The sequence below is a fragment of the Polyodon spathula genome, chromosome 1 (assembly GCF_017654505.1).
Source record: "Polyodon spathula isolate WHYD16114869_AA chromosome 1, ASM1765450v1, whole genome shotgun sequence".
NCBI classification, from domain to species: Eukaryota; Metazoa; Chordata; class Actinopteri; order Acipenseriformes; family Polyodontidae; genus Polyodon; species Polyodon spathula.
This window is the reverse complement of record NC_054534.1, coordinates 42,978,895-43,050,983: the sequence shown is the minus strand read 5'-3', so window position 1 is coordinate 43,050,983 and position 72,089 is coordinate 42,978,895. Positions and strand designations below refer to the sequence as shown.

The 72,089-nt window shown below is 37.3% G+C and overlaps 2 protein-coding genes across 3 annotated transcripts in view; one reads left to right on the top strand and one right to left on the bottom strand.

Moving 5' to 3' along the window:
• The window catches only part of LOC121318984 (alpha-1-antitrypsin-like), a 26,175-nt gene extending 14,191 nt beyond the window's left edge, over positions 1-11,984 (bottom strand). Inside the window, exons 1-5 of one of the 2 annotated variants that reach the window (XM_041256225.1) lie at positions 11,603-11,710; positions 10,440-11,154; positions 9,524-9,791; positions 8,535-8,682; positions 8,073-8,294 (exon numbers count right to left, since the gene is read on the bottom strand). In XM_041256225.1, coding sequence (XP_041112159.1) covers positions 8,103-8,294; positions 8,535-8,682; positions 9,524-9,791; positions 10,440-11,130 — 1,299 coding nt within the window. In that variant the 5' untranslated portion in view covers positions 11,131-11,154; positions 11,603-11,710 and the 3' untranslated portion in view covers positions 8,073-8,102. Of the gene's footprint in view, positions 1-8,072; positions 8,295-8,534; positions 8,683-9,523; positions 9,792-10,439; positions 11,155-11,602 lie in introns of those variants that run through there. The other variant, XM_041256231.1, reaches the window with a different exon arrangement.
• A 16,843-nt stretch (positions 11,985-28,827) lies between these two features.
• On the top strand, positions 28,828-54,632 carry LOC121318973 (osteoclast-stimulating factor 1). Its single transcript, XM_041256216.1, has 10 exons — positions 28,828-29,020; positions 35,885-35,931; positions 36,243-36,293; positions 36,383-36,446; positions 38,773-38,826; positions 42,168-42,275; positions 44,403-44,452; positions 44,546-44,624; positions 51,137-51,235; positions 54,229-54,632. The coding sequence occupies exons 1-10, from the start codon at positions 28,987-28,989 to the stop codon at positions 54,285-54,287; spliced, it is 645 nt and encodes a 214-aa protein (XP_041112150.1). The 5' UTR covers positions 28,828-28,986; the 3' UTR covers positions 54,288-54,632.
• Positions 54,633-72,089: the final 17,457 nt, after the last annotated feature.

The following is a 72,089-nucleotide window of genomic DNA, read 5'->3' as shown; positions in this document are numbered from 1 at the left end:
CACTATGAATGTCAGGTATTTTTTATTATATATCGTAAAATGTATTTTTGTTTCTGTTTTAAAGTATTTTCAGCATTTTTTTCCACTCCATTTTTTATGCAAACTTTAATCTTCCATCAAATGATTTTATACCATAATGCCCTAACAAAAAAATCTTAGTACAGCATTATAAATGCAATATTTTGGAATCAGAAGTAACAAATAATATCCATTACATTTGCTTTTGTGTAGGTATATTATTCTATAGGTGTTCATTGCCATCAACATACTTATGGGAGTGAAAAAGATTCCTTCCTACCATGCCTGTTGGTCATCCCAGCCTGAGCTGAGTCACTATACTTCATCACTTATGTCAGTAAACAGACTTAGCTGGCTTCTCACACACATACATCCTGATAATTCAGTCATGCCTGAGAGAAATGACATACGCCATGACAAGCTTTACAAAATTAGACCACTCATTGAAAAACTAAAAAGCAATTTCCAGAAACATTACTCCCCAAAGAAGCAATAAGCTGTAGATGAAACGATGGAAATTCAAAGGAAGGTCCAGTGAAGCGAGGGTATAAAATCTCGAGCTGACATGAGTGGTCACGTCTGTGACTTTCAGATTTCAGCAACAAGCTCAGTGAAGAGAAGCTCTGGTGACAGTTCAAGAAGAAGTGAAGATAGCGACTGCAGATACAAATCCTACATTACTGTTGAACAACGCACAAGCCAGGCCCAGCACATGCCTGTATACAGCACCTCGAGGAATTGTGCTGTATGCAGTACAGCAAAGGAGCCGCATAGAACCCGGTGGATGTGCTCCAACTGCAAAGTGGGACTATGCTTGAACTTGGAGAAGAATTGTTTTACTGTGTTCCACCAAAAATAGACTATTGGTCAATTTACAATAAGGGACTGCAGAGTCACACTGGTTTTAATATGTAACCACAGGAGAACTCTGAGACTATTTTTTTTTTTTTTTTCAACAGTTTTGTTGTTTTCAAGGTTCTAGTTTTATTATATGTTCATTAGTTATGATACTACAAAAAAAAATTGGGTACTGTGAATCAAACTGTTTTCCTTTTTGTATCTTTGTTTCTTGTCATTAAAGAATATAGTTTTTGTTTTGTTTTTCTGTAACTGTGGTTTCTGGTCCTATACCTGTGGTCTCGCTAGAGGAACGGCAGCTTTGTATTTAAAGTCACTATTTCCCATTGATAGCGCGCACTGCCGGTTTGAGAGTCTAGATATTAAACTAGTGCTTTAGTAAGTTAGAACTTATTGTTCTGAATGATTTGAATTTGTGTTAACAGTAGTTGTCAGCCACCATAGTTGGGTGGCGTGAGGAAAAATAGACAGTGCAGTTGGGAAACAGTGCCTTTTTACTGTTCGCTTTGTATACCGTATTGTATGTCGTGCATTTTGTATCTTGCCAGAATTTTCCACTTCCTTAACTATCCGGTGCTATCTAAACCTTACACATGTAATCGGTGTTTGTGCTATTTTTCTTTACACCCTGCATCTCTAGCAGTAATTTGCGCCTGAGATCACATTAGTGTGTGATTTTATTTAATTGGTTTATTTATGTTATTAGTAGCGCACAATTAGTATTGATTACACTATGTAACACAATTTTTGTTCCTGGGTAGTAAGTGTTATTTCCTAATTGCTTATGCCTCAAAAGTAAATACAGTATAATCGTAAATCTCCTACTCGCTTCTAAATCTTTTGTAGTCATTTTTGTATTACTTTATTATAAATATGTGTTAATTTGGATTCATATGTTTTTTTCTGACTTTATGTGAACGAAAAGACACGCATTTGCCTGTTTTCCCATTGGAAATAGTGATATTTTGAAATATCACTGTCCTGGTCACAAAAGCAAACTCTGTGGGGAATAATAGCCATTTTCTATACTTTTGAGGCATAAGCAATTAGGAAATAACACTTACTACCCAGGAACAAAAATTGTGTTACATAGTGTTATAGGTAGGGCTTCTGTTTTTCGATTTTAATAAATTTCATATTTCGGTACTTGTTTTTATAGTTATTGTCGAGTTTTATGTAAGTCATTTTTTTTTTGGGGGGGGGGGCTTTCACTTTTTATATTATGTATGAAATTATTGTTTTCGGTTAAAATGCTTTGGCGTTTTTTTTTTTTTTTTTTTTCTTTCACAATAGTAGTAACTCGACAGTAGTTGCACACTTAGCTGTACCTTGTTTCCTTTGCTGTCTTCCACAAGAAAATCCTTATAGCCACGAGCACATTCTTGCGTAAGCTTTTTTTTTTACATTTTGCCAAAACTTGCAACTCTGTTTTAAATTATCATTATCTAACTCTAAAATAACTCTTAAAAAACCGCAAAAGAGATTTCTACTAGAATTGTAATCTAGTTTTAAATCTCACAAGATTTAAATAATGGTTTCAAATGTTTGTAGAACATAAGAACATAAGAAAGTTTACAAACGAGAGGAGGCCATTCGGCCCATCTTGCTCGTTTGGTTGTTAGTAGCTTATTGATCCCAAAATCTCATCAAGCAGCTTCTTGAAGGATCCCAGGGTGTCAGCTTCAACAACATTACTGGGGAGTTGATTCCAGACCCTCACAATTCTCTGTGTAAAAAAGTGTCTCCTATTTTCTGTTCTGAATGCCCCTTTTTCTAAACTCCATTTGTGACCCCTGGTCCTTGTTTCTTTTTTCAGGCTGAAAAAGTCCCTTGGGTCGACACTGTCAATACCTTTTAGAATTTTGAATGCTTGAATTAGGTCGCCACGTAGTCTTCTTTGTTCAAGACTGAACAGATTCAATTCTTTTAGCCTGTCTGCATATGACATGCCTTTTAAGCCCGGAATAATTCTGGTCGCTCTTCTTTGCACTCTTTCTAGAGCAGCAATATCTTTTTTATAGCGAGGTGACCAGAACTGCACACAATATTCAAGATGAGGTCTTACTAGTGCATTGTACAGTTTTAACATTACTTCCCTTGATTTAAATTCAACACTTTTCACAATGTATCCGAGCATCTTGTTAGCCTTTTTTATAGCTTCCCCACATTGTCTAGATGAAGACATTTCTGAGTCAACAAAAACTCCTAGGTCTTTTTCATAGATTCCTTCTCCAATTTCAGTATCTCCCATATGATATTTATAATGTACATTTTTATTTCCTGCGTGCAGTACCTTACACTTTTCTCTATTAAATGTCATTTGCCATGTGTCTGCCCAGTTCTGAATCTTGTCTAGATCATTTTGAATGACCTTTGCTGCTGCAACAGTGTTTGCCACTCCTCCTACTTTTGTGTCGTCTGCAAATTTAACAAGTTTGCTTACTATACCAGAATCTAAATCATTAATGTAGATTAGGAATAGCAGAGGACCTAATACTGATCCCTGTGGTACACCACTGGTTACCACACTCCATTCTGAGGTTTTTCCTCTAATCAGTACTTTCTGTTTTCTACATGTTAACCACTCCCTAATCCATGTACATGTGTTTCCTTGAATCCCAACTGCGTTCAGTTTGAGAATTAATCTTTTGTGCGGGACTTTGTCAAAAGCTTTCTGGAAATCTAAATAAACCATGTCATATGCTTTGCAATTATCCATTATCGATGTTGCATCCTCAAAAAAATCAAGCAAGTTAGTTAGGCACGATCTCCCTTTCCTAAAACCATGTTGACTGTCTCCCAGTACCCTGTTACCATATAGGTAATTTTCCATTTTGGATCTTATTATAGTTTCCATAAGTTTGCATATAATAGAAGTCAGGCTTACTGGTCTGTAGTTACCTGGTTCAGTTTTGTTTCCCTTTTTGTGGATCGGTATTACGTTTGCAATTTTCCAGTCTGTCGGTACCACCCCTGTGTCAAGAGACTGCTGCATGATCTTGGTTAGCGGTTTGTAAATTACTTCTTTCATTTCTTTGAGTACTACTGGGAGGATCTCATCCGGCCCAGGGGATTTGTTTATTTTAAGAGCTCCTAGTCCCTTTAACACTTCTGCCTCAGTTATGCTAAAGTTATTTAAAACTGGATAGGAACTGGATGACATGTGGGGCATGTTGTCAGTATCTTCCTTTGTAAAAACTTGTGAAAAGTAATCATTTAACATATTTGCTATTTTTTTTTCTTCCTCTACGATTTTGCCATTTGTATCTCTTAAACATTTAATCTCCTCTTTGAATGTTCTCTTGCTGTTGTAATATTGGAAAAACATTTTGGAATTGGTTTTAGCTCCCTTAGCAATGTTCATTTCTATTTCTCTCTTGGCCTTTCTAACTTCCTTTTTGACTTGCGTTTGCAGTTCCGTGTACTCTTTCTGCGTACTTTCTTTTCGGTCCTTTTTTAATGCTCTGTAAAGTGCCTTTTTTCGCTGAATATTTTTTTTAATTGATCTATTAAACCATTTTGGCAATTTAGTTTTACATTTAGATTTGTCTACTTTAGGGATGTAATTGTTTTGCGCCTCTAGTACTACATTTTTGAAGAACAACCATCCTTCTTCTGTGGGTGTTTTCTCTATTTTACTCCAATCTACTTCTGTTAGTCTCTGTTTCATGCCTTCATAGTTTGCTTTTCTAAAATTGTAAACCTTAACTTTAGTCTTTACTTTTGGGGATTTAAAAAACACTTCAAATGAGACCATGTTATGGTCTGAGTTTGCCAGTGGTTCTCTGACCTCTGTTTTAGTTATTCTATCTTCGTTATTTGAAAAGACTAAATCAAGGCATGCCTCCCCTCTAGTCGGTGCCTTCACAAATTGTGTTAGGAAGCAGTCATTTGTCATTTCCACCATTTCTATTTCATCCTTCGCGCTACCCACCGGGTTTTCCCATTTTATTTGGGGGAAGTTGAAATCCCCCATTAGTATGGCTTCTCCTTTGCTACACACATTTCTAATGTCATTGTATAACAGATTATTGTGCTCACCGTCTGAATCTGGCGGTCTATAGCATGCTCCTATTATTATGCCTTTTGAATTTTTGTCTGTTATTCTGACCCATATTGATTCGGTTTTATTTTCTTTGTCCAGGTTTAACACCTGGGCTTCAAGACTGTTTCTTATGTATAGCGCTACCCCTCCTCCTCTTCTGTCCTGCCTGTCTTTCCTATACAGTGTATACCCACAAATATTATATTCGTCCCCATCACTCTCAGATAACCACGTTTCTGTAACACCTATCACATCATAGTTACCTGTTAGTGCAGTAGCTTCAAGTTCTAGAATTTTGTTTCTGATACTTCTAGCATTTAGATAAATACATTTAATGGTTGTCTTACCTGAGTTGTTGTTCTTGTTTTGATGCGGTCTCCCTTCTGTTTTTTTGTTGATTTCTCCCCCCTTCCTTTCTAGTTTAAATGCTTCCGAACCTGCTCGAGGATCTTTTCTCCGAGTAGACTAGTTCCCTTGTTATTTAAATGCAGTCCATCCCGTCTATACAGATAGTCCTCGTTGTAGAATGTGGTCCAATGATCAAGATAGGTGAAGCCTTCCCGTGTGCACCACGTCTTCAGCCATGCGTTTTGATTAATTATTTCCAGCTGTCCATATGGTCCTTTGCAAGGTGCGGGTAGTATACCAGAAAATACCACAGTTTTGGTTTTCTCTTTTAATTTCCTTCCTAGCTCTCTGAATTTATTTTGCAGGGAAGTTGTGAACGTTTTGACAGCACAGTGCCAACAGCCCTGGAAGTAAAATTACAATGAGTTGGAGTGCTCAATGGAAGCCTGCCAGCTCCACAATGCTCAAGCACGCTCACTCGTTTCGTGACTTCGAAAAAAGCTTGCAAATGTGCAAAATGTAATCTTTCTTCTTTGATAAACTTTGTGCTGCTTGACTAATCACCAGGTTAAAGCAATGGGTTAAGAGTGTATACATACAGCATGGGCACTTTTTCCTTAGCTTTTGCCTGTAAGCCAGCTCATTCATAGCACGATTAATACTTCGACTGGGCATCGCAGCACTCACTCACATCATAAAACCTGTCCCATCCACAAGTCTCTGGATAATTAACAACTGTGATCCACAGGAGATGTCAGTAGTTTCATTGAGTTGCCATGCAAAAAACATAGCTGTAGTTATTTCTCTTTTAATTTCCACTGTACTGTATAGACAATATTAGCCGCACATGACCTATACCAAGCCTGGCAACAAGATTAAGTCTAATTATGAGTGGTGAAAGCTAGCCGCAAATTTTTATCATGTAGCCAATGCAATTGGTGCTAATTAGGGAGTGGCCACCTGCATAAAAGCAGGAAGAAATCCTCTGTCTAGGAGAGAGGAGTTTGGTGAGTGGGATCTGCGTTGTTTCCGCATTTTGTATTTGTAAGTAGTGAAGACAAATGCCCAATCTATGTTTTTCTGTTTGGTTTACCGTAACTGCCTTTTTGTTTGTACTTTGTGTTATTTAGTTTATTAAATGAGCACTTTGGCGCTGAAATTGCAATTCTTTGCTTCTGAGTCTCTGTCTCAGAGACCCTACCCTGCAACAGCGCCCTTGTTTAAAGAATAAAATCAATCACAATTTCTGACTCCATCACCATTTGTCTGATACAAAGCCCATCTCTTCAATTCTGCAATTTATTTGAATATCTGTCAATGTCACAGCCTGCCTCGCATGCCTAATCAGTCTGTCTTTATTGTGCAGTTCACAGCGCTTCCTCCAGTTTTACCTGACAAAACTGCAGCCAAAACAAAGCGAACGTTAATGTAACAGTTAGTCATTAAACAATTTTAGATACTGTGATGTATTTTTTATTTTTAAATCTGTGATCTTTAGTTGTGTTTGTACATTTTCATTTGCAGATTAACTGTGATATTAGGGCCTTATCGAGCACTATATTCTGCAATTTTGAATACTGACTTTGATGCTGTTTTAATCCTGGAAACTTGTTTTTGTTTCTTTATCTTTTGCTAAACTGCATTATGTTTTACATTGTCTGCAGTTCTATGAATGGTTAACATTTTGATTTAATTTTGCTTTTGGGTCGTTAATGGGGAATTTAAAAGTATGCACTATATTACAGTCCACATGTCATCTCTTTTGGCAAGTGATATTTTCAAAATCATATTCTGAATTAAAATACTTCTGTTGAAAATATAGTACTGTACCAGTAAAACCAATACAGTGCATCTAAATGGAAGCCTGTTTAGTTTAAAACACAATCCTTTCAGCTCTGTATTTTTTGATATTTTTATCTTTTCTTTGTTCCTTAAAAAATGGACAAGGGTTGGAAAGGGCCAAAATTAAATAATCAGATATGCGTTGCACCGTTTAACAATCACTCAAGTGAAAATATTATAGGATATGTGAATGCTGACTGTAAAATTTTGTAAAATTACTTTTACAAAATTCAATGTAGGCTTTGCCTCAATAGCCTCTTCTGATGAGTCGCTTCTGTTCCGCACCTTTGTTAGTCGTTCAAAGAAAAAAAGTTTTGTTAGATCCACATAAAGCTGAACAATTGCAGATAAATTTAGAATAAACCTGAAGAGATCCACACTTATTTTTGAGCGTTACGTTGCTTCCCCACCTGGCTTTTATCTTTAAATTCATCAAAAGAGGAACATGTTTACTTTAGCCAATCAACAACCTCTGGGCTGTTGCTGTTACCTTCATTTGTGTTTTTTGACCAAGAGAACAAAGTAAGGTTTTCAAATAATAAATACACATTTGTGATCCTTTATCAGACAAATAACAATTTGCCCTGTTTTTATGAATGATTTCCACAACCTTGTTTCATAGGATTTACACACATTGTCTTGCAGTCATGCCTCAAGCCTGACCACCTTGGGACGAGGAATCATTTTTCTCTCCATGCCCACTTAATGCTTGGCCTCCTCTTAATGTTTTGCGTGCAAACACGCCCATTGCCAATTATTTGTAATTATTTGTGCATTCCAATTATAAAAAATGGTATTGCTTTCAAGTTCTAGATAAAATATCATCTTGTTTTCCGTCAGTGTTCAGTTACCCCTTGGATTCAGCCATCAATGTGAACTGACCTGCAGGCAAGGCCAATGGAGTTATAACTACATTTAATATCACTTGCAGGAAACAACACACAAAAAAATCAGTATGCAGTTTTAGTGATTAGACAGAATATGACGAGTTTTATTTTTCAGAAGGATTGACTATTTTTCCCATGAAGAGTATGCTGTTGGTATTGTGATTGCTAATCACAAGCAGGAAAGGCCTGTTGAATTTCAATGTCGGAGGCAATGAGTGGGGCATAATTTCAATACCAGTGCCTGCTGCTGCCTTGGTTCCTTTCTCATTAATGTCTATCGCTGCACTGTGAACAACCTGTGAAGAAACAGGGAAGGCAGGTGTTTTATTACACAGATTAGTATTGAAGCAGTTATATTTCTTTATATGTTTATACACAAAAAACGTGTATCATGATCGTCCATGTCCTCAAAACTTAAACTGGGTACATACAGCCATAATGCTGTATTTTGATAGGCTATCTTGAAATATATATAAATATATAATATATAATATATATATATATATATATATATTAGTATAGCAACACTTTATTACCTTAGATACTTTCAGCTTCACCTCTTCACTTATTCCTGACAGGTCTGCTGTGTTACTAAACACATCCGTAATGCCCATCTCAGACAATACATTTTGAAGTGAATAGGTTGCAGAAATTGAAAATTTGGGCAGAATAACTAGCCATCGTCTGTTAAATAAAAACAAATTGAGCACAAGCATTAATAATGTTGTAGTGATTTCATTGATTAATTGAATTAATCTGCATTTAACCTACTGTACATTTTCAGAATATTTGGTGTATTTGTTGTATTTACAGTATAATCGTAAATCTCGAAAAACTAATCACTTCTAAATCTTTGTGAACGAAAAGACACAAATTCACCCGTTTTCTCATTGGAAATAGTGATATTTTGAAATATCACTGTCCTGGTCACAAAAGCAAAGTTTGTGGGGAATAATAGCCATTTTCTATACTTTTGAGGCATAAGTAATTAGGAAATAACACTTACTACCCAGGAACAAAAAAAGAAAAAAAATTGTTACACGGTGTTATAGAATAACCCTAAAATGTGGGCCAATGTTTGTTTATTTATTGAGGTCCTGGGAAAATGGTGGCAAGTTCCAGCATATTCATTTTGTGAGAACCATTTCCCATCTCCTAAACTTATTTGCCAAGTCTATTGTGTTGTTCTTAATTTAAACTATAACTTCAGTGGCTAATGATTGCTATACGAAACAGGTTTAACCTCACTGCTTGTGATTTACCTGACTGACTTGAGTAAATTATGTAAACTGAGCCTGATACAACTAAAATTAGCCAAGGTTGGGGTTGTCAGTCCTGTACTTGGACGGCTGGCCTACAATTGAAGATCAATTGCAAAAGAGAGTGATAAACTGAATGTATATGGGAACATCCCTTTAAATGATGCTGCTGCAAGGCTGAAGATCTATCATGCCTAAACAATTTTCAAATAATAATTCTATCAGTAATAACGACAATAATATTGACCATTGGTTTGCAATGTTACCTTCTTTGTACATTTCTATGCCATTTTGTAAAATGCTCTTTGCACCAAGCCCCTTCCAGGTCTTTCATTCCTTTTTGAGGCATGAGGAGCATCAGTGAGGCATTTCCAGTGTATGGGAGCTTCAGTACATGAGTGGACAGCTCTTTATCATAAAAAACATCAAACATGCCCATTTTGGACATCATCTGAACTGGAACTGTTGTCTGTGCATCCACATGAAACACATCTTCACGAGTCATTTTGGGGTTAAATGGCTTTTCCCATTTCCCTATCGATATAAAGCAAGGATTATTAGTGCTTATGTTGTCAGGCAGAAGTGAAATTGTGGTATCTGAATGTTGAACCAAACATCTTGAAAGCATGCATAACACAGTTTGAGTTAATACTGCAACTAGTGACCATCATTCCTTGGGGGACATACTGTACCAGACACCTAAAGGGATGGTACATATTTTTTTGTATTGATCAGTTGTTTTTTATTGTAACATCAGACATTTGATTATGTGTTTTTGGTCACATGGAGGTATATTCTGATGACATTACAGATCATTAGAAAGAAGAGCCTACCAAGAAGTACGTGAGGTTTAAGACAAGTACTGTCCTATCAGTGAGATTCTAGATAGAATTGTATTGGCTTACTGTAGATTATTGGTTTTAATTGCATTCTTTTAAACAGTTTAATTTGCTTTTACTTTTTCCTTGAAGTGATTACTTGAAATGATTTTTTACTGGTTTAATGCATATTATTATTATTATTATTATTACAGTATTTCATTACTAGTAGTCATAGTCATCGTAGTAGTAATACTGTTTTATTATGTGGTGCATACTTATCATTTTAACAGTATTGCATTATACCTGTCAAACTAAAGAGCGCATGACATTAAATAGTGAGCACAGAATTTGTATCTCTTACCTTTGAAAAACATGTAGCTGACTAGAAGCATTACACTTTCAGGACTCAGGTCTTTGATTAAGTCAGTGATTTTGCCATGAGTTTTGTCCTTCACATACTTGTTTATTATGTCCATTGTCTCACTGGTGTTTTTAAAGTTGACAGTGAAGCCCTCTGAGTGATAAAACTGCTTAATGTCCTCTATAAATTGGGGAATCGGCTTGAAGCCCTCATGTACATAGACCACAACTCCTGTGGATAGCTCTAGCTCTGTCTGCAGTTTGAGCATTTCCAAAAGGTGTGCAAAGGCTTCATTCACTTCGGTTTCGTTGATCTTTGTATCATTAAATCCAAGTCCTTCAAAAATCTGGCTTTGTGTTGCACCCTTTGCACCCAGTGACAACATTGAAAGAGCCATGGAGATGCTCAGGGGAGAGTAGAAGATGTTTTTTGATTCCCTGTCTTTCTGGGAGGCCAGTTGTTTATACAATTTGAAAGCAAACTCAGCGTTCTTCTCTGCAATTTTATGGGACAGGATCTCATCGCGTTGATGGTGGTGGCTGTGGCCATCATGGTCGTGGTGGCCACGACCTTGCTGGTGGTGGCCATGGTCATGGTCATCTTTATGCTTCGGGTCTTTACCATGGTGGTCGCAATGGACAGCATTGCAGAGCAGAGCTGCTAATAAGCACACGTAAAGCGTTGTCCTCATTTTGGTTACCTTAAAATGGGCTACCTATAATGACATTATAAAATAAATGGAGCTATGAGTGAGACTATATGAAACGTAGGTTAACCAAGTAGCTTACATTGTAAGCACAGAACTGAGGTTTCAACATATTAAACAAGATTTAGGTACCTGGCGAAAACAACCTGCAATTCAACTCTTGATGTTCTTTTACAAATATCTTCTTTTTCAGTATGCCTATTTTGTAATATTATGATTTCATTAATTTCACCAATGAGGAAGGTATATAGTAATTATTATTATTATTATTTTAAAATCAGTGCAGTTCTATTCAATCGGTTTATTTTTAAAAATACCAATATAAAACAATACTAAAAGATAACTACTGTCAAATGTAAAAACAAAACCACTTTTTTTTTTTTCAGCACAATACAAATCTCCAGTATTTATTGTCAATTAGACAGATTGTGGATATGCTGAGAAGTTGTGCACTTACCTTTGAGTATTACTTCACTGCCCCAGCTGTTCCTCCTGGTTTATCTTTTTATATTCACATGAACAGATTAAGCAAGAGATACACATGTGCATTATCCAGTCAACAACCTCTAGACTGCACTTTACCTTTATTTATGTTTGCTTATTTGGTACTGCATGTACTCTAGTTTGCTGGCCAATAGAAAAGGTAAGGCTACCAAGAAATAAATACAAATTAGTGTCCCTTTACTAGAAAAATAACAATTTTAAGCACATTATCTTGCGTTCATGCCTTAACCCTGAGCACCCTGGGATGAGGGATCTGTTTAGTCTCCATATCCACGCAATCCTGTATTTTACCCACAATTTACAACAACTACATGGCTAAGGAATTTTACCATGAGTAGTTAAAATCAGCAAGATACAGAATGAATGTATAACAACTGTATTTGTATGGGTTTAATTTGCAGTCAGATTTCTAGAGTCGACTTTTATTGTGATGCCCCTAAAACCTGCAAGCCTGTATTACATGTCACCGTTGTGTATTTATTTGTTGTAAAAAGGTTTAGACAGTAATGAAGTCTTTGTAAAGAATGAAATTGTGTGGGGTGGATATACCGTTCTGCATAATTCAGGTAAAAATAGTTAAGAAGTAATTGGTGCAAGTGGAAATTACAATTTGTATTAGAATATATATTAAAAAAAAGAAAACTAACTCTTATTTATCCTTCATGAGTTCAGTTTAAATCATGATAAGAAAATATGTGCCACAGGTACCTTATGTGACCTTAAGTGTCACCTTAGGTCTAATAATTTACAACAATCCTGCAGTTGCCGAATGTTCTAGCCAATGCTCATAAAACTGTTTCCCAATTCTGGCCTCTAAAGACTTAAGGAAGCGAATGCTGCTGTGTATTTAAAATAACTAAAACTACTATTTAACTTTTGGTTAAATAACTGTGTTTAATCATACTGTGACAAGAAAAAGGCAAAATCCTAGTGAAAATCAAGTTTAACAAAACATAAGCAAATACAAGCTGTTGTAAGTTCAAGTTTATGTAGTTTCTATTCATACCTCTATGTTATATATGCATCACTTAAAAACAAAACAAACATATTATCATGTTTTTGACTGACTGACATCTCTGGCCTTGTCTTGATTAGTGAGACTAGGTGGTGGTCTATGATTTGCTGACAGAAGCAGAACACATAATTCTGGAACACACTGCTGACAATGGAAACCCAACACAAAATGGACACGGTAGTGTAAGAAAATGTCATTTAAAAGCGTGTTAAATATGATAGTATACAGTATGTATATCAACTCCCCCATAGGTTACAACAATTTTTATGTAGTATTAGATACAGTGGCTTGCAAAAGTATTGACCCCCCTTGGCATTTTTCCTATTTTGTTCGCCTTACAACCTGGAATTAAAATTGATTTTTATTTGGATTTCATGTAATGGACATACACAAAATAGTCCAAATTGGTCAAGTGAAATGAAAAAAATAACTTGTTTCAAAAGATTCTAAAAAATAAATAACGGAAAAGTGGTGTGTGCATATGTATTCACCCCCTTTGCTATTAAGCCTCTAAATAAGATCTGGTGCAACCAATTACCTTCAGAAGTAACATAATTAGTTAAATAAAGTCCACCTGTGTGCAATCTAAGTGTCACATGATCTGTCACATGATCTCAGTATATATACACCTGTTCTGAAAGGCCCCAGAGTTTGCAACACCACTAAGCAAGGGGCACCACCAAGCAAGCGGCACCATGAAGACCAAGGAGCTCTCCAAACAGGTCAGGGACAAAGTTGTGGAAAAGTACAGATCAGGGTTGGGTTATAAAAAAATATCAGAAACTTTGAACATCCCACGGAGCACCATTAAAGCCATTATTAAAAAATAGAAAGAATATGGCACCACAACAAACCTGGCAAGAGAGGGGTGCCCATCAAAACTCATGGACCAGGCAAGGAGGGCATTAATCAGAGAGGCAACAAAGAGACCAAAGATAACCCTGAAGGAGCTGCAAAGCTCCACAGCGGAGATTGGAGTATCTGTCCATAGGATCACTTTAAGCCGTACACTCCACAGAGCTGGGCTTTACAGAAGAGTGGCCAGAAAAAAGCCATTGCTTAAAGAAAAAAATAAGCAAACACATTTGGTGTTCACCAAAAAGCATGTGGGAGACTCCCCAAACATATGGAAGAAGGTACTCTGGTCAGATGAGACTAAAATTGAGCTTTTTGGCCATCAAGGAAAATGCTATGTCTGGCGCAAAACCAACACCTCTCATCACCCTGAGAACACCATCCCCACAGTCAAGCATGGTGGTGGCAGCATCATGCTGTGGGGATGTTTTTCATTGGCAGGGACTGGGAAACTGGTCAGAATTGAAGGAATGATGGATGGCGCTAAATACAGGGAAATTCTTGAGGGAAACCTGTTTCAGTCTTCCAGAGATTTGAGACTGGGACGGAGGTTCACCTTCCAGCAGGACAATGACCCTAAGCGTACTGCTAAAGCAACACTTGAGTGGTTTAAGGGGAAACATTTAAATGTCTTGGAATGGCCTAGTCAAAGCCCAGACCTCAATCCAATTGAGAATCTGTGGTATGACTTAAAGATTGCTGTACACCAGCGGAACCCATCCAACTTGAAGGAGCTGGAGCAGTTTTGCCTTGAAGAATGGGCAAAAATCCCAGTGGCTAGATGTGACAAGCTTATAGATACATACCCCAAGAGACTTGCAGCTGTAATTGCTGTAAAAGGTGGGTCTACAAAGTATTGACTTTGGGGGGGAGAATACTTATGCACGCTCAAGTTTTCTGTTTTTTTGTTGTATTTCTTGTTTGTTTCACAATAAAAAATATTTTGCATCTTCAAAGTGGTAGGCATGTTGTGTAACTCAAATGAGACAAACCCCCCAAAAATCAATTTTAATTCCAAGTTGTAAGGTGACAAAATAGGAAAAATGCCAAGGTGGGTCAATACTTTTGCAAGCCACTGTACACAATCACAGTACAAAGTATCACATTTCATAACATCACATTACAAATAAGAGCAGTTGTAAAGTACAATAAAATCTATAGCAAAAACAAGTAAATGTCAATGTAAAAAAAAACAAGTAAGAAATAAGCACAATTGGAAAGGTGCTTTTTTATAGGTGTTTTTGTTATAGGTATCACTTCTTTTATTTACCTCATCAAATAATGAATACAACAAGGGAAAGCTATTCAAGAATGGGTATGGTAAATAGATAGATAAGTAGAGTAATATAACAGAAATGAAAAAAGATTTAAAAGTAAAATAATGGTAGAAGGGACTTTTGGACAGTATTGAAAGTGTAAACATTGTATTCTTTTAGTTGCAAATGTACATCCATGAGTGGTGAAAACAATAATTCAGTAAGTGCGTCATTTGCATGAACCCATTTTCCAGTAGCACCCAAAGCAAGAAGAGACACATAGTGTCCTGAAGTAACACCCTGTCCTTGGTGTATGATAATGGAAGCTAATTGGTAATTCCTGTTGCCCACAATAATTTTGCTCTTCTGCACAGCAGTAAACTTGGCATTGTGTCACTTTGTAATGGTCCTGTCTCGTTTGGTTTCCAAAAGCATAAGTTGGCGTGCAACCATTCTTCCTGCTGACTGAATAATTTCACATTTCATGAGTGCATTGCCTACATTTGCTACCAAGAATCATTGCTCATTTGTCATTTATGTAAATGAGTTCTTCCAAACACATGGAATCTGTATCAGCAGGTACATGTAGAGGGTAAACATGCAACACCTGTCGGTTTGATGATCAGCAGTTACATCTAGTACAGAGAATGTCATGACTTATTGTGACTGAAACCATGCGAGATACTTCAGGACACATTTCAGACAATCTGGTGAGAAAGCAACATCTTACTGTTCACCTCTACTAAAGGGTTCTCTGAAGAAGTGACAAATATCCACAGCAGTTAGAAACTGCAACTGCAGTTTGAGGTGCCTTAATGCAGATGGGGTCAAAAAGTTGACAAGGTGGACACAGCTTAAGGATGTAACTGTGGAAAGTGCAACGAAACTTTGTCCATAGGACGAAATGGAGTTACTAAGATCCATCATAACTGTATTTAGAGTCTTACCCTGACATTTGTGAATGGTGACTGCATGAGCACCAATGACTGGGAACTGCTTTCAACAATGTAGCCTGTCCATGATTTCAAACTTTGAGCATAAATGTTCAAAGTTATGGGTGACCATACTTGTGTTTTCCAGATAGCAGGAAACAGCTTGAAGTTGTGCTATTACCCCATTGATGAGACCAGTGGCAATGTCAATGTTCCTGCAAAGCATCAGTTTGCAGCCTATTTTGACTTGTATGGTAGTTTCCAGTCCAGCTGTATGACTGCAGTCAGCCTTGTAGGTGTTTATTTTTTTTTCAGCACATTTCTCTGGAAGTTACAAAGGCAGTCCACAGTCCATAAGATGAATGTCCCCTCCAGACATACGATCAAGCACGACAGTCTGGATAGGGTTACAAGCATCTACAGTAGGCATGAAGCTGGTTCAGCTTGCATTTTTGTCATCTAAGTCTTTCATGTGTTTGGTAATTTGAAGCATAAAGTCAACAATCTGCGATCAACTTGGTTAGTGGCTCTGAGTCGGGCACGGTTAAGGAGGTTACAAAAAGTTCTGCCCTGTTTTGGTGCATATTAAGTGTGAGTTGATCATACGCAAACAAATTCCACAGATTCACAGATTCCATGGAGCCAGTCAGTTTGTGCAATTCCTCTTGAGTAACTGGCACATAAGGTGGATTTTGATGCACAGGTGGAAGCTGTAGCAAATCCACCAGAAGTAAGATGTTGATTTTTCCAAAGCAACCATCATCTGTGTTAGCAGTCTGGAAAATCTCACACAGACAAAGATGGATGAACAATAAGGTAACACTGGAAATCATGGACACCGCATTGTAGTGGATTTATTCTCCGCTATCCAAAGTGGCTCAGGATTCAGGTTTATTGTCAACTCTAGATATTTTAATTAATGTATACAAGGGAAGAGTCTACAAGAGACTGTTAACCCAATTTTCATGTTTTGTTTCTGTTGTTAAAAATAAAAAAAAAACAATTGATCACAAAAAAGAGACTGTTAACCCAAGTGGGGCTGCAGTTGATATTTATACAGTGTGCAAGCTTGAAAATGGGTGTGTCTGGTGTCTGTGTTACCAGAACGTTTCAGTAGGACAGTAAGATAGGGTGTAGCACAAGATTAGATCAAAACACCGCCAGTGTTATCAAAGGGCCTAGGGGTGAGGTGTAATGTTGTCCAGAAGCTTGATGGTTAACAGCTACCCTTAGCTGATGTAATCACTGTCTGTTGTAGGCTGAAAGGCATTTCATATTCAGATATATATATATAGTCAGAATTCAATAAATTTCCTGCACATCATCAATAATGAGGAGGGTCACATCTCACATGTCTGTATGAAGGCATTGCAATAACTCATCAGAGTGACTATGATACACCGGTGTTCTTCCATCTTCCACTCTCTGCACCAAAAGTAATGTGTAACTTTCCACAAAGGGCCATTTGGGGATGTAATAAAATGCAGGATTGCAAGAAACCTGTTGCACATGAATCGAGATGCACTGACAGGATCTTGTGCGACAAATTCACTGATGGGCATGTCTGCAAACCCTGGTCCATTCACCTCCTTTATATGTTTTGTCCCAGGTCAGTCCAGGTTCTCTGTTAATCTGGCAAAGATTGGCCTGTAGGTGAAAGATATATTGCTGATTCAGCCTAATGCGTGTGGCATGACTGAAGCCGAGCTTTGACAAACTCTGTTGGATTCAAACAGGGCGTCCGTTCTGCATGCATTCCATGAATTCCATGAGTGTACAAGTCTAGTACAAGCAATATACACTTTATTGACATCCACAATGTCACCCCGAACAGTTTTGGACAGTGTTGGTGCACTGCATACCGGGATGTGGAGTTCCAAGTCACCTGACAAGGCTTGTTTTGGCAGGGGCAGTTTGCTCAGTGTTTCCTGAAAGATCTGGCTGTTTGTGAATAAATGACATGTAATTTTTCTGTTGTTGAGTTTCTTTGTTTAGCTGTTGGTCCCAATGATATTGTTCCTGCTGCTGTTGGGGTCTGGTCTGTAGCTCATTGTGATGCTGATTCTGCTAGTTTGTGTTACAGACTTGCATGACGGTATAGTGCAAGGGGAAATATTTTGTTCCGAATATTTTTTTCACTTGGAAGTTGTGGTGTAGATAAATGAAAAAAAAACAAAACAATTTTAATGCATTTTAATTCCAGGCTGAAAAGCAACAAAACGTGAAAATTTTGATAGGGCGTTGTGACGGAAATATGAGTTCTGGTGATGAATCTTCCTGCCGACCTGTGAGGGCGCTAAAGAAGGAGAGAAGTGTCTGAAAGGGCTGACCTAATGTTTCCGGGTCAGAGAAATGGGTCAGCCTGGAAAGAAGCGAGACTCTGTTGTAAGACCGTATTGATTTAAAAGGTAAACGAGAGGCAGCTGCAAGTAATAAGGCAGCTGCAACCGTTTACCTAGATATCATGCGGGATTACATATAGGGGCCAGGGTAACGCTGATCTTTTCCTTCGTTTGGGTAAAACGATCGGAGAGAGAGAAGGATTGAGAGAGGAGCTCTCAGTGTGTGGAAAATAATTTGTGTTGTTATTGTGTTTGTCCTGTTAATTGTCTGTTCTTCACTTGTAGGCAGTTAAAGCACACCTCCGGAGCTGTCGAGTAGGGTCAGCACTGTCCCGAGCACCACTGCACTATCTTCATGAAGTACCGTTGTTTTCACTCAGCACCAGCACGACTGCACTCACCCAGGACTGGTGACCGTTTGTTTGGTTTTTGTTCGGGACTGTGCCCAGTTGTTGTTATCCCCGCGCTTTACACATTGTTGTGTATAGCCGGGGATTTATTATTTAACGGTCACCAGACCTGGATTACAAATAAAAGCACTTTTCCACTGGATATCGTTGTCTGCCTGTCACTCCTGCATCGCATCACCGCTACACCTATTCCCCGCCACCAGCCACTTTGCTACACTCCACCATCAGAAAGACACAGGGCAAAAATGGGATTCATGGCAGAGTAGCAAGGCAGAAACCACTGCTCACTAAGAAGAACATGAATGCTCGTCTCAAGTTTGTCAAAAAGCACCTGGATGATCCTAAAGAGTTCTGGAACAATGTCCTATGGACAGGTGAGTCAAAAGTGGAATTTTTTGGCCAACATGAGCCCAGTTATGTCTGGCGAAAATCAAACAATGCATTACTGTAAGAACCTCATACCTATGGTCAAGCATGGTGGTGGTAGTGTCATGATTTGGGGAGGCTTTGCTGCATCAGGACCTGGTTGACTTGCCATCATTGAAGGAACCATGAATTCTGCACTGTATCAGAGAATTCTACAGGAGAATGTTAGGCCATCCATCCATGAGCTGAAGCTGAAGCGCAGCTGGGTCAGGCAGCAAGACAATGATCTGAAACAAATAAGTGCACATCAGAATGGTTGAAGAACAGTAAATTTAAAGTTTTGGAATGGCCTAGTCAAAGTCCAGACCTAAACCCCATTACGATGTTGTGGCAGGACCTGAAACAAGCAGTTTATGCTCGAAATCCCACAAATGTCACTGAGTTGAAGCAGTTCTGCTCCTGGTGGTGGAGGTGGCGGAGGCAGAGGCAGCTCCTTCTGCTCTTCTCTTGACGGTGGAAGCAGTGAGGTGGGAGCAGCGTGTAGCCTCCTGCGATGGAGTTGGGAGAGGCATGTGTCTCCTGGTGATGGAGGTGGGAGCGGCGTGTAGTCTACCCTTGTTTCAGGGGACTGGTGCAGCTCTCCCTCTCTTGCAGGGGACTGGTGCGGCTCTCCGTCACTTGCAGGGGACTGGTACGGCTCTCCCTCTCGAGGCGAAACCAGCAGGCATTATTCCCCTGCTGGTGGAGATGGGGACAGCAGGCATTCTTCCATTGCTGGTGAAGGGTGAAACAGCAGGCATTCTTCCTTTGCTGGAGGAGGTGGAAACAGCAGGCATTCTTCCTCTGCTGGTGAAGACTTAGGCTGTGGATGCCCTAACTTCCCCTTCTGGGGCAGTGGACGCACCGACTCCCACTTTGTGGGCTGTAGAAGCCTGTGTTTCCCCCTTCTGGGCGCTGGATGCTCAGGCACCTCCCACTCAGGCGTAGGACGTTCAGGCTCCTCCCCCTCAGGTGTAGGATAACTGGGATCCTCATCCTCTGGCTCCTGTTCTGGGCAGTCCTCATGCCCATAAGCAATGCACATAGTGCACCGCCTTGGCTCCCTCTGCTTCCTCCTCATCTTTGCCTTCTCTGTGTCCTTCTCCTCACCTTCCTCTCCTGGGCCAGTTCCTCCTCTCCCTCTTGGTATGGAAAGTGCACCACCTTGTGCCAGAACTCCCCACAGGCAAGGCACCAGCCTTGATCCTCAAGGCCAACGAGGAGGTGCTCCAGCTCGTTCCGGCGGTCTCCCCAGACCCAGTTTTCCATTTTTGTATTTTTATTTATTTATTTATAATCCAGGAAAAAAATCCCCATGCAGTACTTGCTCTCGCCTGAGTCCAAGAGGCGCTGTTGTCCCAGTACTGACACCACATGTAACAGGATGGCGTGTGTGGGGACGTCAGACCAGAAATGAACACACTCAGCACTGCAAAGGGATATGGTGAGTGAAATGAATGGGGTGCTGCTTGGTTTATTAAATACAGAAAAATAAATGGTTTGAACAAAAACAGATTGTAAATAAAACGTCACAGTAGCCAAAACGAACAGACAATAAACAGACAGACAAAAGAGTGGACGAACTGACACAAACAAGTACCGTGCTGGTTCTCCAGTAAATAGTAGCAATTGTAATCCTGAATAAATCTCTCTCTCACCCGTTCTCCACACACCGAACACACAACCCCGAGTATGTGAAAACATGCTGCTTTTATGCAGCTGTACCGAGACTCGATTGCTAATCAATCATTCAATTGGATTCTCGATACAACTGCACATGAATTAATAAAAGTGCAATTCCCTGTGCTCACATATTATTACATTTTACCTGCACGTGAAGTGCTGTGCAACCCTCGTGCCTAAATATAAATATACATTTTAAACACTTGTGTTACACAGATCCATTTATATCCCATGTACCAATGACTATACACCAACATTAACACACTATACGTAACATACAACACAAATAAATAGCCCTTTTTTCATGAGAATTTCTTTTTCGTGAGACAAGTGGTGATAAAATTTAAGTTAAACACAGGTTTTAAAAGATAAAATAAACACCTTTCAAACAAAATGAAAAGACAATGTTACAGTCAATCTTATTGAGTTCCATTTATATACATGACATGTTGAGGTTTCACTGAGCAATTGCTGTGTATTGCCACGGATTATTATTTAGTCACCAAACAACCTGGATTCTAAAACAAATTAAAGGATAGTTTGGACCGTGAACTTTGTTGTCTATCATCTGTTTAAGCATTGCATCACATCTACACCTGCACACTGCAAACCACTTTGCCACACGTGGTGTCAGACATGGATGGGCCGCACTACATTATCAGCACTGCTGGAGGAACTGGATAGCAGATGGGAGGTCGAGGAGAGAAGGAGAGAGGAGAGGTACATAGCTCAGATTGAAAGGGTCAGGATTGCAATAGGGCCAAGCGCGCCGACAGGACCCATGATGACAGCCCCGAAGGCGAAGGCATAAAAAATTATGGCAGAGGAAGACCCAGAGGCATACCTGGTCAAGTTTGAGCGGTTGGTTTGGGAGCCCCGGTCACACATGTAAACGGAACAGGAAAAGGGAAAGAGGATTTTCCCCTTTATAACTGATTTGTTTTCCCCCATTTTTCATCCTAGAAAAATGAACAGAGAGACACAGATTTAAAAATGGGAGGGAACCACAATGAGACAAGACTAGCGTCTGGAGGAAGAAAGCTTGAATGGTATCAAATGCCACTCAAAGGGAGTTGGAGGTTACTGGGCCATCCAGGGCAGATGTTACTCTGGCCCCTCTCTATGTACCAGACATGTGAGATTCAAGCATAGACCAGAAAAACAATCTCAAACTGGTGCACACTTAGGGACAGGTTTGGTCTATTAAAGGTAAGGATGTTGAAGGCACTGGGGTGCTAGTATATCCTAGATTTATTATGGGAAATGGGCGGGTGAAACCTGTGGCCACCAAAATCCAGGCTTTGATGAATGCTGCAATCCCCAAAACCAAGTCCCAGGTGAGGTCTCTTTTGGGGTTGACCAGTTATTACCGAAGATTTATCCCCAAGTATGCCACAGTGGTCAACCCCTTAGTAAACCTCCCTAGAAAGTGTGCTCCAAATTTAATTCAATGGTCAGGAGAATGTCAGGGGGCGTTTGACTCTATTAACAAAATAAAACCCAGCACTCACAAAAGCATCTCAAAAATAGCAACACAATGTGGTACGTAGACCAAAAGGATATAAAACAAAAATGAGAAACGGTCCACACTTAAAGATTTTTCATTTAAAAATAATTCATTTAATTTCTAAAACATATTGCGAAAATGTAACACAAAAAAAGAAAGCCTGTAGGCTTCATCAGTGTTTTCAATTGACCAAGGCAGTGATCTATTTAAGCATCCATTAGCAATCATAATCATCAAATGCCGTGCTCAATTTGAAAAAAAATTAATCAAAAGATACAGTTGACACATGTTAATACATCATACAATTTTCGTTATAACAAATTGAGATTTAGCAGAAAAAGGGTTCAATATTCTTATAACACCTGTTAATCATATGGTCATTTAATGAATGTAAGATTACAAGCAACTATCTAAAAGGATCCGTAGCATCTGAGCTATCTAAATACAGCATAATTATGCAACAAGTATTTTTATACCCATTAAAGAGTTCCAATAGAAGATCAGTTAATCAGCTGATCAAAATAATTACTGCTTGTAACTAAAGAAACGGGGACAACTCAAAGCCTACATTGAGTCCCTTAGGCATTAAAGTATTTAATTTAAAAAACCCAAAAGTTTTACGTTTAAATAGTTTGACTGCGCTCCCTCCCCTTCTACCATGAGTAACAGCTTCAATACCTATGCATTTCAAAGCGTTTACATTATGTGAACAATCTTTAAAGTGTCTGCCCACCGGGGATGTGGGATCATTACGTCTTATTGCACTTTTATGTTCACCAAGTCAAATTTTTAGAGGTCTAGGTGTTTTGCCCACATATCCACGGCCACATGGACATAACAGTAAATAAAAAAACATTGAATGTATTACAAGTAACCTTTGTTTGATCCGAAAATGTTTACCAGTAAAAGGGAGTACAAAGCTGTCTATTTTACAGAAAGTATTGCACTGAACACAACCATGACACGGATAACAACCTGGGAGAGGAGGAAAGAAGGGTTGAGACAAAACAAAGTGGTCGGATTTAAGCAAGAGATCTCTGATATTATGGCCCCTTTTAAGAGAAAAGAGTGGAGGATCCCTGAATGTTGAACCCAAACGTGTATTTGGAGACAAAATCTCCCAATGTTTACGAACAATGTCTTGTAGAATTTTATTATGGGTGCTGTGTGTAGAAGAGTATTCAGCTGAAAATATTTTCTTATGTTTACTGCGAGATTTGGAAAGGTCAGACCTATCTGTTTCATTAACTTTTAACATGGCTGCATCCAACCACTTTTTAGGATATCCACGTTGTAAAAAACGACTGTTCATATCTAAAGGTTTAAATTTAAAGCCTTCTTGATTTGACTCAATGGGAGCACTCGCTTCAGATCAGTTGGATGGAAGCTATTAGCATGTAATAAGGTATTTCTATCAATTTCTTTTCTAAAAATTGTTGTATTCAGGGATCCTTCACTCTTCATTACAGTGACATCCAAATAATTAATAAGACATTGATCTGTATTACATGTAAAATTCAAGGACGGTATTAAATGTTAACAGCGATCTGTTCCTTTGGTTGTTTACTAAAAGGACCCATGGGAAAATATATGTAATTAATAACCATGAGTGTTATCGTGTTTTGTTCGTTTGTCAGTGTAACTGTTTCTGTTTGTTCTTGATAGATGGCTAACACAATCCGAGAGCTGTTGCTAAATGCCAGCACCCAACCCGGACTTCAATGCACTCATGTTCACTAATAAATTGTATTGCACCACTTGCACGTTAGCACTTACTCTGGACTTGTGATCATGTTTGTGAACCCCGTGGTTAATTTGCTGAACAATACACATCATTGTGTATTGTCAGTCCTCCTTTATTATTTCTGTTGTCAAGTGACATTTGGATTATAAATAAACATCATCCTTTCACCAGTACTTTGTTGTTTATCATTCTATTGAGCACTGCATCACCTCTACACCTATGCACTACTTACTAAATGTTTGACATACACCATCATAAATGGAAACTTTTTACAATTGCTGAAATAATCTTTAAATAAGCACACTGTATTTAGATAATTGATCAACATAATGGTAACTTCAAATATTTGCAGGATTTCACAAAAATATTATTATTCATATTGTTAAATGAAAACAGAGATACTTTAACATTTTAGAAAACATTAACGTTATCTAAGTAATGGTGCATTTAAAAGTAGCAATAAATACTATATTAAGAAAATATTGCTGTATAGAAAACTCAGTCAGGTCTATAATATATCGATTATAATTAAATCACTGGTTTAATCAGATTGAACACTATATTTTTTATGTTTTTGTCAAATCCCCTTTTTTATTAATGAGCTTACCTTCTCTGACAGCCTCGTATCCCGTGTATGAGTCATTTTTCTAGTTGCAGCTATCATCAGCCCTTGATTCAATTTGCTCAAAATGTGTTGATAATTTGCCCTAAACCAATGCTGCAGCTAGCTGTTTCTGTGTTTGTTGGCTAATTTACCGCTGTAAAGAATACAACATTGTGAGTGTATCCATCAGATCATAGACACAACCATGAACGGTAACAATGATTATAAACTTTTTTAGAAGTTAAAAAAATAACCAGATATTAACATACTCAATCTGTTATAGAAGCATTGGAATTTGTAATTATAAATGTAGTAGCTGCTTCTAATAAGTTCCAGCATGGACAGGATTTAAAAAATTAAAAAAGTAGAGATGGGATTTATGTTGTTTTAAATGTACTTTTTCCCTAGATACGGCATGCGTAGGGCCAGAATCGGATCAAAAGATCGGATCAGTGGAGCCTTCTCGTGATCTGTTTAGTACAATGCCTTGTCAAGATCCAGCTTCACTGAGCCCGGATCCAGTCCTGTTTTATGATCTCGTTAGTACAACTGGCCCGTGATTACTGAAGAATCTTACCCTGGGGGAATTTGTTTTTGCTTTCACTATATTTAGAGATGTGTTATGTTCTGTATACCCGAACTGCAGGCAAGAACTGGATCCTTATGAAGTCTACATAAGGGAGCTGTCTGTCAGGTATGGAGGGACCATGTTTTTCAGCTATCAGAAATCCTTTTCAGCAAAAGCAACAGCTATTTTGGCATCAGATAACCACACCATCGACTGGGCACAACCTGATTTAGACCTATTCAACAGGATTTTCAGAGGCCTCAGATCCAACGCATGCAGGGTTTGCAGTTCCACTGGCAACTCAACCTCTCTCTGTCCGAAAGCTGCCATAGCATCAACCTCCTTCAGATCAGCAGTCTCCCCGTTTCTCTAATAGAATCTCGATCCCCAACTCCATCCATTCTTTTGCCCCACCTGAGCAATCTACAAGAGAAGACAAATTCAGGTAAAGAATCAGATAAGCAGAAGGAAAGCAAATATGTAACAATTTCAATTTCGGCATCTGCTCAATGAGGCAATGCAAAAACATCCATATGTGCAGTTTCTGCAGGAACGCTCATTCAAAAGCCATCTGCCCAATAGCTCCAAAGTGACTCTCTCCAACACTTGAAGTCTCCACTCCTATAAATAGTTCCATTTTAAGATAAAAACTTCAGAATCATCCAGACAAGAGCTTTGTTAATTATTTATTCGATGGACTAGAGAACATTTTTCAACTGGACTCAGTGAAATCCCTACATCCTCCTTCCAAAGCATAAACCTCCAATCAAGAGTCCAAGACAGTACAGTGTCTTATTCAAAAAGAGATTAAAAAAAGATTTTCGGCCCGTTTGCAGCTCCCCTGTTTCCAGTATTCAGGATTAACCCCATTGGCATCGCCAATCTGAAAATGTCAGGAAAAAAAAGGTCTTATCATTGACTTATCAGCACCACTGGGATCAAGCACCAGTTGTATTAACGCATTCATTCCTCACGATACATTACCATATCAGATGCAATTCATTCAATTAACTTGGCAGGTCACGGCTCTTGGTTAGCAAAAGCAGATATATCTTTGCCACCTGTTCTTGATATGCTGGGAAAAGAAATTCACTTTTTCTACTCAGTTAACTTTTCGCTGCCGCAGTAGCCCGAAAGTATTCGATACTCTCTCAGAGGCTTTATGCTTGATACTTCTCAATTCATATTATGTTACATTTCTCCTCCACCTACTTAATGATTTTTACTTGATCTCTTCTTCCTCAGTTCCGCCAGCAGAAGCTATCACCAGTCTTAAAAGTTGTCCCACCTTCAGAAGTAAAAACAATTGGCCCCCTTCATTTATTAAAATTTCTAGTATACTGGACTGTGACAAGGTTGCTGAGTGGATACAGGTGCAGAGGTGATGCAGTGCAGGAATAAAACAGACAGAAACTGTAATCCGGTTTGGAAAAGGGGATTTTATTTATTTTTAATCCAGGTCTAGTGACCAAAAAATAAACCCCAGCAATACACAACAATGTGTAGTGCACAGAGGTAATAATAACGAGTTGCGGCCTAAATAATAAACACACTTTATCTGCCCCACAAAAATACTGAACATGGTCATGAGTCCTGGATGAGTGTAGTAGTGCTTGTGGTGGTTGATAGCAGGTTATTTTTGTAACTGTGGTGTAGTGTTGTTCTGGCTTTGTGCTGGCCCAAGGCGACAGCTCTGGATATGTGTTAATCGTCTGGTGGTTTCCAAAAACAACACAAACAAAAAAAACACTCACAAATGTGATTTCAGTTTTCATTGGGGTCTCTCACAGTCCTCCTAGTTTCTAGTAACAAAACCAAATGAAATAAAACAAGTGCAGCTGTCCCTACAATCTGCAGCTGCTGCGTCGTTTCCCTTCAGGGTCAATAACTTCTTGCAATGGAGTCTCGCCATCTTCCAGACTGACCGACTTCCCGACCTTGGGAAAGAACTGTCAGGCCAGCCCGTCCAAAGAACTCTGTTCTCACTGCTTAGTGCCCTCACAGGTCTACGAGGGAGATTTACAACCAAGATTAATTGTATTTCTGTCACATGGACACAGAAAAGTTTGAAACCAGCCTTCCCGTATCTAAATTTGACCATATTTGTTCTCTTATTCAGAACTTTTAGATCAGCAAAACGATCAGGAAACGTGCGCTGGTCTCTTTGCTGGGACATTTCAATTTTGCAAATCGCATTATCCCCCAGGGATGGACATTTATATTTCGATTACTTGCTCTTTCAGCGACAAAAAAAATAAATAAATAAAAAATTGGACTCCTACATCAATATTTAATCAGAAGTTAGAAAAGACATTACAATGTGTGTCTGCTCTCATACAGCATTGGAACGACCTGTCTATATTCTATGATGATTTAATTTTAGCACCTCACGACCCGGCTTGCGGAAGCAGCTATCTTGTTTGTTTATGTCCGTGTTATCTCTTTGGTGCAGGGGCTATGTGTATTGCTTAGATCCGCCACTCTTTTTTTCAGTCTCATTTGGCCATTGAAAGGTTTTCTCTGCTTTTTTCCAGAGAAAAAACAACTAGAGACCTGTGCTTGACGTCTTTTTGATGATGTCGGCTAGGGTCACACATAGGACCGCAAAGGGTTAAACTTTTATTTATCATTTTTAACTTTTTTTGTTTTTGTTTTTTTGTGGCAAACCAAGAACAAGTGGTGTAAATAATAGGAAATTTCCTGGGTTTTACAGAAGCTATTATTAGTTTTTTATCGATTTACCCCCAAATGTTGGACCACTCGAGACCATAAAAAATGATGATTATATTGAGAAAATACAATACATTACATCAGGGTGATCAGATTTTCAAAGCTCAAAATCAGGACACATTGCTAAATAATTGATAAGGCTAAACCATTTAAATATAGGCTATTTTAATGGTTATTTAAATAACCATCCTCTCACTCTTAGTATTATCTTTTTTTAAGTAGCTAGCTAATTTTAGTACACTCCTGGGTGTGTAATTTGTGGCTAATAAGTAGCCATATTGTGTTATATGTATTGTGTACTTTTATATTGAGTTCAATAATAATAATAATAATAATAAATAATAATAATAATAATAATAATAATAATAAATCCAAAAATGAAGGGCCCTAAGTATATTCTAATGTTTAGTTATATGCATTTTTTTTAGATATCATCATTTAATTTGAAGGGCATACAATGTCTTATGAATGTAATATACTATTAAACTTATTTGGAATATGTGTAAATGGTCTGCTTAAAATGCTACAGTGCCAGAGCTGTGTCGAATTGCTTTAGTACTACAGTGCTTAGATTACAGTAGTAAGAAACAACGTGCATGTAAAGGTATTCATTAAAGGTAGTTATTTACTGTGTTCTTTAGTTTTCTCTTATTTGAATTTGATCTTATTTTCTACTGATTTTACTGTGCTTTATAGCTTCTCTTATCTGTAAGGTTATATCGTGTAATGTGATATTTTGTAATGTGATAACCTACTTGGTAACAACTGTAATTCGCCCTGGGTAAGGGCACCTGCTAATTAATTAATTCATAATTAATAATAATAATAATAATAATAATAATAATAATAATAATAATAATAATAATAATAATAATGGTGCACTTGTGTTATGTCGGTGGCAAATTATGTCTCAGTACCTATATGTTTTTACACTAATGTCTTTACCATATAAAATGTTTCAATATTTCAGTATTTATTGAACGGTAATATTTCTGTAGTATATTACTGTGACAGCTGTGTAACCGTTTTTAGAATCTGTTTTAAAGTAGTTTACAATGACAGCGCCACTGTGGTGAAATCAGATACAAAATTAATCTGTTGGTGGGTTGCCTAATGCCTTTTATTTTCCATGGCCCAGCATGCACAGCGTTCAGCACAACCCTTACGAATTGCTGCTCACATTCTGTCTACTTCCTCATTATTTGTCTTACACAGAGGAAAAACACAACTTTTAATTTCAGAAAGTCTGTAATCTTCTTTTCGTTTTTTTGAGGCGTTTCTACAAGATGTCCAAGCCACCACCCAAACCAGCGAAACCAGGTAAAGAAATGAAATCTGCAACAAACTACCGGAATTGTAATCTGTATTACCACAGAACATAGAGAAACTTCAATACAGTGGATTACTTCCTGGTTTCTACCTAGGGAGTTTATCAAACAAAAAAGGATGCATTTCAATACATAAAATAAAACAAACAAACAAAAAAAAAATGTCGAAAGCTTATTTAAATGACTTAAATATAATTTAGATGTTTGTTAACACTTTATTTTAATTAGATTTTGATGGGTGAAGCGGCTTACTTCCTGTTTTCGTCCACCCGTCCCCTATGCACTACACAGTTCGTTTCTCTACATTCGTAAAACTGGAAGTCAGATGTACAGGCCTGCTATGGGTTGTTGTTAGTAAATCTGCATAGTAAGTCGTAATGCACAGTGATCTCCATTGTTTTTTTCTAGGTCTAGAACAACTTTTTGTTTTGTTTTAATTAATATAATGTTGGAACGAAATATTGCCTGTGTTCACTGTATTCCATTTTGGTTAAGTAAAATAATACATTATTATAATGTGCATAAAGTGCCTTTTGAAAACATGACGCGACGTTTATATTTTACTATTGGTGACAACTGCAATGCATATTTAATGTAGATGTTTTTTCTGACCTCGTTAAATTGAGCTAAATCCACTACAAACCTTGTAGTCAGAAACGTACTGATATTATTGATTCTGTTTATCAATTATTACATTTTTATGTACCAACATTACCGTTTTGTTTTTTGATTTTATTCCTTTTAGTTCACAACAGTTTTCCTTTTTCAAATATATAATATATAAAATTACATTTTGTCAGTTTTTCATTAAAGTATATGGAAAACTAAAAAGCTGTATTTAATTCAATATGTTAAAGTAACATCATTCAACAGGTTTCATTAGACTTTATGAAACAAAATATTAATTCTATAGTGATGCCAAACTTTTGGCCATAGCTGTATATGTTATCAAAGTCTTCCTTCAAGGACTCAACCCTGTTTTGAGCAAGTCAGTGCTTGTCACATTTCACAGTTGACACAGGAAAGCTTTATTCATGCACACTGTGCTTATACCTGTCTTTTGTACATTTAATAGTTTGTGTAATAAAGAAATAAATCTGAGCAAAGCACTGACAGAGGCACTGACAGTAAAGTGTGCCCTGTACCTATAGTAAATACAAGAATTGTGAAGTGTCTTTAGATAGTTATTGGGTGTGCTGTCCCGAGCAGTAAAATCTAAATCATGAATCTAAAATTAGGGCGTGAGTCCTGTCATCTAACTAAATGTGCTTTTGCAAGGGAGTGAAGCACATTAAGTTCCCGCAGTCTAAAGAATCAATGTTTATCACTGGTTATATTTTTTTTATAAAAATCCAATATTTAACAGAATGGTACTGCAAGAAAAATTTCATGAAAAAAACAAAAAACACATACTGACTTTGATCGCTTAAACTGTCAAATTCTGAACGAACCATTGAAGTTCCTGAAATCTCAAGAAAGAGGAAGTACTCTGATCTAGTACTTTAAAACTGGTGTGTATTCACGCAATCCTTGAGTCACAACAAAATAAACCTCTTCCCTTTTGCTTCTTTTATCTTCTGTATTTTTGTCCTTGCTAACAATGTCTGTTATAAAAATGTCAGCAATAATTGATCACGTATTTAGGGAAATATAGTAATTCTCCTGCAGCACTACAGAAAATAATAGAGCAGACCATAATTTCGTAGGCCAATCATTACATTTCGTTTGAATTGCCACAGGAACCTGACATGGATTTACCCCACCCCTTAACAATACCTAGGTATTTCCAAGAATGTCTGTAAACATTTACAAATATATACACACAGTATATTATCGTTATTATTATTAGGGATGGGAATTTCAAATGTATGAACTCCTAAAGAAGTGTTTAAATGTTTAATATGCTAGATGTATAAATGGTCACTTATTTCGATGTATTCATTTTAGTAATTTATCATCAAAAACAGTAGTCAGCCTGTCACGTATACACCTGCTCTCAGTCTGTTGCCACAGTAAGGGTGGATATTATAAAAAGGAAGGGGTATGGCAATTACCTCAGAGTAGCTTTTACAAAGTAGCTGTACAACAGAAAGATTGACACTGGGGAGAATTTTATTCTCAGTCGATCTGGCACTTCATTGGTGCACTCTGTTTTCATGCTGTAGTGGACGTGGTATGGTATCCCCAGTCCACGGGTAAGATAGTTAATGGCAAGTGTTTTTTCTCATGTTTGTTAGATATTTTTAATAAAATGGCATCCCTAAACAAAGGAACAAGGCAAAGCCGCGCTTGGAAGTATTTTGAGAAACTGGAAAAGAAAACCGTAGTATGTAAATAATTATGCTAAACTAAATTGCTGTCCACAAAAACACGTTCAATGCTTCATTGGAAATAAAAACATTCAGAAATTACTGATGGCAATAAAATTTGATGGAGTTACTGATGGCAATAAAAAACAAACATTCATAATAAACAGAACGCTTCAGATGGTGAATGATATTACATCCCTGTGAATACGTATAACCCGATTTTAAAGAGTTTTTTTCAATATTAATTCAGAGAAAGTGTAAATAAATTATGTATAGGCTTTAATTTACCAGTACACTTTTACGCAAATCGTCTATTTAAAACTACAGTGTTTCTATTATTTATATGTAATTTTGTAGCAAAATAATGCAGAAAAATAAACTGAAAAAGAAAAGGAAACGTTACTCTCACATTGTCTTTTGCTAGTGGGGGATTAGTATGCCTTGTCATCCGCTCTAGCCAACCAGTGATTTTCTTTCCCATTGCTAACATATATATTATTACATACACACACACATACATACAGTGCCTTGCGAAAGTATTCAGAGCCCTGATCAATTCTCTCATGTTACCGAATTACAAATGGTATATTGAAATTTCATTCTGTTTGATATTTTATTTTTAAACACTGAAACTCGGAATCAGTTATTGTAAGGTGACACTGGTTTTATGTTGGGAAATATTTTTAAGAAAAATAAATAAAAAACTGATATATCTTGCTTGCATAAGTATTCAACCCCTGTGGTGTGGAAGCGCCCAGTTTGCACCGATGAAAGAATTTGCCCTAACGATGACCCAATTACCTTACCATTGGCCTCCACCTGTGAACCATTAAAGTTGCTATCACATTTTCTGGATAAAAACCCCACTGTTGAAGGATCACTGGTAACTGTGAATCTGAAGGAAAGTGAAAACCAAAGAGCATTCTACAGAAGCTAGAGATAAAGTAATACAAATGCATAGATTAAGGAAAGGGTACAAAATAATATCCAAGTGTTTGGATATCCCAGTGAGCACAGCTGAATCAATAATCAAGAAGTGGAAGCTGCATCACACCACCCAGGCACTGCCAAGAAAAGGCTGTCCCTCAACCAGTCCAGTGAACCATACCAAGAGCTCTGCATAACACTGGCCTGTTTGGGAGGGTGGCAAGAAAGAAGCCGTTACTCAAAAAGTACCATCTGAAAGCATATCTGGAGTTTGCCAGAAAGCATGAGAGTGACCCAGCTGCGATGTGGGAAAAGGTTTTGTGGTCAGATGAGACCAAGATAAGAGCTTTTTGGCCAAAACTCAAAGTGCTATGTGTGGCACAAACCTAACACTGCCTATGCCTCAAGACACACCATCCCTACAGTGAAGTATGGTGGTGGGGATGCTTCTCATCAGCAGGGACTGGGCATCTTGTTATAAGTGAAGAAAGAATGGATGGAGCAAAAGACAGGAAATACTGCAAAAGAATCTGCTTCAGTCTGCTATAAAACTGAAGCTTGGGAGGATATTCACCTTTCAACAGGACAATGATCCCAAGCACAAGGCCAAAGCAACATTGGAGTGGCTCAAGAACAAAAAGGTGAATGTCCTACAGTGGCCCAGTCAAAGTCCTGATCTCAATCCCATTGAGAATCTGTGGCACTATTTGAAAATTGTGGTCCACAACCGTCGTCCAACCAACCTGTACAACCTGGAGCAAATCTGCCAAGAAGAATGGGCCAGAATCACTCCGACACACTCCGACACTGTTATTGCAGCGAAAGGTGGCTCTACCAAAAATTAATGTGTGGGGGTTGAATACTTATGAAAGCAAGATATTTCAGTTTTTTATTTTTCTTAAAAATATTTCCCAACATAAAACCAATGCCACCTTACAATAATTGATTTTGAGTTTAAGTGTTTTAAAATAAAATATCAAACAGAACGAAATTTCAGTGTACCATTTGTAATTCAGTAATATGAGAGAATTGGTCAGGGGTCTGAATACTGTTGCAAGGCACTGTATGTGTGTGTGTGTGTGTGTGTGTGTGTAATGTGTGTGTAATATATACAGACACACACATATACACACACACACACACACACACAGTACCAGTCAAAAGTTTGAGTACAGTTGCTGGAAACTAGGTTTTTTTCCATAATTTACAATGTTTTACGTCGTATACGTTTCTGTAAGTACTTAAATGAAAACACATATTACAATATACAAAACATAAGGAGTATCAAAGCAATGTTCAAGAAAATTGAAAATTGTCTCTAAATCTTGGATTCCTCAAAATAGCCACCCTTTGCCTTAATAACAGCTTCACAAACACGAGGCATTCGGTTAACAAGTTTCAGCAGGAAATCACCCAACATGTCTTCCCAGCTCTTTTGCAGCAATTCCCAGAGATGTAGGGCACTTATGGGTAGCTTTGCTTTGACTCTTCTGTCCAGTTCGTCCCATACAAATTCTATGCGATTGAGGTCTGGAGACTGGGCAGGCCAGGTCATTAGATTGAGTTGTCCTTCACTTTCCTTCTTCGCCAGACAGTTCTTGCACAACTTTGAGGTGTGTTTCGGGTCATTGTCTTGCTGAAGAATGGACTGCCCAACTAGCCGTAATCCTGATGGAATGGCATGCCTCTGAAGTATGCTATGATAGCCATGCTGGTAAAGATCACCAACTTTGTCACCAGCAAAGCAACCCTAGACCATGACACTGCCTCCTCCATGATTGACAGTGGGAACCACACATGCAGAACTTTTCACCCTCTCTGCGTCTTACAAATACTCGGCGGTTGGACACAAATATTTCAAATTTTGACTCATTGGTCCATAAGATCGACTTCTACTCCTCAACCGTCCAGTTTCTGTGTTTTTTGGCCTAGGCAAGTCTCTTCCTCTTATTCTGCACTCTTAACAATGGTTTCTTTGCAGCAATTCTTCTAGAGGCCAGCTTCACACAATCTCCTCTGAACAGCTGATGTTGAAACATCTGTACTTCTAGTAGCATTTAGCTGAGCTTGTATTTCAGGGGCAGTCAATTGCCGGTTTCGCAGACTTGTGACTCAGATGAACTTGTTCTCTGATTCTGAGGTTACCCTTGACCTGCCTGACCTTGTTTGGTGCTCATGAGTGCCAGTTTCTTCAAATCGTTTGGTCTTGGCCACTGCAGTTGCAGACACTTGCAAAGTTCTTGCGATTTGTCTTTTTTCTTTGCTTAACTGAGTGCTCCCTTACATTCAGGAATGACAAACTTGTGCCTATGCTACCTGTATTTATAGTAATCATGGACCCTCACCCATTAACAATAATTGGTGACAGAAGGTTAACTCAGAGAACATCTAACAAAGACACTTTTATACTTAGGCCAGTGTTCTAACACCGTGTTATACACATTTCAGACTTTTAACTGACTTGGGCTTCAGACTGAAATCCCCTTGTTTTGGGTGACCATTTCATTGAAATTGACAAGATTTACATTTTCATTTAAAAATTAATTTATGATATCAGCTTATATAAGTACACGTATCATATAATTAAATATTAAGTGTAGCATAGATAAGAAGCATAGATAATCATGAAAAACCTGGTTTCAAGCAGGTGTACTCAAACTTTTGACTGGTACTGTGTGTGTGTGTGTGTGTGTGTGTGTGTATATATATATATATATATATATATATATATATATATGCATGCAACTATTCTGAATTCCGTCATAGCTGGCAAAAATCTTGCCCTCCGATTGGCTGTCCGCTATACTTATGAAAGTGACTGAGTATATCCTTTTGAGACAAAGTTTTATATAAAAAGGAACTCCTTCTTTTTTTTAAATAATGGGTATCTTGGATTATTTTAATTGGTTTTCATTCAAACTTAAAACCATTATTAACCCTTAGCGGTCCATTTATTCAGCGCTTATCAGGCACGCCAGGTCCAATTTATTTTCACACACCCTGTTTATTTTACATGTGCTGTTTTAAAATATTTTTTTTCAGAGTAAAACCGGTTTAAAAGGCCCTGCATACCAAAAGAACATCAGTACTGCATTTCCAGCCAAGCCCCACCCTTTGTTTGCTATATTTTTCACATACCTGTTTATAGACGTGCATACTGATAAATCCTCTCCTGATTACTCGTTTTATCACCAAATTCCTGAATAATTATGATCCAAGCCTCTGTAAATGTCTGATATTCTTTGAACGCTGGATGCAGAAGCAGCTATCGCCTTTGTTTGTGTCCTTGTTATCTCTGTGGTGCACGGGCTATCTGTATTTCTCAGATATGCCCCTTTTGTTTCAGCTTCTTTCGGCTCAGCGGTCTCACTCGGCTTTTTCCAGAGAGAAATAACGACTACAGACCTGTGCTTGACATCTTTTTGATGATGTCTGACTAGAAAGGGAAAATTGTAATGTTCGACCTGGTCTGACATAAGACCGCAAAGGGTTAAAACAACAACAAAAAAATTTAATGTCGTTGTCTCACCTTCAGACTAATTATAGGTGCAAAGTCAAAGTAGAGTTGAATAGACTAAAATGACGTGAGATTTCATTGTATTGTCCTTCTTGTTTTTCAGGACAGGTCAAAGTATTCAGAGCCCTGTTTACATTTGAACCAAGAACCGTGAGTACATTTTTATCTGGAATTAAAGGAGTTTTTTTTTCTGGTTTGGTAAACAGACAGCATTTTTTCTTTTTTATGCAAAACAGTCCTTTGCACAACATTACCAGCTTTGATTACCAACAAAGCTAAATGGAGTTGTATGTTGTCAAACCCATAGTCATAGATACGGACTTTACCAGTACTCCATGACGAATTGTCATTATAGAGATTTACATTTTTCTGAAGAAAAGACCCATGGTCATAGTGCCACACACTTTAGAATTGCTTTTATTTAAAAAAAATAAATAAATAATGTTTTCACTTTCTTGCAGCCAGATGAATTATATTTTGAAGAAGGAGACATACTGTACATTTCTGATACGGTGAGTCATTAATCATTGTTTTTGCTATGTTCTTTACTTTTAATGTTTGTGTTCAGTGCATTTTTAATGAAGTTTATTTTTATTTTTAGAGTGATAGCAACTGGTGGAAAGGGACCTGTAAAGGCAGGACGGGGCTAATTCCAAGCAATTATGGTAGGCAGATATATTTATCCCAAAGTCACTCCTTTATGCTTTTAAAATGACAGCTCAGCAAGCTTAAAAAAAAAAAAAACTCTGAACATTGTGGTTATTTGTGGATGTAATGCAAAAAAAAAAATAAAGGACCACCATCATAAAGTGCTTTACAAGATGCAGTAACAACAAGAAAATCCATAATTCCTTTAATACAGAGAAATGCATAATATGTGATATACAGTAAAAAAAAAAAAAAAAAAAAAAAAAAAAAAGCATAGTACATTAAATACAGTGGAAAGTGCATAATACATGAAATGGTAGCAGCAACACAGCAGCTAATAGCATATGTCAGGCTTAAAGACCATGGAAGGCAAGAGAGAACAGGTGGATCTTAAGAGTTGATTTAAAGCGAGCGATGGTGGCAGCATCACTCACCAAAGTTGGGAGAGTGTTCCAAAGAGTCAGAGCCATGAAGCTAAACAAGCGTTCTCCAAGTGTGGTGCACTTTTGCTTGGAGATAATAAGCAGGGCCAGTCTCGGAGGACCTCATCTTGCGGGCAGGGTCATAGCGGGTCAGCAGGTTGAGGAGGTACTCGAGACCTGTGTGATGAAGGGCATTGTAGGTGAGCAGGAGAGTTTTGAAAATAATCCTGAACAGTGCAGTTGGGTAAGACAGGGGGTGATGTGATCACGTTTTTTACATCTGGTAAGGATCCTGGCAGTGACATTCTGAACTAGCTGAAGTTGGTTTATGGTGTGTGCTGGGAGACCACCATATAGAGTTGCAGGAGTCGAGAGGAGACAAATGCATGACAGAGTATCTCTGCATCTAGGAGTGAAAAGTACGGACAGACTTTAGAGAGGTTTTGAAGATGGTAGAAGGAAGATTTGACCATGGAGGAGGTGTGGGCATCAAAGGAGAGATTGCTGTCAAGAAGTACACCAAGGCTTTGTACTGAGGAGGAAGGCAGCAGCAGACAGTTTCTGAGGTTCAGGACAGCTATATTGAGATTCTTAAGTTGAGTTTTAGATATTACTAGGAGAGGTGCAGATTTGCTAGCGTTCAGCTGAAGAAAACTGACATCCAGGCCTCGATGTCTTGAATGCAAGCCGGACCATGGCAGAGGGGCTACCAGAGGTGTCGTCAGCATAGAAGTGAAACATAAGGCTCTGTTGACGGATGAGGTGATCCAAGGGGAGCATGTAGATATTTAAGAGAAGGGGCCCAAGAACAGATTATTGGGGGACACCACTGCCAGCATAGAAAACAGACTGCATGCGTCTGGATAGGTAAGAGGACATCCAGGAGAGACAGGTTCCAGAAATTCCAGCATACTTCTGAAGGCGGTCAAGAAAATACCATGCTCTGTGGTGTCAAAAGCGGCTGTTAGGTCAAGGAGGACAAGCACAGAGGGAGCACCAGCATTAGCATTGAGCAGGAGATCATTCACAATCCGGAGCAGAACAGTTGCAGTACTGTAATGCGGCCGGAAACCAGACTGTAGAGAATCAAGCAGGTTGTTATCCGTGAGATGTTTCATCAGCTGACTAGCTACAGCCCTTTCGAGAGTTTTTGAAAGAGAAGTGAGATTGGAGATGGGATGGAAATTAGATAAGTCGGCCAGGTCAAGGGAGGGTTTTTTGAGTATGTATTAATTTATTTATGTTGTTTAGCAAATGCAGGTTTTATATATTTTATATATATATATATATATATATATATATATATATATATATAGTATGTATATATATCATATATATGTCATACACAGACACACATACATACATATATATATATATATATATATATATATATATATATAGTATATATCTATATATATATATATATATATATATATATATATATATCGCTTATTTGATTCCTGTCAGTCTTTTATTGAGAAGCATTTTTACAGAGTTGGTATAATATAAGAATATACTGTGTATTTGAAGTTCCACAGTGGGAAAGCAAATACCATAGAAGTCTCTCCAATATTAAACTGATATTATATTTCAAAGTTTAATAAACATGGAATAATTTATTATTTACATCACTGGTACTCCATTGATGCTCTCCCAATCCAATCCAGTTTGGGCACAGCTTAAAACCTTGACCTTGAGGAATCCACAGACCAACTAGGTGTTTAATTGGACCTGGTTGGGAAAATGTCCTGCGTGAGAATGGACTTGGTGCCATAAGAGCCAAAAACATTGATCTATATACATATTTTAAATAGGTAGCTGGAAGGATGATATTGACTACTGCAACATCTGCACTAGGGCACCATTGCAGGATTAATTCTCGTCAAATATATAATAAGTTGTTGTTGTTTTTAAACCCTAGTTGCAGAGCAGGCAGAATCCATAGACAATCCAATGCACGAAGCTGCCAAAAGAGGTTGGTAACTTTACATTTTCAATTTTTTAAAATGTATTTATTTATTTAACTCCATAACAATAATTGCAACATATATTGTTTAAGTATTTAAAAAAAAAAAAACTGTTATGTGATATTGATCAACACTTTCATAAAAACATGTGCAGTAATCTCTGGGTAAGAGAACACACCTCAGGAAACAAGCAAAGTGTTCTCTAAGACGGAGTTGACCACCAGACACAATGGGTCAATTGCAACTAACTAAAAGGAGCGTACTAACTGGGGAAGGTTCTCTGGTTAGTACTGAGGACAGTACAGTACCAGTCTAGTACGCAAGTTAATACCCATTGCAACGAACTAAGCAGCGCAAGGTAGTCCCCAGCTGCACATTAAAAAAAATGTTCTCAATTGCAGTGAACCCAAAGTAACTGCTGTGCCCTCTAGTGCAGGGGTTCACAAACCTTTTGGCCCGCAACCCCTCTGTGGTACTTGACACCACCACCCCCCCCTCCCCCCATATGTACATATACTGGTAAAAATCCAACATGCCTGTGGCTTCTCTGTATGTGACTGCTGTTGTGTTTAATTTTTTCCTTTTGCACGAACCAGCCACTGATCCATCGTAATAAGAGCAAACTTAACACTGCAAATTACAGTTTACTGATTGTGACCGACACTTGCTATAGATTAAGCTGATAAACAACATACATTACCAGTTGGCAGCGGATTTCAAGCTTAAAAGGCACCAGTCAAATGCATAGCGCCATCTACAAACTTTGACATGCCTGGAGGTGTCAGTAAAATCTGTTAATATAGTGAAATAAATGTTTACTTAATGAGATATGTCTGCTAGTACAGTAACTCATAACAACTTGGAGAACAACAAGTGGTCTTCTAATCAGTTACAGGATTTGTCATTCTTAAATGGCCCTTAATTTTAAGGTACCAGTAAGTATTTCCTGGCCACCACCTCGCAGCGAGCCTGGCCCCGGGGGGAGGTGGTCCATGGCCACTTCCTGTCGGCGCACTGGTGTGCATGTAACTGTTAGTGTATTTCCAGGTAGCCTTCGGGCACCCATGGACTAGACCTCCGGCCCTGAGTGCCCTCCACAGTCTTGTTACAGACTTTCTAACAGGTCTAGCACAAATTAACGTAAAAACAGAACAGTCGTACTATAGTAGCAGGCTGAGTTTACCATGCCTCTGGGTTTTTCTTCGCAAATTGGCTTCGTCACTGCCATTCTCATATCCACTTTGACATCTGACACATTATTTCACTTTCCAGCGCATCTATTCTGCATACCAGTCTGCCAGAGGTGGGATCGCTGTGAGCACTGTATGCAACCTTCTGAAAGCCAATAAAGCCAAAATAAGTTATCTGGCAGTTGTACGATATAGCTTAAGTTAAGATGTGTGCTGTAATTAAAAAATAAAATAAAATCCTGAACTTTCAAACGCCTCCCCCCATTGTGCCAAAAAAAAGATTTTGATCTTGTAATGAAAAATAACACTTAAAATATACCGCATTCCTTCGCATATAAAACGCAGACCAAATTTCCAACCCACAATTTTGAGGAAAAAACTAAACCTCAAATAAATGCATTTACAAAGTTACGACCTCAATTACACATATGGAGGCAGTTTGCAGTCACCTGCTATCACAGCGTTAGTTATGTGCTGCTTCTCATTTCCGGTTGTGATTACTCACACCTGTTTTTTGGGTGTTCGAGAGGGGTTACATTTCACCTCATGTTTGAGTCTAGTACCATGTAATCCTCACAACCTACAGTTTCAGAATGTATATAGTTTCCTTTGATGCAGTTTGTGCAGAGGGGTCGGAAAATAGAGAACAAAGGTAAAAAAAATAAATAAAATGTCATAGTTTGAATTTTGTGTTTTTATCTAGTTTTAGAAAATATATAGTTTTCATGTTTATTTTGAATGAAAATGTTTAAGCAGCCATGATAGAAACATAACTTAGGAAAATATTTTTCTGCATATGTAATGAACATGTTGGCAATGTGAGACCCAAGCAATTTGTCTTATTGTTAATGACTTTTCCAGAGAGTTAACACTAGAACTGCCACGGCAGTCATTTTGATGGTTTTCACTGCATGTGTGAAAGATACGCGGTTGTCCATTGTTGACTTTTCCTAAATACATGTATTAAATACCCTGATGGGCTTTTGAAAGCAGGATCACGAAAATAAATCCCATCTATAATCCCATCTAGCTAGAACCACCAGAGCCATCATTTTGACTGCTTTTTACAACCCGTTTTTTATTTTGAAAAGGCCTACTGGACCTAGCAGCCATCAATTCCTTTGTTTGTACACGGAATGCGCCAGGGAAATTATCAGTAAGAAAAATTTAATCTTGAAGCTAGCCACAGTGTTGCAGCAGAAACATTTGGATCAGAAAACTGCAAAGCAGCAGGCTGCAGCAGCACAGCCTGGATTCTGTGCTGCGAGTAACCCAAGTGAAATCCATGTTATTTTCGTTTTAGATTAAAAACTACTTTCGTTTTTACAGTTTTGTGTGTACATATCCCAGTTTACACTAGTTTACACACTAGTTTCTTTTGAAATGTTTATTTTATTTTTTCATTTTTTTAATTGGTGTTTTATATGCAGTAAGCTGGAAAATAAACCCTTTGTTTAATTGTTCATGTAAATATGGCGTTTTGGCTGTGAAGATTGTTTGATATTATGTGCTTGAATAAAACTTTTGAGTCTGATAGTCTTTCCGATAGTCTTTCATTTTAATACTGATGTTGTTTAAAATGTAGGATCTCAAACAAGTGCTATCTGTTTGTAGCAAGATAAACAGCGGCGCATTTTGCTGTTTGTTCACATGACAATTTGAGAATGAGGTGCATGTGGAAATCCGATTATAAAACAAGGCAAATGATAGCGGTTCTGGAAAGATTGAGTAAACCAATCAGTGTGCCACAAGTTACATTTGAAAACCTTGAATAAACCATTTGAATTTAAATTTGATGACGAGTTATCAGGTTACAAAACAGTACTGTATCAGTTGTGAAAAAATCGCTATCTGTGCCAAAAAGGTGTTCTTTTAAGTGAAGCTCCTGCTCCTTTAGGCAGAGCATTTACAATGGGAAAAATCAATTTCATCACAAGGTTGTTCTCTTAGCCAAAGTGTTCTCTTAGGAGATGTTCCTTTACATGGCGACTACTATATTTCAGTATAAATTCATTTAAAAATATTTAACAGCATATCGATACATGTTCCTAGTTGTTAAGTGGGTAATGTGGAATTGCTTCCCCTGCTACAGGTACTGTAATTTTTGTCGGAGATAAATAAATTGTCCAGCGGTGTCTAATGATGCATAATCATTTCAGGTAACCTAAGCTGGTTAAGAGAATGTTTGGATAACAGAGTTGGCATCAATGGTCTTGACAAAGCTGGAAATACTGCTCTTTACTGGGGTTGTCACGGTGGGCACAAAGGTAAGGTATTTTGATTTGTAATCTGCACAGTAAGTGGTTGAACAATGTAAATTTTACAATACAACAGTTTTATTGTTGAACTGAAATTATTTCAAATATAAATAAGAAAGTTAGTCTGTTTCTTTGCTGGTCTGCTATATGCCTATTTTATCCAGGCAAGTAGTGGTTTGTAGTCTGTAAAAAATGCAACTTTATATGATATCTTTTGAACTCTCTTCGGTAAGAAATTCCCTTTTAACCACCCAGATGCTTATCCCACGATTTCCACGTAGAGTGCAAGCATGTCCAAATGTCACTCCCGCCAGAATAGCATGCAGGAGGTTCTTCCACGCCTTTTTGTTGTACTAATTCAATGGGCAGAATAAGGACCACTGAAGCCTGCAGTTTAGTGTTTTTTTTTTTTTTTTTTTTTTTTTTTTTTTACTGGCAGATGGCAACAGTGCCTAAAGAAATGTGCTTTACAGATCAGCCCATTCATAGATAAGCACATTACAAAGTAACGTGGCAGGCAGTTAGTAGTGGAGTAGATAGAGATTATGAAATTTGAAGAAAGTGATGACAGTAGCAGTGAAAGTCTGATATATAACAGGATACAGAAAGTGATGTTTCATTGCAGAATATTAGGACATGGATAAGAATTGACCAGGAAAATATTATCCCTGCTTCTCTCAGATTCCCATTTACAGCTTCATCACAGGTTGGATGATGTAGTCAAGTCTAGGGTGGTTTGTGACTACAATAACACAGTGGGAGGTGTAGATCGGAGTGACCAGGAACTCTCATTTTACCCCACCACAAGAAAGCAGCAGAAGAAATACTACAAGAAAATATTTTGCCATCTTTTAGACCAGGCTCTTTTTGGAATGCCTTTCTGCTGTTGGTGAAGAACTTTCCACAGACATACCTTGAATTCTTGGAAGTTCTTGCAGGTAATGGAGCAACTGATGAAGTATGCAGATCCTGAACTTCACTTTCTGAACTACATACAACCAAACCCAATCAAGCAAGCCCCCAACCCCACCGCTGACAATGTGCAGTGTGCTGTTCTAAGAAAAATGACACAGGGGGAAAGGTGTGCAAAGAAACCAAGTTTTGGTGCAAGGAATGTGAAGATGGACTGTCTTGAACCGTGCTTTCAAATCTATCGCACAAAAAATAATTTCTAAAAAGTGATATGACTGCATAATGAGTTTTTTCTGCACTGTTATAATAAAGCTGCGATTTTGTATAAAAAAATAAATACATGTTTATACTGTTATTTATTTTGTTGTATACTCAATTGTAAATAGTTATTTTGATATTGTTATAGTTTTATTGAAATTTTTTTTTCACAAAAAATTTAGTGTTGATTTTAAAAAATAAAGCAACTTTGAAAACTGTCCCAGTGGATTTCTTATAGGCTTAGAATAACCAATCAACAATAAAAAAATAGACATTTTTGACATCGAAATTGACAAAATAAATGGGCAGCTGGGTGGTTAAGAGAGTTATTAAGTGATCGGAGAATAGTGAATTTTTTTTTTTTTTTTTGCAATCTTAATTGCTCATAACTTATTCTAGTAAATATATTATTAGATTCAGAAGCCTAAACTTTATAAACGTAATAGGTGTAAGCTACTTTACTTATTTATTTATTTATTTATTTATTTTATTTTATTTTTTTTTTTAAAGTTACAAACATCTGCTACCAGGATAGAATCTATTTTAATTTTCAACCTTTCAGACTTTTTTTGTTTTTGTTTTCAGTCTTCTGTTGAGCTTTCTGTTTCAATTCTGGACAAAGTGAAGGTTTGCTCTCCTTGCTTCTGGTGTTTTTTGCCAAATATATTTTTGCTTAATGCATGTCTCTCTTCTGGCTATACTGCATTGTGCTTGCTGTAGTGTTTTTCTGCCTTAGTCAATATTTTATAGTGGTACTGTATAGAGAAGTAAAGTGTTTTTCTATAGGTTAGAAAGCTATAGGTGCAATCATGCTCATGAAACATGCCATTATCTGTTAACCATACAAGCATGATAAGTGTTATGTTTGATGTGCCACCAAGTGGTATAGAAGTACACAGATGTTTTACTTATAAAATAGTGAATACCTTTGCATTTAAAAGCTTTGTTTTTATTGTGTTTTTATAGATGTAGTAGAGGTGTTACTTGGACAAGCTAATATCGAACTTGATCAACAGGTACGTACTTAATCAAAATACATTTGAGAGAACTCTTGTAATGGATTTTCATACTAAATAAAAGGGACCATTTATTGTTATTTATGTCTGCAGAATAAGCTTGGAGACACAGCTTTGCATGCTGCTGCTTGGAAGGGCTACTCTGATATTGTAGAGATGTTGCTAAACAAAGGTGAGTACATTAAGATTTTAAAATACAGTACTGGACTACAAAATGCTTTGGGGGAATAATTCTGGTCGCTCTTCTTTTAACTCTTTCTAGAGCAGCAATATACTTTTTGTAGCGAGGTGACCAGAACTGAACACAGTATTCTAGATGAGGCCTTACTAATGCATTGTAAAGTTTTAACATTACTTGCCTTGATTTAAATTCAACACTTTTCACGATATTGGAGCATCGTGTTGGCCTTTTTTTATAGCTTCCCCACTTTTGTCAAGATCAGGGGTCTCTAATCCTGGTCCTGGAGAGCTACTGTGGCAGCTGGTTTTTGTTTCAACCAATCGGTTACTTCGTTGAACCGATTATTGGCTTAATTAGTCAAGATTAATAGGTGTTCCAGATCTTTAGCCACTGATGATTTAAGACACTTCTAAAACCTGCTGGATAAGGGCTCTCCAGGACCAGGGTTGGAGACTCCTGGTCTAGATGAAGACATTTCTGAGTCATCATAAACTCCTAGGTCTTTTTCAATTTCAATATCTCCCTGTCACAAAGATGGTCGGAGTGGGTGGTGTCAGACCAGAAACAGGCCAAATAAACAGAGAGAGATGTGGAGTTTGGTGGAGCTGAGCGAATGCTTTCGCACAGCATTTAATAAATAAACAAACAGACAGAAAATAAACGGTTGTAACAATACAAAAACAGGACATGACACATTCGCCAAAATAACCAGACAAACAAAACGGACCAAACAAAACACGGTGAGCTTCTTTTACTTTATGTTATTATTATTATTATACTTATTATTTCCTCCGTCTCCAATCCCGTTCTCCACTCACTGAACACACAACCCAGAGTGGGTGAAAACATGCTGCTTTTATGCAGCTGTACCAAGACTCGATTGCTAATCAATCATTCAATTGGAGTCTCGGTACAACTGCACGTGAATTAATAAAGTGCAATTCCCCGTGCTCACGTATTATTACATTTTACTTTCACATGAAGTGCTGTGCAATCCTCGTGCCTAAATACAAATATACATTTTAAACACTTGTGTTACACAGACCCATTTATATCCCATGTACCAATGACTATATACCAACATTAACACACCACACGCAACATATAACAGAAAATGCACACAGGGGCGGGCACTTCGTCACACTCCCATGTGGTATTTTTAATGCACATTTTTTTATTGCCTGCATGCAGTACCTTACACTTTTCTCTGTCTGCCCAGTTCTGAATGCTGTCTAGATAATTTTGGATGATCTTTGCTGTTGCATTAGTGTTTGCCACTTCTATTTTTGTGTTGTCTGCAAATTGACCAAGTTTGCTTATTATACCAGATCTAAATCATTAATGTAGATTAGGAAGAGCAGAGGATCTAATGCGGATCCCTGTGGTACTCCACTGGTTACCTCGCTCCATTTTGAGGTTTCTCCTCTAATCAGTACTTCTGTTTTCTACATGTTAACGACTCCCTAATCCGTGTACATGCATTTCCTTGTTTCTTAACATAAAGTTGTTGTTTGGCTGAAATGTATATTTTTTATTTTTATTAGTTTTGCACACAGAATTGAGTAATGGTATATTTTTGCTAAATGTGATAAAGGGACTGCTCACAAGCTAAAGAATATATAATTATAATATACACACACGGTGGCTCTCAGAAGTATTCACCCCCCCCCCCCCCCCCCCTTGGACTTTTCCACATTTTATTGTTACAAAATGGAATCAAAATGGATTTAATTAGGAGTTTTTGCCACTGATCAACATAAAGTGCAGTAGTGTCAAAGAGAAAAATAAAATCTACAAATTGTTCAAAACAAAATACAAAACAGAAAATAATTGATAGCATAAGTGTTCACCCCCCTTGAGTCAATATTTGGTAGAGGCACCTTTCGCAGCAATTACAGCCATGAGTCTATTTGGATAAGTCTCTACCAGCTTTGCACATCTGGACACTGCAATTTTTGTATATCCTTCTTTGCAAAATTGCTCAAGCTCCATCAAGTTGGATGGGGACCTTTTGGTGAACAGCAGTTTTCAACTGTCCACATATTCACAATTGGATTGAGGTCTGGGCTTTGACAGGGCCACTCCAGGACATTGACCTTTTTGTTTTTAAGCCACTCCAGTGTGGCTTTGACTGTATGTTTGGGGTCATTGTCCTGCTGGAAGATTAATCTTCTCCCAAGTTCCAGGTCTCTTGCAGACTTCAACAGGTTTTCCTCCAGGATTTCTCTGTAATTTGCTGCATCCATTTTGCCCTCTATCTTCACAAGCTTTCCAGGCACTGACGCAGAGAAGCATCCCCATAGCATGATGCTGCCACCACCATGCTTCACGGTAGTGATGGTTTTGTCAGGATGATGTGCGGTGATAGGCTTGAGCCAAACATAGCGCTTATGTAGCATGATGTAGTTTTTGTTAGGAAATATACAAACCAACTGTGGGACATCCCAAAGACAGGTGTATTTAACCTGAAATCATGTGAAACACCTTAATTGCACACAGGTGAACTCCATTCAACTAATTATGTGACTTCTAAAGACAATTGGTTGTACCAGAACTTACTTAGGTGTGTCATAGCAAAGGGGGTGAACACTTATGCAATCCAATTATTTTCTGTTTTATATTTTTAATTAATTTAGAACAATTCGTAAATTTTATTTTTCACTTCGACATTATGGACTTTTTATTTGTTGGTCAATGGCAAAAACTCCAAATTAAATCCATTTTGATTCTATGTTGTAACACAATAAATTGTGGAAAAGTCCAGGGGCGGGGGGGGGATACTGTGTGTGTGTGTCTTTTTATTATTATTATTATTTAGAAGCCTGGGTGAAATAATCTAAAGATTATCACCGGTTTGGAAACTCATATGAATTTAACGATTTATAGAAATCAAATTCATTGTGGACTAGATCAGTATTTCGCTGCAGTGAACCCTAATGTCGATGTGATACGGCAATCTCTAAAATGTCTTTGTATCAGAAAACCAAAAAGATTTCTACCATGCTGAACTGAGGACAGAGAAAAATTCAACAATGAGCAAGAAAATATTAAATACAGCAAGGAATATCTTTGCAGACATTAAAAAGAATTAAAGAATATCTAACTACCATCTATGAGACCCAGCAAATGCACCAGATTTCCTCGCTGGAGACTCGCCCACTCCTGGCCAATTTTATACAGTGGTTCTGGAATAGCAATCTAATTCTCTCAGAGGCATAGTAGGCTGTATGACAGATATTACAAATCTCCAATTATTTTTGAAAATGGGCCTGAGTTATACAGAAAAAAAATAAATAAATAATGATGTATAGTAGAAACTCAAAGTTTGAACACCCCACTTTCAGCAGGACATATGCATTCACTCAACCAGGTGTGCGATGGCAACCACATGGTCACTCCTGTAAATGATGTGCTGATCATGAAGGCAGAATTACTGTAACAACAAATGTGAGACAGATTTCAAAGCAACTACAGACAATTTTTCTGGGTACATTTTAGCTTTAAATGTTTAAAACTGTTATTTTACTACAGTTACAATTTCAATGGTAACTTAATTAGCCTTTTTCCATTTGTAGTACTGTTTTTAAAGAATTTACAACCATAACAATACAAGCATTGCATTATTGTGCTGTAACCTTATAGTATTCATCAGCTTGAGGATGTAGATAGCTGGTGTGCATATTTATTAAAACTGTTGAAAAGTAATATTCAGAGTTACGGACATTTCAGATTTATGAACAACCTCCGTTCCGAAGGTGTTCATAACTCTCAAGTTATACTGTGTGTACAGCTATGGCCAAAAGTTTTGCGTCACCTAGAATTTAAGGATTAAGACATAATACTAAAACATTCGAAATGTCACATTTTTCAGTATTTGTCAGTTTTTCATTAAGTATATGGAAAACTAGAAAACAATGTGAAATTCAGTATGCTAACATAACATTATTAAGCAGGTTTAATGTGACTTTTTATGAAGCAAAAGTAGTGCATTCTGTAGGGTGATGTAAAACTTTTGGTGATAGCTGTGTGTTTATATGTGTATAAAAAAAATAATAATCATCACATGCTTATCTGGTCATCTAGACTTCAAGTGCACTACGCTGGTCATGCATTTCAGCACTGCAAGATTTTAGAACTTTGGTCACGAATTTCTGTGCAATAATACTAATAATCATCTCTTCAGATAAGGTTTTGGGGCATTGAGTAATTTACTCTCCAATTTACTGTGAGTAAAATGTATTTTGGGTGAGGTGCCATTTATTCCTGCCTCAATAATAACGTTAATATGATTGTCTGGGAAATGGCTACTCTCGATGTAGTTAGCTGTGGAGTTCACAGAGTCTCCTTCCACTGGTACTGTTACAGTTTTTATAGTTAAAATTAAAAACTCGAACGGCTACTGCACTAATGCAACTAAAGAAACAATAATACTGTATTCCTTATTGCTCACTTTGCTATAACACTATAAACACCCTGACTCTCTCCAAATACAGAATATAGATTTACCTTCCAAGAAATCTCTTCTTTTATTCACGCGTCACAAACACACATTGCTAGTGAGTGGATTCAACCATACGTTGTTTTTTTATTATCATTATTATTTTGATTGAACCGTATTTTAATTTATTTATTTATTTATTTATTGAAAACCCTGAATTATTGATCATGTGCTTCTGGCAATTTTCAGGTAGGCCACAGTTCGTTCTCCTGGCCTTTTCTACGATACATTTTCTAGCCACCACATGCAGTATATTCACAATTAATCATTGTGACGCCGGAACCAAAAATACAAAAAACTTTATAACTTTAATACTCGGTTTGTGCAGCAAAATTGCTATGCATATTCTTTAAGTGTTACATTTAAATATACGTAATTCATATTTTTTCAATCCGTAAAACACACAGTATGTTGTTAGAATGCTGCATGCTGATTAATCCACCGGTGTTCCAAGCTGTTAAAATATTCAGCATCATGGAACTACTTTTATATAACTTACTTTTAAATAGCCAGTTTCTATTTTAAACAAGATGCTGTTTTGATATTTGTAGTACATACTAGTCATTTTCTGTAACTTTGGTCAATTCCAATTGTCAGATGTTCGGTTTTATGGCCCTCCTTTTTTAATTGGTATCGGCCATTGTTTTGTGAAACTGACTTCATTCATTTCTAATTGTGGATATTTTTCAGCAGTATTTACATTACTATACGCGATGTCTTAACCACCCGAATTTCTCCTTTCTTCACTCTCCTCCCTTACTACCACGCAGTCACTCTCTTTACAGGTACAAAAATGTAACATTGACGTGCTAGAAAAAAAATTGAAATTAATACCCCCAAAAAATAAAGCACCTTCAACTCTCAATTACTTAACTAAACCCTTAATTGAACTGATAATTTGCTTAATTTGACCTTTTTTACTTGTTTTCAGCTCTTAAACAGTTGCAGTTCAAGTTGCTTATGAAATGTTATAGCTAACTTGAAATATGCAACTGTGCAAGAGCAGAAAACAAGTAAAAAGGTCTGTTTAAGCAAATTATCTGTTCAATTAAGGATCTAGTTAAGTAATTGAGAGCTCGTTTTGGAATGAAAACCAGCAACCACAGGGGGTTCCCAGGACCGAGTTTGAGAAGCCCTGCCCTAGAGCCAATGGGAGTGAATTACCTAGCAACAATGTCACCTAGGATATGCAGGAAGGCAGGCACCACACAAATGTACAACTAAGCAAGTTTTTATTTAAAGTTGTTTTTTAAAGTCAGAAAAATGAACTGAAACACATCTAAGCATGGCTTTTGTAGTTATTTAAAGTGTTTATTAAAAATAATAATAATAATTGCATTTACTGAAACAAAAAAAAGGGAAAGTGTTTTGCCTGAATATTATTTGTAGTTCATAGGGATGATTTTCTGTTGTGGAAGGCTATAACTCAACATGTTAATAAATCTTTAGAAACTATATATAGATTTTTTCATTCTTTTTTTTATAAAACATTTTATAAGTCTGTTTTATAAAAGCAGTAAGGCACTTGAGGGCAGGTGGTGTTGGATATTGTCAGTTCTTTGTTGGTTGCAGGCCTACCAATGCGCATAGAAGAGACACTGTCCAGCACAGCCCATGCTCTCATGCACTATTACTGTACTATTCCATGGTGTCTGCTGCTGCTGATGATGTAAGGTTAAGTAACTCAACAAAATAAAGTGGCTATGAAAAAAAGAACTGGTAAAATTACTGAGAACTTAATATATTCAATTGAATTTATTCTTCGTTTTGCATAGCTACTAAGCGATAAAGATTTCAAAACAAGAAAACACAGCTAAAAAAAAGAACTTGCGACTGCATTTAATTTTTGGTTATATTACACGATCATTTCCTGTTCTGTTTTAATCCCATAAAGGATTTTTTTTTTTTTTTTTAAATGAAATTGAGATCTGCTATTCTATTCTGGTCACATCAGTTTATTTAAAATGTATTCCAATTACTTATTTTTTTTTTTTTTTTTTTTTAGGTTCGAGAACAGATATATTAAATAATGAGAAGAAACTGGCCCTAGATATGGCTACAAATGCACAGTGTGCATCCCTACTTAAAAGGAAGCAAGGATCAAGTAAGTGTCACCACTGGAGCATTCTTTAGCACTGTATCTGATGGTTTCTGAACTGGGTTATAAGACTGAATGTGAAACCAGTGTCTTAATGATGACTTGGTCAAACCTAATGCTTACCACCACACCATTCCATGTTCTGGAATTATTTGATGTCAGACAAGCCCTTTTAGTTGACTCCTCCTTAGGTACTTGGTGTACTAATGGTTCCAAAGCTGAACTGAACAGATCTCCAGAGATAAACTGCCTTGCCCTTTATAAAATATTTTGAATCATTATTCATTTTAATGTAGAAAATCCAATGAGCATAAACGGTTGAAATATTGAATTTAAAATAGATTTTTACATGACCTATATTGCAGCCTCAAAGTGCCTTACTTATGGTAAAAGTGCTCTGAAAATATTAATTTTAGGGGTATCTGATTTTAAATGCCTTCCATATACTGAACTAATTGATTCCCAGCAACTATATAGAAAGATCAGCACATGCTTACTGTATTTCTCTGCTGGCACAGGAGCAACACTATTCACACCACTCATGATAAAATTTCTTGGAAAAGGAGGATAGAATCAATTTTCCTCCACAGTACCCAGTAATTAATATTTTCAAATTCAATTCAAACATTAATGTCTAATGGAACACTGTATCATTGTCAGTATATGGAAAAAAAAAAAACAACTTTTTGTAAATTAGTCAGTGTCATATTGAGTCATTATGGAGGCAGCCTTTACTGAACATCTTGCTGTCTGAAGAACTGGCGGTTATGTGTTTGAACACAGCACATTGTGTAATCCTGTATTGTGGAATGAAGTTGACAGTTGTATCTTTAGAGACAAAAGCAAGATCAGGCCAGATAGCATTTTTTATTTTTTATTTTATAAAACGGGCAGACGATTGTATTTTGAAGATCTGTTTCTGTACTATTTTGTAGTGATGTGCATTTGATGAGATTTTTGTAATCGGGCCTGAACCGAGTATGTGTCATTGGAACTGGGTATTCCGATTCCAGTTCCCAAGGGGCATCTTGTATACATGTAGACATAGGTGCATATATGATATGTTTTAAAGATTCCACCTCATAATGGTAAAATACACGAGAAACAGCATACCTATCGAATAACATTCCACATCAGATTAGTTTAACAGGAAAATCAGCATTATTTCTCCTTCATTAGAAATTAAAGTTCTGTGTCCTAGTCACGCAAGCTTTTCATAGACCTTCGGCTCTTGCACAAAGTGACGAAACCTGAATGGGTCACATTGTGTCAGAGACCACTTTCTTTTGTCATTTCCATATTCAGTACTATGTTTGTATATTTTATTTTTGTATTCAGTAGTATGGTACTGTGATGTTAGTCTGCAAAGTGACTTGTGAACCACTATGGATGAGCCAAGAACGACTTAATCACTTGGCAGTTCTGCACGTTCAAAAGTACCTTACTGATGAAAGACAAAATCTCCTTAATGACTTAATTTTGCAAACTGAAAAGCGCCCAAATGTTTTTGCTCTTTACTAAGCAATAAGTTGTCTATGCGCTAATCAACAGTTACTTCTATCTGTGTGAAAACACGAATGCATAATTAAGTTGAAGTACAAATGCTTTATTATGCACAAATTTTGTTTCTCTCGTTTTACTGGCTTAATTGCTTTGGTGTAGAAGTTCAGCTGTATGCACTACCTGTCCATATGACATGCACAATTACAATAGGGTATGAAACTGTAGTGTTTAGAAATTTTTTTTTTTTTGGTTTGTTTGTTTTTTTTTCCAAATATCCATAGTTTTGGGAAGAGATTTATAATCAAAGTTACAAAACATGACAGCTGTGTTTATGCAGTCAATCATTTTCATGTAATTTGTGCATATTTTCCTTATTACTGATATTATGTATTGTTTATGATCATTAAGACGCATTACTATTATTGTATTTTACGTTATTCCGTCTATGCTGCTACTTTAAAAACTACTCCTATCTGAGTTATTGTTTATGCTCGATCAGACTGTGAGTTGAATCCCGGCTCTTTCAGAAATAAAAACGCTAGCAGCCACAGCAGCAACACATAACTGACTTTAGAGGGTTAGGGATCCATCCACTTTGTTTGAACTATACTCTATAAAATGGTATAACGACAAAGCCCCATTGAATACGGAAAATATACAACAATGTGCCATATACAAGCAATATATACCCACAGAAATATTGTAAGTACACAGCGACGATGGTTGTAAGTAAATGTTTTATTGACTAGATATTGGGTTTACTAAACATTTACTAAAAATGTTACATTTTGTTGTTTAAAAAACAGGCTTTTAAAAGAGATTATTTTAATTATTTCCCCCAAACCCCGTATAAGGGAATCTCCTCCCTCACCCTTGGGCACCAGCAAACATTGCATATAAACAAGCACTAGTGCTACAGTTCTATGTCTGCATAAAAAAAAAAAAAAACATTAGAAAGACCACAATAATCACAGAGCAAAAAAATAAGTCAAACTTAACTCGCCACAGCCACGATCAGTTAGTAGTCCAAAACGAGGACAACAAATCGCAAATATACAGTCAGTGCATGTTTTTTTCTTCTCTTTTTTTTTTCTGTGTGAAGCGTCAGTTATCGTTTATCAGATGTATTTTGACAAATTAAAAGTCTTTGATTTTTTGTTTTTGTTTTTAATAATCGGTTTTATTTAAAGCATACTAGTACTCGCTCGAACCAGATCCCTAATAAAGCAGGAACCGGGTACCTGGTTTCAAAAGAACCGGTTCGCACTACTTTATGATTTTTTTTTACTCCAGCCCCTTTTAATGAGAGCTATTGATGTCAGGTTTTTTCCTCATGTAGTTCTAGTTGTTTCAGTAAATGCACCAAAAACTCTTTGAGCACTATACCACCTACAGTGGTATAATTAAAAGCCAAAAACGGAATGCAAATATCTGTATTAATAGCTTTTGTAAGTAGTAGATGTTATGGATATTTCTTTTTTTTTTTTCTTTTACAGCGATCATACGGACTGCAAGCAATGCAGAAGAGTACTTGGATGATGAGGACTCTGATTAAATGACAGCTTTCATGACGTTGCTGTGTTTTATAAACAAGTAATGCATTCCAAAGTTTGAAACTTTTTATTTTTATTTTTTTGCTTTAAGGAACACAGTAATTTACATTTAAAATGCTTTTCCAAGTATATATGTAAAAAAAAAAAAAAAAATGTCTAGACCATATTTGTCATCTCCAAATTGATGTGACTATTATAACAAAAAAAAAAAAAATGCTTGTTTGGTCCAGTCTGTAATGCCTTAAAAATGTTAACTGTTTGTATATATTCTTACAAAATAAATTGTTCTAATTATCATTCATTCTATTAATAGTGAAGCATTTTAAAAAATAAATATTTCAAACCTTTGTGTCTGTGTCTTATAAACTAGTTCATGTAAAAACGTGGAAAGAAAGGATTAGTGTGATTGATGCAAATATGTAGGGGTGCACAGTTTGTGTAGCAGTAGTCTGTGTGGGTCTGAAAACCGAAACTAATCAATAGTACATGTAAGAATAATAATCCTGTGTTTTAGTGAAATCACTGAGAAAAATCAATACAGCTCTGAAAATTCTTCAGTTTTTTTTTAATCAATTAGTCTAATCATCCCACAGCCAGACGTAGTATTTTGACATTTAAAGCTGATGAAGTTAAGTTGTAAGGTCTTCATTTCATTCATACAGCTTAAATTATAAATTGTATTCGCCAACAAATGAAGAAGTGGTTTTTCAACAGGAAATCAATGACTAACTTCTAAAACATCCATCTCTGCTGTTTGCAGCTAATGTTCCACATCAGTTCTACCATATACAGTATTATGTTCATACATTTTGTGATCATAATGTTATACCTCGTACAAGCATTGCTCATTGTTTTTTTCAGCGAGGACAGTTTTTAGTAAACCAGGGAAAGGCATGTAATTTTTCAAAACGGGAACATCCATCATAGATAGTCTATACAATGTACCAAGCTTTTACTTTTCTTGATAGCATAAAATATGTTTATTTAGGTTCTAGAGGTGTCTAGCCAAATTCTATTTACTTGTATTGCTGTAATTGTTGAATTTTCAACTGATATATATGTACAGTTATATATATATGTGTGTGTGTGTGTGTGTGTGTATAAAATTGTACTCGCCCCCCCACCCCCAGTAAGCGGGTGTGCATTAGATCATTAATAATTAACTGGCACAGCTGGTCTACAAGTCAAACCATGTGGGACACTTGTCTTCTCATTGGCCCAATGCTAGAACAAAATAGCCAATTTTAACCATACGATTGGAAAAACAAATAGTCCATTGACAGACGATTTTTCACCTCCCAGCAACTACTGTTTGTACAGTACGGCTCAATTCAGACGCCACCCTCTACAATTGATCTTTTAAAACAGAATACACACAGGGTTTGTGGTCTAACCATTGCAGTCCAGCAGGCTTACTCATAATTTCATATTCATACAGAGTCTGCGTTCCTGTGCTTTATGATACGTCATCAATTTGTTCTGAGACATTTTAACCTTGATTCTTATTTAAAGTTATATATTTTCAGGTTATTTATGTAGTGGCTAAGTTAGGCTATTTTTAAATCTGTTTTCTGACAAAAGCAATGATAACTATACTTTATGTAAAGGACATAAGGCTTTGATGAAAGTATACATACTTCCCCATTCCAGAAAGTTAAACACATAAGATGCCTGAGTCTGTTTTTTCTGCATTGTCACCTTTTACATGAGCAAAGAAGGATGTTACAGCTTCAATTGTAAAGATATCACAAAAGTTATGTGGAAGAAAACAATTCTCTTTTATTAGAATGATTGCTGAGATCACTAGTATTTCCCTTATGTTTTTTTTTTTTTTTTTTTTTTAGGATAAGCCTTTATAACCAACCTGGGTTATTCTGTTGATCATTGTGATTTATCTATGCAGATTGCCAGGTCTGACTTTATCTTCACTGGTTATAATTGTTTATAAGGCTATCCTTGGCAAAACCCCAAATTATCTTAACAAATTGCTGATTACCTCTAGTAGTACTTATAATCTTAGATCTTAGACTGTTCCTAAAGTTTGTGCATAATTTGGAGGAAAAAAAGGCATTTTGTTTTTTTGCTCCATGGTCTTGGAATAACCTTCAGGAGGATCTGAAACTTTCTGTGCTGACACCTTTAAAGCTGAGGCAGGTGCTCCTAAACTGTTCAGTGCAATTTGATTAACTTGTTTGCATTTGTTGTGCTCATTTGAATTTGTGTGTGTTTTATTATATGCCATCTTCTTGACCAGGAAGCAAAACAATTGATGGGCTGTCATACATACACGTCTGTTCAGCATAAGAAGTGGCGACGTGTTTTAATTAAAGTGTTACACTTTTAACACTAGAACTACCAAGGTGATCAATTTGACTTTTCTGTTTTTTTTTTGTTTTTGTTTTTTTTCATTTAATTTACTCTGTCTCCCTGGCAGGTAAGGAACTATGCATTTATGACTTTTCCTAAATATATGTCTTTGTTTCGCTTATACATTACAGTATTCTGTTATTTTTTTTATTTATCAGCCATGACTGTCGGGCGATATTTTGAACTGTGATTAGATCAATTGATCAGTCTGCCCTTATATGGTGTCTTGTAATCTATGCTGTCTATTGGATTTTCTTGTTGTTACTGCATCTTGTAAAGCACTTTGTGATGGTGGTCCACTATGAAAGGTGCTATGTAAAGTAAAGATTGATTGATTTATAATCCAATCTGCCTTTTGTAACTCATCCTCTACTGTCTGTAACGTGAGCCAGGTATATCCTGTGATGTATTTACATTCACACATTTTAGAGTTACCATCAGGACTGGTAAAAATAAATAAAAAAATTTTACAATACAAAGAAGTATTGAGTTGATATTTTAGACCAGATGACAGAAATACTCCATGAAAGCTGAGTCTCACAGGTGCCCTGTTCATGTGTTTTACAATGTATTGGATCTCGCAGCCATCTTTTATTCTTTACAAGGAATGCATGGGCAAAACGATAACCAGGAGAAATGATATATTGCAGCTAGTCGAAGAACTTCGGCAGAAACATTTTGAACAGAAGAAGAGTGCAAAGCAGGTACTCGCAGCTGAAGGTAGCAACACCGGTGCCAGCTGCAAACGACGACAATGCCAGGCTGTCAAATGCAATGACAACGAGACTCTTCAGAGCTGTGCCCAATGCACAAAGGTAGTGAGTGGAAAGTGCTCTGCATATGTGAAGAAGCACAATATGTGTGTGGATTGTGATTGTATATAAAAAATATTTGTTGAAATGTTTGTTTTTTATTTACATAGTTTTGGTTGCGTATTTGTGTTTTGTTATGTCAGTGTATAAACCCATTTACATTTTTGATCATGTTTTGCAGTTGCCCTTTATCTGTATAATCAATCAATCAATCAAACTTTATTTTATATAGCGCATTTTATAGTGGACCACCATCACAAAGTGCATTACAACAAGAAAATCCATAATACTTTAAGTGCAGAGAAATGCATATACATGAAATACAGTTTAAAAAAAATTAAGTATTTATTTACAATGTTTCGTTTATGCAAATGTTTTATATGATGTGACTAATACAACTACGACTTTTATCTGATTGTCCTTTTATTATAATTTTTTTTTTTTTTTTTTTTTTTTTATACATTGGTCAAATTGGCCTATCATTGTAATTCTGTGTTAATGTTTTACTTACCTATGGGGGTCTGCAGAGAACCCATTGCCTGTACTAGGAATCCAGTAATAAACATACAAAACTGGTTTATATTTAAAGACTTCTCTATTGAATAAATTTTGTTTTGAAGTACTAGGCCTTTTTTGAACTGTTATTTATTTATTTTTAAAACAGACATGCTATCAACAGCAAATGCCTTTAAAATGCCACAAACACAAAAATAAAATTAGAAAATGGGTCAGAGATTACCTTTAACCTTATTTTTTGGTTGCTTTTGGTCCCTTTTGTAGATATGGCCATAATTCCTTTATTTTTTTTTTATCCAATTTGTTCAAATTTTCCATGTTCCTTACATGTTGAAGTTTCATTGTGCACTGTCAGATTTTTTTCTAAAAAAACATCTCTCTTTATCTGTGTTTTTTATTATCTGTATTGAACAGGGTGAGTTTCAGACATGTACCTGTAACCTTTATAGTTAAAGAGTTATAGCCACAAATCTAACAACAGTAAAAACAGGCAAAAATAGCTCAGACCCTAAAGGGTTCTACACCATATTCTATTCTCATTACTGTTCAATAAAGATACAGAGGTACAGTAATATTTTGTCAGTAGGTGGCAATGTGTTACCTTAAAACTAAGTGACAAAATGACAGTGATTACTCAATGGAAAGGAGAAAATCTTGTCTTGTTTTAGAATAAAACTAAAAATACAAGTGTGTCATAAAAAACAGCATTGAAATGGGAGCTACTTATGTGTTATTAAGCTTTATCTATAAGAATATATGGTGGCTGCTTAAGAAAAGTTGTGTTATAATGACACTGTCTCATTTTCAAGAGGAATTCTGAATTCTGTTACTTACATGGTGTGCATCAAAGTTGCCAAAAACAATATTAGTTAAATGGACTGCCAAACTCCAAATACAGTCCAGCTGTCAAGGTAATGCAAATATTTTGTATCCATATAAACTGCAAAACAATTATTTATTTAGTGAGAGATATGTTATATCATCTACATTTTGTAATGCTTAATTATTATTTTTTTCCTAATAAGCTGCATGCACTGTGATGCAGATTACTGTAGTTACAAATAAAATGCAGAAAAAGTTTGGCAATAGCATTTAATGCTTGTTTTTAGTTTGTTAGATTAAAGGCAATCATTTCTTTACTCGGTTTTTCTAAACTAACACAGAAAAGTGTGGCTGTTTTGCTTAATATCCTCTTTTTTGATCCACTGGGCTGGCTGATTATTTGCATTTTCCTCCTTTGAGTAAACGGGTCAGAGAAATGTCCGTCTTCTGAAATTAGTGTCAATTTAGGTAAGGGACTGGGAGTCTAGAATTGGTAATCGGGTTTGTGAAACCAGGAGGTTTTTTTTTTTTTTTTTTGTACTACCCTCTCCTGTGTTGAAGTACTATAAATGAAAGTGTCTACTGTACAATATATATGTATAAAATCTTTTGTTTACCACCAGTTTAATTCAAGTAGCATATGATATGATGCATATAGAAATTTATTTGAAGTCTGTTCTGTTCTTGATCACAATATATTCCATTTGTGGTTTATTTAGAGAAAAATATGGTTGGCGATCATTTTAAATAATTAATTATGTGCTGACAGCATTCATATTTCTTGTACTTCTCTAGTCATAATCAGCTTCTTAAATCAGCTCCAATCTCACCCAGCATTTAATGTTAGAATTAAAGTATTTTTAATGTTATCTGTATATTTATTTTAATCTATACTTTATTGCTTTTTTCGCTAAATTCTGGCACACGATTTTGTGTGTGTGTGTGTGTGTTCGTGTGTGTGTGCTTGTGTGTGAGCGTGTGCGTGCGTCTATGTGTGTTTGTGTGTGTGTGTGTTTTCCCACTTCATTTAATGGCGTTTTGCTTCAGATTATGCCATTGCAGATTTCTTGTTTTTTAATCAACACATGTGTTTTGTGGGACATATGTGAAAACACTGTAGAATCTAAAGTATCCCTACATAATTAAATTGGGGCCCCCTTGATGCCCCCTGTGTGCTATACTCTAGAATCACCACCATCCTAACATTTCCAAAGGGGGACCCAGCTAAAAAAAAGTTTGAGAACCCCTAACTTAGTGCATGTGAGATCAATCACGTGATCTAGTTACTGAATTTGAAAGCTTTGAGCTATTTTGAATAGCTACAATTGAGACTTTTTCAGATGTGATTTATTTATCAACAGCTGTAAAAATACTTATTATCTAATGAAAATGAATAGATCAGCACAACAGCAAGTATTGCAGTACTTTCAGGAGTTATCAGAAGACACATCTGGACACGAAAACCAAGACAGTGATGAAATTTACTTTAATCACAATAAGGTTAGTAATAGTGACAGTGATAGTGATAATGAAGTTGCATACATTTTGGGACAGGGACATACACAAACACAGTTGTATACTCAAGCTAGAATGTAATTAATGGGTTGCATGTGATTTGAGTGTGTGGGATATTTAAACTCCTGGTGTGAAAGTTGCAGGAAGAATGGCTCAACAGAATGTGTTGAAGGAAGTTCCAGGACCTTCTCCATATGCAAAACACAACATCAGTGAAGAGAGCAAATTGAGTGCCTTCCGACTCTTGATAGATGAGCCTGTGCTTCGTTACATACATCAATGCATTGAAGCTGAAGCACCCAACAACTGCAGGATTAATCCTGGTCAATCTCTTTGGAGGAACTGGGTGGATTCATTGGACTACTGTATTCTCGTGGTGCGTTTGGAACTAGAAACCTGTCAGTGGAAAGCTTGTGGTCCAGTAAGTGGGGACCAGCATTCTTTAAAGAAACCATGGGATGAAACAGAGTTTCTGAAATCATGCAGTTTCTGTGATTTGACTTGAAGACACCGAGGTATTGAACCAGTTTATTGACAACAGCATTCTCTGCTACAAACCAGGAGAGAACATCACATTTGACAAACAGCTTTTTCTTACTAAAGGAAGGTGTCGGTGGACACAGTATATGGCCAACAAAACAAACAAATTTTGCTTCAAGTTTTGGATTGCAGCAGATGTTGAGTCAAAATATATTATAAATTGTTTTAACTACTTGGGCAAGAATTAGACTTGTCCAGCTGGCCAACAGCTAGGTGAAAGGGAGGTTCTTCACCTAATGCAATCTTACATAGTAAGTGGCAGGAACATTACTACTGACAACTTTTTCATGCCACTAAAATTGGCTAAATAGTTCCAGGACAAGAAGACAAGCCTTGTCGGCACAACAATCACTATCGGGAACCTCCACCACCAGCATTGGATCTGAACACAGAGTGCTTTGGTTGGGTGCACCGAAGTTTCTTCCTTTCATACGCCTCATCCACAGCATCCTCCCATGGCACTGTTAACTCTACTAGGTGAACAAGGTGTGCTGATCCAGACCACAAGACAATATCAGGTCGAAGGATAGTGGTGGCAATCTCAGGTGGGAAAATAAGTGTTGTCCAACATGCCAGCATTTTCCAGTCTCTAGCAGCTTCCAGTTGTCCTAGACGATTTTTGGTTTTAATGCCTTTTCTTGGTGGTTGCTCCCCTGGACGGAGGAATGTTTTTATTTATTAAATCAGTGCATCAGTGCATTCATTACCCCCATGGGCTATGGATTTACTTTCCTTTCACTCACAGTGCTGTGTCCATTTAGTTTGTGGTCTGACACCTACAGCCATCCTTGTCACAGTCATATATTGCGAGAATTGGTGGCAACCATGCTGCGCTTGTCTTCCAATGATAAGGTCAAACATCGCAGCAACTGGTCATCTTCTCTCTCTTCTGTTTCTTTCAGCCTGCATGTTTACTGCAAGGATATTTTGTCACTTGTTGTCTTTCAACACCGCACGCTGGTGCATGCATATTTCGATCAATTTAGTATTTTTTTTTTTTTATAAATAAGTGCTTGCTCGTTTTGCCTCATCTGCAACACATCAGTACAAGGCAAGTAACCTCAAACGTCATTATGAAACAAAACACAACAAATTTTAATCTGAATATCCTACTGAAACAGATAGGAGCTCCTTCTGGCATTCTGTAAAGAAGCTGATTTGACAACTCAAGTGAGTTTTGTATTGCAAGAATGGAATCACTCGTGCCAAACACCCTTATTCAGATGAATAAATCTTTTTATAAAATTGAAGTGTTGGCACTAGAGAATGCATGTTTAAATGTTATATTGCAGGTCTAAAATGTTTATTATTATATATTTACGTATATTATGACTCGTCATGAGCAGGTATTGTAATCCCTTTCAAAATAAATACAGTGCATTTTTCATCCACAAAGCTCTCAAAAGTATTTAATACATGCAACAGTCATACAAAGAAAAAAAAAAATGCTGCTTTTTTTCTTTTTAACCCAGAATTCAGATCTTCAAGGAAAGAGCTTGTCAAAAAGAATCCTTACAAAAATGTGTCTTTTTATGTGGTGCTTTTGGAGAAATCAGATCAGTTTTGCTTCATCAAACTGAATATACTGTAGCAATCCTGGGGGGAGGGGTAGAATCAGAATAGTGTAGATAGTGTGTGCATGTGTGTGTGTGCAAGGGGTTGCATTGTGGTGTGTGCATGCAGGAGTTGCACGGTGGGTGCATGTGTGCAGGGGTTTCATGTTGTGCGTGTGCGTGCAGAGGTTGCATGTTATGTAAGTAGAGGAATTGGGGTGCAGTTTTGGCACGAAAGACGTGGGAGCAAGGGCCTGAGTAAGGGCGAGAGGGAGCGAAGAGATATAAGGGGGTGCATGGAAAAGACCGGGAGATTGGGGAGAGAAGATTGTGTTTGGGGAAGACAGAAAGAAAGAGAGAAAAAGGGGTAGGACAAGGAAAGACAAATATGATCAATCATTTTCATTTTCATTTCGACTCCCAGTTCCCTTCCCTGACATTATGATTTTATTTTATTGATTATTCTGTTAAAAATAAACAGCCTGAGCCTTCAACTCCATCGTGGCCCTAGTCTCATCTTTACACCAAGAACCCAAAAACGCTACATTGGTGTCAGAAAAAGTGGGATAGAGATGAGCCCCGGTTTGGAGAGAAGCCCTGGTCGCAGATAACAAGAGCGAGGTACAAACAAACAAACAGACATTTAACAAAGCACAAAACAAAAAGGCACAAGAGCCAAAACAAATAGGCAGACAAACAAACGGTGGATGAACACTAAAGAACCAAGTATTATGCTGGTTTTCCAGCACACCTAGCAATTATTTTTTTCTATTTCAGATTTTACTTCCTCTGTCTCACTCTCATTCTCCACTCACGAACATCCCACTCAGTGTGCGTTAAAACTGACTCTATATATACAGCTGTACTGGGATTCAATTACTAATTAATCATTCACTTGAATCCCAGCACATGAACTAATTTGTGCAATCCCAGTGCTCACATACTATTTCATACTTTATCTGCACATGAAGACCCCGACCTGGAGTTGAGGCGAATGCAGCCGCCACAGCCAGATGGCGAGGGTGGGAGCCAGTGTGGCAGCGCCAAGCCCGGACAGGAGTGACAGGAATTGCTGAGGGTGAGGACCCACCGGCTGGAGCACTTAGTCCGCCGTCAGTGCGAGATTGAAGAGATCGAGGCTGCCCAAAGTGACTCTGAGGTGGGGGAGGCTTTCTATGTGAGGTCAGGGATGGCTGCAAAGGTGGTGCAGCTGACAATGGCCACACAGGGTGCATCAAAACAAATCGGTTCAATGGACAGGGCAACTGAGAGACTTTCCAGAGTGTGTTTGAAGCGACTGCACTAGTGAACCAGTGGTGGGAGGCCCAAGAAGGGAGGTCAATTGATCACTGCATTTGATGGAGAGCTGCATCTTAACTCTACCGACGGGGAAGAGGACCACAGCAGCTGTTGTGGAACAACAATTTAGACAGACTGCATCCACTTTCACACATGTGACACGAGTGAAGGAGCGATAGAGATGACAGGGTGAGTCTTTGGGGGCACTGGGCAATGAAGTAAACATGTTAATACAGAAGGCATACCAGAACTGTCCAACTAAGCTAGGGACAAGATAGGGAGGGATGTTTTTATAGGGATGATAATGCTGGGAGAACTACAGCGGCATGTCCTTTTAATGGAGCCAAAGACTTTAGGGAAGGCTGTACAGGAAGCATGCTGGTTAAAACAGATCCACACGCCAGCTCAGACTGCCCTCCCCCATTAACAGACAGGCTGCGGTAGCCCAGGCAGACACGCTGTTGCGCAGGCCACACCTGAAGTGCCCACAGGAGTAGACAGTGTGGCTGTTTGCCAGGGCCAACCAACAGGCCTGAAGCCAGAAATTCCGTTTGACCACCGTGTGTGCTGGAACTGCGGGGCATGGGCCACTTGGAAGCCCACCACCCCCAGTCACCCTGAGTCCCGGGGCCTCTCGCTCCACCGGCAGCAAAAGACCATAGGTCAGCCTAAGGAAGTGTAGGCCAGCCGCAATATGCAGATTACTCCCGCTCTTAATGAAGACACTGTGACGGTAGGGTTGGTGGGCCAGGGTAGCCACATGCATGTGTCTTGCATGGGGTACAGTGCAGAGCTCTGGTCAACACCGACGCCACCATCACGCTCATTCGGCCTGGACTTATGATATTGATGGGGGGGGAGTCAGCGAAGCCTTGTGAGCCCTGACCGATGTCTGCCTCAGGACAGTTTCCGGCCAACTCACGGCCATGCGGGGCCTCCGGGAGCTCGAAGTTGGCCTGGGTAGCATCAAGCGCCAGCACCTGATTTGACTCACATACATCAGGAAGGAGTGCATTTTGGGGGCTGATGTCCTAATGGCCATGGGGGCCACACTAGACCCAGGACAGCGTCATCTGCGGGTGTAAGCGGGGAGTCAAACAGCTACTGCTGCAATGAAGAGGCTCAACGGTAAGCAGCACCACATACTAGGAATGCTCCTGGGGGAGTATGAGGCCTGTTTTGCCCCGAAGTCCAAGGACTGCACACGGACTGAGTTAGTCCAGCACCACATCACCATGGCAAATGCGTTGCTTAGCCTCGAGTGTGCTAGGCTGCGGCTGCGGAGAGCATAATCCGGGAGATGGATGCCGGTGGGATGATCGAGCCATCCAACAGCCTCTGGGCAGCTCCCATAGTGCTCTCGCCAAAGACATCAGCCTATGGTTTTGTGTAGATTACAACGTGGTCACAAAGTAGGACATCTACCTGCTTCCCCACATCGATGAAGCCCTGGAAAAAACCTGACCTCTGGGTTTATATCTGAGTTTCTGTTGTCTTTATCAGAGCATTCCGGTGTATTCTGTACTGCCACCCTTCCATTTACACTATGTATGTACGTGGTTGTGGGCTATTTATTAGGACCATCGCAGGTCTCCACTGTCTTCCCTCTCTTACCCTCACAGTATGTCCTGGCTGTAGAGGTTTCGCGTCTTTTGACCCTCTGTCATAGTATTGTTTCTGCTTATCTTGTGTTGTTTTTATTTTTTGTGTTACTCCTCTTACTATTTCTGGTTGAAGAAGCTTCTGTGAAGGCGGGAGTCTGGTCTTTGTCCTTCCATCCATGAGCAACTGAACAGGCAGTGCCATACCCTCCAGTGGTGTGTTGCGATACCAGCAATACCAGGTGTGGATTTTGACATTCATCTAGGCTTTTCTTAACAGATTTTTTTTTTATTATTTACATTGCTTTTTCAGCCTTTCCACTGGACTGGAGAGATCTAGGCAATGCTGTAGTATGCTTACATCCATACTCTTTGCTGAATTGCTGAAACTCTGCAGATGCATACGGTGGACCATTGTCAGAGATCACTTAATCTGGGATGTCATGTCTGCTGAACTGTTGTTTGCAGCATGTAATTACTGTTGAGCTAGCTTATTGATTCCACTAATTAAGCAATAGTGCCCTTTGATGATGGCTCTACTGTGTGATAGTTGACCGCGACAGGAGTTATGCGTCCCAAGCCGAAGGCGATGGCGCTAACAAAAATCAAGGTCAACTATCACACAGTAGAGCCATCATCGAGAGGGCACTATCACTACTAGAAAATGATTTTACTGTTGTTTTCTTTAAAAAAAACTTGTACTGTTTTGTCAGGTACCTTTCTGTTAAGTAAGACATTCTAATAAAATAGAAAACAAGGATGACATACACATGAAGAGAAAAAAAAAAAGTTTTTAATAACTAATTGATTTTGATTTTGTATTACCTTGTTATGGTTTTAAACCCCTATTTATAATCTAGACATTGTCTGAGAAATGAACGCAGCAATTACTGAACAGTATGTGTACGATGGAGTTTGAAAACTGCTTGTTTTGTGACTTTTCAACACCTTGGTGGCTTGCATATTTTTTCTCACACTTACTGATATAACAGTTCTGTTGCCTTTAAAGATTAAACCCTCTTACGTTGTGAGCTCGTCTTGACAGTCCCAGCCTTCCAGAATAAGTGACATCAAATCTGTCAGCGTCTGATCATCTTCTGTTTTCCAGGAGTCTCTCTTTTGACACTGGGAGACATAACACCATGCAAAATTTATTCCTCATTATTTTCACATCCTTGTGTTTCCTCCAAGTAGTTCCTGCTTGAGGCATCAGCCACATACCATTTCTTGTACTTTACAGTCATGTTATATTTTTGAGGTTTCAGGAGCATTTTCTGAAGCTTCGTCGTAAGCACTACAAAGACGATCACCGAAAAAAGAATAACTAAGATCACCAAATACCAGACAGAGTCGAAGTCGATCTTACAACAGAACAATAATTATAATTTGTGTAATGACTGAAAAATTTTTTTTTGTTTTCTAAATATATATTATAGTATATCATCTATATATATAGAATATATAATATAAGTATTATTATTATATTTATATATATATAACCGGCCAAATCCGGCACACTGCACTTTCAGTGTTCTAACACAACCTAAAAACATCATGGAAACCCAGTTTAAGAAGGTTGTACAGTATGAGCAGCTGTGCATGGCCAAACTGGAACTCAGACGCAAACATTTAAATATACCCTCCAGTATTTTATTATTAATTTGCATTTGGAAGGAGAATTTCTCCGGCTAAAAAAACAAATTACATGAAAACACACACACACACAACACATTGACCATCTGGTTTACATCCTCAAACATGTTAATGTCCACTCTTTTCATAATAAATGAAAAAAGGTGACCTTATGTAACTCTTAACCAAATGTATTGACCATCTGGTTTACATCCTCAAACATGTTTCCTGAATCTTGAAAAGGACTTTGTTTCCTTGAAATGATTATAACTTACTATAATAAGTCTGTCATACTACTTTATTCTAGGCATAAGATCTATTTTTTTTTTTTATTTAAAAAAAAAAAAAATAATAAAGTACTAATTATGCTTTTGTTATGGCAATAACATTTAGCCTGATAGAATTAATGTAAAAATGTGGGAAACTACACTTTACAAATAAATATATATATATATTATATATATAGATATAATATCTATATATATATATATATATATGTCTTATATATATATATATATATATATATAGATATACACCTAACACATGTGTAAAGAAATATGAAGCTGAAAAATAATATTAATGTGTTCATTTTCCCTACTACAGCTGGCCTTGCGTTAGGCTGTTTGTCCTGCCACAATGAAGTTCTTTGTCATTTCAAACACCATATGGTTCAGTAATAAAGATGCCAGTAACACAGTGGGGTTTCTTGAAGGTTAATCCTTTCAGCGACAGCTCCTAATTAATGTTTGGTTGTCTATGTAGTTTATTCCAGCGACTTGTGCCTTGTTATTTGTAAGATTTAACAAGAGGTGTGTCTCCAGACAGCATGTCTTTATGAAACCAACAGTGTGTAGTCTAGTGGCTTCATCCCTAACAAAGTAAACCAATCCATTTCCATATAGCTAGAAAAATAGCTTTGAGCTCATTCATCATCAGAAAATATAATTCAATTGGTTTAACATTGCTAATTACAGCTTTATTAAACGGCAGGCAGTGTCGAAAGAAATAAAGTAAACAATAATGAAATATGCAATTCAGTTAGCTTACTTGCTTCAGGAAAGCCCTGCTTTGAGCGCAGTACCGTAGGTCTAAGTTTTTCAGAACAGAAGAATGCATTGTTGCCCTTGTTGCCATCTTATTTGCTTATTCTCTCAGTGTTTACAACCGGTATTATGATATTTTTAGGCACCCATTCATTTTTTTTTTTTCACACACCCCCCTGTCGGAAAACATCCCACACAAGCAAGCACTCACAATAGCCATAAAATTGTATATTGATATTGTGCACGTATTTCGATATCAGTAATATCAAAGTCTTCCAAAATGTTTGAAAAAATATAATTACAATTGCAATATCAAACATATATACATGTATAGATGTTAACAGATTTACATATGAAAAGCAATAACTTACTTGAACTTAGTCGTGCTTTACTTCACAATAAACATAGAGAAAAACAAGGTCTTATTATATTGTTTTACTATTCCATCATCAGCCACCTCAAAACCGAAATATTCCTATACTTCACTGTGCACAGACTAGCCAATCCAGAAGTAATTTAATCTTTTCTGTGTATAAATGCTGACTCCCATCACTTCTAAAAGTATCATGCGGAATTTTGTATTATTTTGAGATGTGCTTTGATGTTTTAAAAGTACATCTCATCTATAATACCGAAAGGTCAAATTTTCAAAATACATTCATAATATCGTAAGGAAAGACACAAATTGCAATGAACCACTGATGCATGTGGATATCTCAAAATAATGCCAATAGTACAGCTTAATGCAGCATGTAAATAGCATTTAGTACCTTGTGGTGAGTACCACATAATTAGTGTCCTGTGTTTCTGCTTTTAAAGAAAAATTACAGAGTTTTTTTTGTAACTGAACATCAGTTTTTAGTGATTTATATCCGATTATATGCTATCTCATCACCCAGACCAGAGACCACAGCTCTGTCAGCAACACAGGATTCATGCCTAAATACAAATATACATTTTAAACACTCGTGTTACACAGACCCATTTATATCCCGTGTACCAATGACACCAACATTAACACACAACATACAACATGACACTTTGCCACAACGCTACATAAAGTTGGGTGTAGCATAGTGGTTCAGGGATTTTTGGGTGCAATTTTAATTGATGTGGAAGGAGAATTATCACAGTATTTTAGAAGCACAGTCTATCTAATCTTTCATTTTTTAAGGGGAACCTCTTTACAGTCTTCACATTTATTACAATGAAAAGCAGTATTTTTTTCTAGCAACGTTCTTCTGTCTGACTTAGGAACACATTCCAGATGAGCTTACTGACACGTTTCACTTTGAACCTGTTGAAGTAAATATCGATGTTTGTCATTGTTTTTGCTTATATGAACTCAGAAATATTTGTATGCAAAAGGCATTGTGTCCTCAAATCTGTATTTATAATTGTTCTGCATTTTTTATATTATGTTGGATACTACTTGCAGAGACAGCATTATCACCATAAGGGAAAACAATATACATTTTTGTAATGTATTTAATCTGGAACTAAATTATTAATAAAATATACAAAATAGAGGTTGTACATGAAATAAAACAACAATTTTGCTGTAGCTGTATTTTATAATACATTATAACATTATATATATATATATATATATATATATATATATATATATATATTTATATATATATTATATATATATATACAGTGCCTTGCAAAAGTATTCAGACCTCTGACTAATTCTCTAATATTCTGAATTACAAATGGTACACTGAAATTTCATTCTGTTCAATATTTTTTTTAAAACACGTAAACTCAAAATCAATTATTTTAAGGTGACATTGGTTTTATGTTGGGAAATATTTTTAAGAAAAAATAAAAAACTGAAATATCTTGCTTGCATAAGTATTCAACCCTCACACATTCATTTTTGGTAGAGCCACCTTTCGCTGAAATAACAGCTTTAAGTTTTTTGGGGTAGGTATGTACCAGCTTTGCACAGTGTCAGAGTGATTTTGGCCCATTCTTCTTGGCAGATTTGATCCAGTTTGTTCAGGTTGGTTGGACGACGCTTATAGACCGCAATTTTCAAATAGTGCCACAGATTCTCAATGGGATTGAGATCAGGACTTTGACTGGACCACTGTAGGACATTCACCTTTTTGTTGCTTTGGCCTTGTGCTTGGGATCATTGTCCTGCTGAAAGGTAAATTTCCTCCCAAGCTTATTTTTTAGCGGACTGAAGCAAATTCTCTTGCAGTATTTTCCTGTATTTTGCTCCATCCATTCTTCCTTCAATTGTAACAAGATGCCCAGTCCCTGCTGATGAGAAGCATCCCCACAGCATGATGGTGTGTCTTGAGGCATGGGCAGTGTTAGGTTTGCACCACACATAGCGCTTTGAGTTTTGGCCAAAAAGCTCTATCTTGGTCTCATCTGACCACAAAACCTTTTCCCACATCGCAGCTGGGTCACTCTTATGCTTTCTGGCAAACTCCAGACGTGCTTTCAGATGGTACTTTTTGAGTAATGGCTTCTTTCTTGCCACCCTCCCATACAGGCCAGTGTTATGCATAACTCTGTAGCTCCTTCAAAGTGATTGTTGGCCTCTCTGTGGCTTCTCTCACAAATCTCCTTCTTGTTTGAGCGCTGAGTTTTGAGGGACAGCCTTTTCCTGGCAGTGCCTGGGTGGTGTGATGTAGCTTCCACTTCCTGATTATTGATCCAACTGTGCTCACTGGGATATACAAACACTTGGATATTATTTTGTACCCTTTCCCTAATCTATGCATTTGTATTACTTTATATCTAACTGATGTAGAATGCTCTTTGGTCTTCATTTTCCTTCCGATTCACAGCCTTACCAATGATCCTTCAACAGTGGGGTTTTTATCCAGAAAATGTGACAGCAACTTTAATGGTTCACAGGTGGAGGCCAATGGTAAGGTAACTGTGTCCTTGTTAGGGCAATTTCTTTCATCGGTGCAAACTGGGAGCTTCCACAGTGGTTGAATACTTATGCAAGCAAGATATTTCAGTTTTTTTATTTTTCTTAAAAGTATTTCCCAACATAAAACCAATGTCACCTTACAATAATTGATTCTGAGTTTCAGTGTTTAAAAATCAACAGAATGAAATTTAAATGTACCATTTATATTCATTAATTTAAGCATATGTGTATATATATATATATATATATATATATATATATATATATATATATATATATATATATATATATATATATCACCTCCCATGGCCTCTGTTGTACAGAGCCAGTTAAATTATATTTAGGGCTTTTGTTTTTTAAGTTTTATTAATTGTATTTTTCGGTGCTTATTTTGAGCTTTTTTCAAGATTCATATAAATCGTTTTTTTGAGGGGGGGCTTCTGTTTTTGTTTTTTTCAGGGCTTTACTCTATGAAATTCGTGTTTTCGGTTACTTTCCAAAATGCTTGAGCATTTTTTTTGTCAAAATATGTATAGTAGTAACTCTTTCTCGTTCGCTTTCTGGCATTCAGGAGCAATACTTGTTCTCCTACTGCAAAGGAATTGTTTCTGATTTTATTTTTTAAACCTGGCTTGCATACATTGCCTGCTGCACTTTTTTCGCCTGACTATACAAGTCATCCTCGAACGACCAATTAAAGCTAGAAGTTAATGAGTAGGTCTCAGAAATTCTCATTAGGTCTCTTAACCCGTATACGTTGTTAAGTTCGACACGTAACCAATTTAAATTATTTTTAAAAATTTTATAAATTTTATAATCAAAAATATATATATATATATATATATATATATTATAGTCTATAATATATATATATATATACTTAAATATAATTTTTCTTGTTAGCTGCTGCTTAATTGGACAAAAATACTTCTTGTTTTATAAAAATGTCTTTGATTTTATTATTTTATTATAGAGTTGCTCAAGGAGGGGTCTCCATGGAGGGGAGGCAAGGTTGCCCATTGGGGTTGGCGGTCTAGGAGGTTTCGGTCCCGGTCCTGGTGATGGTGGAACGGATAGAGGAGGTGGTGCTCGGCTGCTCCGTTGTGTTGGAGTGGTGAGTAGGCCAGCCTGGGCAGAAACCAGGGAGTCCTCTAAATCCGATAATATGGCAGAACTACTTGACCATGATAGACTCGCCC

Excerpts from the sequence above, each read along its gene's own strand:
- LOC121318973 (XM_041256216.1), top strand. The coding sequence starts at position 28,987 with ATGTCCAAGCCACCACCCAAACCAGCGAAACCAG. Across the intron at positions 36,447-38,772 it reads GCTAATTCCAAGCAATTATG|TTGCAGAGCAGGCAGAATCC; the intron begins GTAGGCAGATAT and ends TTTAAACCCTAG. Across the intron at positions 42,276-44,402 it reads TTGTCACGGTGGGCACAAAG|ATGTAGTAGAGGTGTTACTT; the intron begins GTAAGGTATTTT and ends GTGTTTTTATAG.